The following is a 61,900-nucleotide window of genomic DNA, read 5'->3' on the forward strand; positions in this document are numbered from 1 at the left end:
ATCATCCATTCAAATTTCTGTCTGTCCCCATGAAGGCTACCCTAGTGTCCCTGAGAGCATTTCTAAGCACCAAACAAGCTCCCACCACAAAGGGAGCTTTGCAGATAGCAGGCACAGCTTTGGCTTTAGAAAGACCTGGAGTGAGTCAGCTGTTTGTGCCTCATCCCTCACCTACGGCCCACTCTACCCCTCCCCCTTACTCTCTCCCTTTTTCTCCCCTTCTCCCTTCCCCATCTTCAGCTTATTCAAGTGGGACCTCCCTGTTAATGCTAAGCTCAAAGTGTCATTTCCTTTGACTGACAAGGCACACTTAGCACTCTACATTGTAATATTTTGGCTGTCAGGGCCACCACGAATAGAGCTTTGAGCAGGTCCCGGGAGTCTCAGTCTTCCTAGTGTGTGAATAGATACATTCATAGCCATCTTGCAGAAAGCCAGCTGGGCCAAGGGGAGGCCTCACGAAGATAATGCAACTTGTGGCAAGGGACGGATTCTGTTTCAAAGTTAAGCCCTATTGTCTCCATAACAGGCTTGAGGCAGAGGCTTCTGGTACCTGCCATGTTCCTCGCCCCTTATTTCCTGGCAGTAGCCAGCCACTGCCTTTCCAGTGAGGTGAATTTCCCCAGTGAGCAGCTCAGTTCCTGGGATCAGCCACCCACCAGTGACTGGTGATTATGTGTGGATACCCCAAGGTGGAGTCGCATTACCTGCTGGCTCTCTTCCAGCTGCCAGAATTGCCTGCCCCTCAGGGGTAAGCGTTTCCTGTCACGCTGATAAATAGTGGCAAGGCCCCTTTATTGGCTGTCCTCCCTTCTGGTTATGTTCCTGCTCTGACCTATAGTTCCTGGGGTACTCCTCACATTTCTAGTCCATAGGACTTTTGTCTTAGGATTACTTGGGGGATAAGGGTTCAAACTAAGCCTTTGCTGGGCTACCCTCCAACTCTCATTCATCCTTCATTGCTATATAGATTTAGGAAGCCAGAATCTCTGACCTCAGCCCTAACTGTGCTTTGGACCTTAGACATTTGATAAATTCTAATCAAAATCATTGATTCCTGACCAAACTCACATTCCAGATTCAGGGCCAAGAGAAGGAGAGCTTTCTACCTCGAAGGTATCTTACTACTGCTTCAGATGCTGGTCAAAGCTCTCAGGCAACACCCTCCCCAAATCACAGACTCAGCACCCTACCGAGAGATTCCATTGGCCAGGCTAAGGACTTGCAGGTAGGCCACTTTGGGTGTGTGCCTAGTACACCTTTGGGACCAGGGTTGGGAGGAGTAATATGAGTCCACAAAGTCACAACTAAAATCTGAATATGTCTGATGTTCATTTGCTATCCTTTCTTCCCACACATTAAAGAGTGTGCAGGGCAAAAGAGTCAGGTCGCATCCTGGCCTCATAGTCTGGAGAAGGCCTCACCTGGGCTCTCTGCTAGCACATAGCTGTTCACTCTTTTCTGGGGGCCACGAGGGGACCAAGCCCTTAGGAGACCAGAGCTCCAAGGAGATCAAAGACAGTACTGTTTTATTTCATTCTTACTGAACCATGCAATTTCCACAGGCTGTTTGACTGACCCACTGTGTGAGGCAGCGTTAAGATTATTGTCTTGCCCTCATTTTATGGAGGAACCTGAGGCTTAGTGGAATTGTCCCAGCATGAGGTAGTGCTCAGCAGAGGCAGAACTCACACCCATATCTGACTAGCTCTGAAAAGAATATTCTTTTACCTTCTCTGGGCTCTTCAGGTAAAGGAGTGTTTGGACTTTGATAGGGTAGGGTCAGTCATTAGAGACAAGAAGGAAGGTGTCAATTGGATCTTGCTACAGAGCAAACTGCCCCAAACACTATTGGTCATAAATTGCAAGCCTTTATTCTTGTTGAGTGGAGAGTTGACTGGTCTACACAGGGCCACATGGGCAGCTGAGCGGCTGCAACAGCCTGCTGGCCTTTGATCCTTGCTAAGGGTTAGGGTAAACTCAAACCCACCTGAGAGTCCTTCAGGGGCCCAAGAAGATAGGACAATGATTACTTGAGGCAGTAGCTCTTCTCTGGGTGTCCGCAGAGGCACAAGAGAGTAGATATTAATGTGGGAGAATCTTCAGGACAAGTGTGGTATTGTGACAGCCCCATATCATTGGCCAAGGCAAGTTACAGTCAGTTGTGTAAGTCAACTGGATGGGAATCACTTTTTGCCTCTGAAGAGATAGAGGGAGTGCAAGGTTCCTGTGACAAAGGTAAGATTGTAACAGAAGTGAAGACTAGAGGCCAATCCTTTTACTGAAGAAATTAGGCCATTAATATTTTCTAGGAAGAAAACAAGAAAATCAGTACAAGGTAATGAGTGAGTGATGGAGGAAATTCCTTGTCTTGGGTAAGGTTTGGGGAACAGTGTTCACTCTGATATCTTACAAATCATGTTCTACAGGGAAGAGCTGATCTTGCTGTTTCTATATAGGAGCCTTCTGTACAGGCTCTCTGGTTTTGATGACAGGTTTATCCTACAGGTTTCCTATTGCTGGCCCAAGGGATGAATTTCAACAGTGTTAGGGGAAGTGGGAATAGACCAAGAGAAAACTACCTTTTCTTTTCCTTTGGAGGAAATGGGCTCCTGTCTTCCAAAATGACTGACTTCTAAACACATGACCACCACTGGAAAATTAGCCCAAGGGTGAGTTATAAAGAAGGAGCAAGGGCAGACTGGGTAGTCAGGACCTGATCTCTCAGAAGGCAGAGCTGTGTAACTCTCACTCTTCCTTGGGGTTTTTGGTGAGTGTGATTTTTACACGTTCCCATTTCCTCTGAAGAGACCTCCCCCCTTTAGAGTTGAGGAATCATGTGACATGCTCTGGACAATGAGATATGTGTGCATGTAGGATGTGGGACTTCTAGGGAGGTGCCTTGTCCTGGCTCCTTTCTGTGTGATTATCATGGGAATGTATGCACGGAGGAGGATATGCCTCCACCTGAGTCACAGAGTGATTACGGGGGCAGTTCTCCTGATGACATGTACTGGACATGTAGCATGAGAGAGAAGTCAGCCTTTGCTGGCTAAGTCACAGAGACTGTTGAGATGACTCTGTGCTGACAGATACAGGACAACTCAGAGGATCACCAAAGAATTTGAGGTGACAAAGGTGTGACCTCAAAGATTCTGGCACTAACAAAAATTGATGATAAGCTCTGAAATATACAACAGGGATTGTTTTTGGGAAGAGTGTAAATGTTATAAAACAAATTGGAAGTAACAATAAAACCTATAAAAGTGTGAATTGAGGAAGAAATTAAATTCAGAGTTCTTTTGACTTATATAGTCAAAAGATGTGGGAATTCATATCATCTATCATTTAAAACTGGAGTTTAAACCCAAAGATACTTTTTCCCTTCTGTGTTATACTTTGGATTTTTTTAATTTTATTTTTATGTGTCTGTTTCAATTGCATGTAAATATGTGTACCACATACATGCCTAGTACCCAAAGTGGGCAGAGAGTCATTGGATCCCCTAGGACTACAGTTAGAGAGTTATGAACTGCTATGTGGGTGCTAGGAATTGAACTTGGTTCTCTGGAAGATAATTCAGTGCTCTTTACTGCTAAACTGTCTCTTGAGCCCTATGCTTCAGATTTTTAACCAAGAAAATCAATTTTCTCGATGGGCCTCAAACCAAGGCCTCATACACGTTAGGCAAATACTCCACCATTGAACTCTATCCTCACGTCAGGAATATCGTGATTTAGAGCTGGATCACCGTGTCTAATGATGAAAGGAACTGAGCAAAACTCGGTCAGCTTTTTTCAATTCTACTTTTCTTCCTCCTGTTAAAATTAAATGAGTCTCTTAGAAGCAGACTCAGACACTAAATTTGAATATTTTGGGTGGCAGAGGAGAGGTATGAGGGTTAATTTTAATTGTCAACTTGACAAAAGCTAGACTCCCTGGGAAACAGGCTGTTGGGAATGCCTGTGGGGGATTTTCTTGATTGTGTTCATGGAAATGGAAGACCTGCCCTCTGGCTGGGACCCTAGACTATCTCAGTGGGGAACCAGAGCAATGTGTATACATTGCTTTCTCCTTGACGGTGGGTGCAATACAACCGGCTGAAGCTCTTGCTGCTGTGACAAACCTTTCCAGGTAGACTGTAACCTGGACCTGTGAACCAAATAACCCCCTTTTCTCTTCAGTTGCCTTTGTCAAGATACTGCATCACAGCAACAGAGAAAGAACAGTAAGACAGAAGAGATCTCAGGAATCACAGACAGGGGTGTGGGGTGGGAAGAGAAGGGTGTAGATACAGGATAGTAAAGAGAAAATGGGGTCTGGCCCTAATGGGGCTTCTGTCTCAGAGCTGTCCTATGGAGATGACAAGGACACTATTTTCCCATCAACTTCACGTGTCCATGACCCCCTGGTTGTTAATTGAATGGTTCCTTCTCCTACCTCTAAAGACTGGTCCTGCCCCTGTAGCCAGAGAGACCCTTTGCAGAGTGGGCATTATACTCCCTAGGAGAAAGCGTTGAACTTCCCTGGAAGAGCAGATGCCTACAGGAAAAGGCTCCAACAACACTGAGTAAAACCTTTTGGGTTTTAAAAAGCCTGTATAGGAGATTAGCATCAGATGAATTATGCTAAATTTAAAAAGCCAATCTCAAAAGGCTACACACTGTGTTATTCCATTTATATGGATTTCTAGAAAAGCTACAACTTTGACAGAAATTCATCTTGTAGCCGCTGGGAGCTGGGGGTGGGGGAGGAGATGGCTGTGGAGAGGCAGTTCCATACTAAAAGACGTTTCTCTGTGTGGAGTTGTACCTAAAAACCCCAACAGCGAAAGCCTTAAAAAACATATCTGCATTCTTTGCTGTCTCAAGGAGGAGGGATTCTCGTTCCTAGGATACTTAATGACTTGCCTCTAACATGTACAATATGAAATCAGGCAGAAGGGATGAGTCAGAAGCTAGGTCACAGGAAGCAGGGTGGGATTCTCTCTGTTTCTGTCTGTGTTCTCTTTCTGTCTACCCCCCTGCCCTAGCAGGTCCCTGGAAGTTCCGGTGAGTAAATGAGGCCTTCAGCCAACAGCTACTCGAAGGAGCCTCTTTGGAAATGGATCCTCCATCCTAGTCCTAGAGGAAGCTACTACTTAGCTAACAGTTTATAACCTCATGAGACACCGAGACAGCACCAGGCAGCTGAATGACCTTCAAGATTCTGTCCCTCAGGACCACATACATAGGCTAAGAATCCAAAATACTTAGACCAGATAGGTGTTTCCAACACTAGAGTTCAGATTTAAGATGATTTTTATATTTCTAAATCAAAACCCTTCAATCTGAAAAGGTCCAGAATGAAAAATCCAAGTTTGATGTATTTCAGATTTTTGAATAGGTATTGACATCACCTGCGTGCGGTGCGAGGCCAGCTTTTGGAGATTCTGTGCCTCTGTCCACCTTTGTGTGGGCTCTGGGGCATAAACTCAGTTTCTAGACTTGCACGGCACAGTTGCTCTCTCAGCCATCCTTCTTACCCTATTTCAGAGTCTGATTGTCAGGTGGGGTGCCCCACCTAGAATAGAATTGGCTTTTTGTTTTAAGCTGTTCTGTATTGGGTAACTTGCTACACAGCAATGGGTGACCAAGGCACTAACTGGAACTCTATTGCTCATTTTAAAAGCTACACAGAGAGTCACATAACTTCTGGAGAGAGTGATTTGATATTATACTCATCTAAAGTGAGTGATGGCTGTTTCTGAGTGTGTTTCAAGGTGAATTTGGGTTTTATTATTTTATTACATTCATAAGCCCTTCTTAAGATTCTCACGCATCACTAAAGTCAGGAAAAGCCATGCTTGGTGACTCATATCTGTAATCACAACTTGGAATTTTGAGACTGGCTGAGGTTACAGTGAATTCCAGGCCAGCCTGGATTAAAGATGAAGCCTCTATCACAAACAAACAAACAAACAAACAAAGTGTGTGTGTGTGTGCACGTGTGTGTGTGCACGTGTGTGTATATGTGTGTGTGTGTTGTAAAAACTGTGGAGATGGTTTGAACAGGAAAATGTTTGGCATACTGACACAATGATCAGAGTTTGTATCCCTAGCATCCACGTCAAACAAAATCTGGGTCTGGTGGCACACGTCTAGAGATAAGAGGATTCCCGATGCTTAATGGCCAGCTAGGCTTGCCTAATTGGTGTGCTCCGAGTTCAGTGAGAGACCTTGTCTCAAAAAAAAAAAAAAAAAGTTGGAAAACAATCAAGAAAGACAACCAGGTTAACGTTTGGTGTTAATCATCAACCCTTCCCCAACATCTGTATACATCAGGCACATACACATATGTGTGGGTACGTCAAATTCGTGAACATGCAAACACACATATATAGATCCATATACACACGCACACACATACACACACACACACACACACACACAGAGGACATAGAGACACAAGTAACGACTTGGAGGTTGTGTGTAGTAGCATGGGAATCCTTTATCGGGTAGTGTCGCTGGGCCAGGGTATCTACAGGAAACAGGCACACCACTCCTTCAGGCAGGTGGAGCTCTGGCGGGCCTCACACTCGGTAGCACCACAACAGCAGATGATCCACCTCTGGAACTCTGCTTCGTTCTTGTGCATCAAAAGAAACTGTCCCAGCAGGACATAGGCCTGGGAAGAGGGGCAGGAGGGAGGAAGACAGAGGGTTATCAGAATCCCACTCAGAAGTGCCTGGCCCTCCCCCTATCCATACTCAGGTAACAATCAAAGGTTAGGGTGTGAGTCAGACAGGAGGGAGACTGCCAGTTCTTCACAAGGCCCTGGGGAAAGGTGAAATCAAGTTAATCACAGGACTTTCTCAGAGGCCAGTTCCTCTGGTCTAGGGACTGTCATCCTGCAGTGACAAGTAGGCCTTGTCCTCAAACCTGAAGACATTTCCTGGGATCTTATGAAAGAAAACTTCCTGACTCAGTATCTCAAACTAGGATAGAGCCCAAGAATCTCCATTTCTGGTAGGCTTCCAGCGAGTGCTGGGAGGACAGGGAATGGGTGACTACCGTACTCTGAATTCCTTTTAGGTCTGTTATTTAATGTTTCCTTTTCTCTTCCCTTTGTTGTTGTTGTTGGTGGTCTATATATGTCCACACTGTGGACTAAACCCAGTGCCTTGCAAGTGCTAGGCAAGTACTCTACCACTGAGCTATCTCTGCAGTCCAAGTAGTTCCTTCTTCAAAATACACACAAAGCTAAGCTACAGTGTAGCTCCCTGGCCCACTGTACTCCCAACACTCCTAGCATGGTGGCTAGTTCTGCGTCATGGGGACTGTCCTATCCACTGCAGGATGTTAAAAAACATCTCTCTTCTATCTCCTGGATGCCAGGAGCACCTTCCCCAGTTTCCCAGAAAGAAGCAATCATGGGGATCTCGCCTGAGAAGCACTGCAGGTGTGGCTGGCAGGCAAAGGGCATGTTAGCATCCATTTGCCTTTGCAAACTACCTATGTGATCTCAGTCACTAAGCAGAAAAGAGAATTCAAAAACCCAAGGCCCAGCATTGCCCTGCCCTGTGCACCTGTACACGAGTGTGTTTTAAATGGGAAGGCAAGGGAAGACAAGAATGCCTCGGAGAGTCATGCCTGTGGGAACAGCACAGACGGCATAAATCATGCTAAACCTTGACCCTCTTTTTCCAGCCTCAAACTGGAGCTGCATTACTGCCCTGCCCCACCCCCACCCCAGTCCCCTTTCTGAATGAGCTTTTCAGCTTCTTGGACTGAACAGCAAGCTACCAATTTCCCTGTCTCTACAGTCTGTAGACAGCCAAGGTGGAGCCTCTAATTGTGTGAAAATAAATAATAAACAAATCTCCTCTAATAATTATATATAATCTCCTGGTCCTGTTTCTCTGGAAACTCCTGATAATAATATTCCCAAGGATGTTGGTGTACTAAAAAAAATGAGCAAAGTATAATGGCACGGATGTATGAAAACGTCACCACAGAAGCTGTTATTTTGTAGGCTAACTCTAACAATTAATTTACAAAAAAATTAGAGACTGGGGAGATGGCTCAATGAATAAGAACATTTTCTGTGCCAGCACAAGGACTTGAGTTCAAGTCCTCAGTACCCACATAAGGTCATGAATATACCTCTAATCCCAGCACTGTGTGGTCAGAGAATGCTGGAACTTGCCGGTCAACTGCCTAGCAACAGATTCAGTGAAGACTGTTTCAAGAAAGAGAGACAGGATGATAGAGCAAGGCACTAACACTGCACTCCAGCTGCTGTGTGTGCACTTATGTGCATACACACACACACACACACACACACACACACACACAAAATGTAAAACACATAGAAGGGTATATACATATATTAAGTGCACCCCGATTCTGGGTTCCATAGCAATTTTTCTGTTTTGAGTTCTTTGTCTGCTTATTGTCCACAGCTTTCACAACCCCAGCCTGTTATGATCAAGACAATAGGACCATAAATGGAGATACATGGCAGAGGTTAGAATTCAGGTCACAGTGTACATATGTCTCTGGGGCATGGTGCAGGGGCTCTCTAGCCTGGAATGGGGATCTGGTGTCCACCCACAACTTCAAGTTCTAGGCCCTTTCCAGGAAAACATGCTGTTGATTGTGTGTTGGCTTTCATTACAGAAAACAAAGCTCATATATATATACAAAATTAAATAAAAGCTTAATCCTAGTCACAAAAGGTGCTAAAGCATTAGTTTGTAGGTTTTATTTTATTTATTTGTTGTGGAGCTGGGATAAACCCAGGGCTTTATACATACTAAGCAAAGACTGCCACAGACCTATCACACACACACACACACACACCCCTACACCTCAGGGTTTATTTTTAGATATTGTCTAGTTGTTGAAAAGAGAAAGAAGCTATGTACTTGTAGTGATTTTAAAGTACAACCATATTAAAAAAAATAAAAACAAAACCCAGTCTAACATAATCTCATTCTTAATCAGTATTTTCCTATTTTCACTGGTGAATTTTGCTGAGATGGTTTTAAATCAGGATTTTAAGGCACTGGCATTTGCTGAATGAATGTACCCTGAGGCTGGTGTGACAGTTGTGGAGGAGCTCAGGTGAGCACAGCAGGGCACACCTAGAGCTTCTCGGGAGAACAAACATCGATGAGTTTAGTAACAAGGTGCAGGGCTTGGGGATTTAGTGCAGTAGAGTTCTCCCCTAGCAAGCTCAAGGTCTGTGATTTGGTCCTCAGCACCAGGAGGAAAGCCTGACACATAGCAAGTGATGCTTTGAGCACGTTGCCAGACTACCCAATGCTGCAGACACCTGACATATACTCATCCAATCCATTTAGTCTCACAGGTGCCTTGCCCACCCCATTTTTTAGAGTTGAGATGGTATCCCAAACAAGAGACACTGGAGAGGTTGACACTCCCACCTCTGTCTACCCTGCTTGTCCATATTCTAGCCATCTGTAGTCTGGTCTGGAGGAGAAGGAACCCTCTGCCTGTTTCTGAGGCTGGTCATGGCATCAGCTGGTGTGGTAATCAGAGCCTCTGCAGCCCACAGGGCTAAGCAGCTAGGAAGCCCAGGAATGCGTGGCAGGTGGGACATAGGCAAGCTTTCCAGGAACGTGGCAGGGAGATAGGTCTCTGAGCCAAGTTGCAATCTGACCCTCTATGCTTCTGGGCTTTCCCTGGAGTCCCATGCTGGCATCTTCCAGAGCGAACAGAGATGGCCTTGCCATCTTCTTGCTTTACCCTCCAGGGCTTTACACCGCTCCCGGAAGAGAGGAGGAGCTCATGGCTCTCATCATGGCCCTCATCATCATGGCCCTCATCATGGCTCTCATCTCGGCCTCGTTCAATGCCGTTTTGGTTTCTTCACTAACTCCAGAAAATGAATCCCTAATCTGAAACCTTGAGGCAAGAAGGGTGGTACAGAAACACAGACATTGCAGGCAGGAGTTTCTATCCATCACCCTGGCCTGTGGCTATGCCAAAGCCTGAGACATACATTTCTTCCTGTAGTAACAGAGGGTGGCTCAAGGACAGACTTGTCCCAACTCCAAGTCCACACAGGGAAACTCTGCCAGGGTCCCCCCAAGTTGAGTGAACTGGTCTCTCATGACTAGTCTCTTTGTTAAATTGCAGCAATTTGGATCTGCAGCAGAGGTGGACCCATGTAGTTGCCTGGGGCTCTGCACACAGAGCATCCATGGGCTCCTTTTAATGCTCTGCTGCCACCGTCTTAGTACTTAATACACTTACACTTGACCCTAGCCAAAAGGCTGGGACGTGATATGCTATGACATAGTTAAACAAAATGTCATTCCGCACTGGGCTCTGAAAACTAGGTAGCTGGCCCTAGTCTGCACTCATTAAAATGTTAAACTTTCATCATGGCACCAGGCCTTGTCAGACAGAGAGGAGGTGTCGTGGCTTCTCTTATTATCAAGCTTCCAGCACTTTCCCTTGCCTTCGATTAGCAGCCCCCAAGCCCCAGTACAGAGGGCACCCCCATTGTTGTAAGAGACTGCTGTGATTATATGACTTTTCTGGTTTCCTCTCAGCAAGCATACATGCTGCGGTCTCTGGAAGAGATGTCCAGTGGCAACCCAGTGTTTCACAGTCACTCCAGGCTTAAAGTCCTCAGTGTGGTGCTCATCCCACAGTAGGCTGTGGTCCACCTCTTTTCTCTGTGCTTCTAGGACATGCTCACATTGTTACATTATTTATTTAAAACCATCAGCTTTCACTCGTGTTTATCATTGCCTTATATTTATCTCACAACACTACCAGAGTAACCTCCAAGCTCCAGTGTCTGGTTTCTTGTAGGATTCATAGGTCAGATGGTGGGGTCCAGTGCCAGCAGAGAGGACAGGAGAACCTGGGTTTCTGAGTGGATCAGCATTGAGAACCTGGGGACATGAAGAAGGCAACATTTGACAGCCCTGGGGTCTCCTGGTCCTAAGCTCAGCCTTTCTTCAGATTACAGCAAAGTGAATTCCAGAGGAGATTGGCCATTTTCAGGATCCCAGGCTGGAAGAGGGAGATCTACAGATGCTCCTGGCTTACAGTCTGGCTTTCTGTGTGGGTGGCAGTGGGTAGGGAGACAGAGCTCCAGTCCAGTTGTGGTGAGCCTGGCACCATGCACATGGTGACTTTTCCACTCATATCATCCCTTTCTACCTAGCCGCTCTCCTACCACTGGTAAATCTTGACCAGTGCTGCCCTGGAGAAACGGTCAATGAACCAGCCCATGTTAAATGACATAAGTCATTTTTATCTTCTAGAGGCCACAGCAGAGATAAGGGAGAAGAAAAAAAGATGAAAGGCATTCCAATAACATACTTCATTTTCTCTCATATTTTCAAAATATTATTTCAGTATGTAATCAATAAAAATGTTACGAGATGTCTCACATTCTTTTTTAGGGGAAGGCTTTAACATTAAAGGGCATGCTTGATATTTTTAGCCCATGTTCATGCAGACCAGGGCTTAGCAGGCACAGGGCCAGTAGTTACCGTTTTGCATTTTGGACCTCAGGCCAAAGCTGGTTGTCCCAGTGAACAGCAGGTGCAGAGGAACCAGAAAGACCAGTCACATTTTTTGGCTTCTGAGATCCTGAAAAGGCTCAGGTGAGTCAATAGTTAATGTTTTCTTCTTTAAAAAGAAAAGTGTGTTTGTGTGCATGTCTATGTGTGTGTGTGTGTGTATGTGTGTGTGTGTGTGTATGAGAGAGACAGAGAGACAGAGAGAAAAGGTGTACCTGGGAACCTATGTGCCATAGCACACATGTGTAGAAGCCAAAGGTCAAAGTCAGGAGTCTCCTGTTTCTGCCTCCTAGCTGCTGTCGGAATGCTGGGGTTATAGACAAGCTACCATGTCAGGCTTTATGTCGCAAGTTCAGAGGATTCTCCTAAGACATGGCAAACGTTTTTACCCCGTCAGTGCTTACCAGCCCACATTGGTTTGTTTTGTTTTGTTTTTTGAAGTCAGGTCTCATTGTGTTGAATCTATAAGCTGAAACAACTCTCCTGTATCAACCACCCTGGTCACTGAGACTACAGACACACACTCCTGCACCCTATGAATCAATAGTTTTAAAAATCATGGTTTTAACCATGAGAAATAGACCAGCTCATGGTGTCTTCAAGGCTCTGGGGAAGTGCGGAAGGACACACACAGCCCTCTTCTTTACGCCAGCCATCTGCTAAAGAGATGAAAGCTCTGTATCAGGGCAGGGGAGAAGGCCCTAGAACAGTGGATCTCAACCTGTGGGGTCACGACCCATCAAAGACCAATTAGAAACACAGATCTTTATATTATGACTTATAACAGGAGCAAAATTACAGCTATAAAGTAGCAACAAAAATAATGTCATGGTGGGAGAGTCACCACAACATGAGGAACTGTATTAAAGGGTCACAGCATTAGGAAGGTTGAGAACCACTGAATTAGAAGTACTAGTAAGTAGGAAGATGTCTGTGCTGTTCACACTGAATCCCTAGAGAGCTGAGAGAGAGTTGGGGGCCCCCTCGCAGACCAGTGACTCCTTGTTCCCTGTGTGTTCAGCAGTCTGGTGGCTAGGGAGAAAGCTGGTGGCTGAGTGAAGAGCCCAGGCTAGCAGGTGCGAGGGCAGCCATGGAGCCACATCCCATGGGGCATTTAGCAAGGGTGCAAAAGGCACTGAGAGAGCCAGTGCCCCTGGGGAAATGCCAAGAATGTTTCATGAGCAAGTGTGGGCCTAAGGCAATGTTTGTCAGGGCAAAAATGAGAACTCAGCCTGGGGAGAGAAGAGGAAGAAAATGACAGTCACATTTCAACAGAGGATGGATAAGGCCCTGAAAGATACCTCTCCTGTGGGTCCCCTGTAGGCAGAGAATGAATACCCCATGAACCGTGTTTTCGTTGGCTAGCTCTGTGAAGTTGTTTTCAGAGAGATTAACCGAATGCAGGATGACCCACACTGAATGTAGGTGGCACCATCCTACGGATGAAGGCTCAGATTGCACAAGTGAGCAAAGGAGGAAGCCAGATGAGCAGTGGCAGTCTCCTTTCCGGCTTCCTGGCAACGCCATGAACCATGCCATCCCCACCATAGGACTGTAGGACTTTACACTGCGAGCCAAAACAAACCTTGCCTTCCCTACGTTGCTTTGTGTTAGGTATTTGTTCATGACCAGGAGAAAAATAACTAATGTGGTGAAGAAGGAGGAGGGAGAGGAGGAAGAAGAAAGAGAGAGAGAGAGAGAGAGAGAGAGAGAGAGAGAGAGAGAGAGAGGAAGGAAGGAAGGAAAAAAGGAAGGAAGGAAAGAAGAAAGAAAAATGAAAGAAAGAGAATGATCATCTCTTTAAAGAAAAGGATATTTAATTGTAAAATTCTCCCTTAGTCAGACTTGCCTCCTTCACTAACTCCTTGGGATTGGTCCTTTCCCTTTATCTGGGAGGAAAGTAGGAATCAAGTCCCCTCAGCCACGTAGCTCCACTCTCCTGACAAGACCACCAAGTGAATACTCACTTGGGGTGAGATTCACAAGATGTAATAACAGGTACAGTGCAGCACATCAGTCAGAAAACATGGCCCAGATGTTAGATTGGGGCACAAAACAAATACAGTCACACACACACACACACACACACAAACACCACCACCACCAGCAGCAGCAGCTCCTGGCGTCTAAATGTTTTCCTTATGTTACTAGGAGATAACTTGGACATTAAGGCCATTGCCCTTGGAAGGAAACAAAATTGTTCACATGGGACCCTGATTAGTTTTAAGGAGAACAATTTGTCAAAAATGGGCATGAATGGGGCTTTGGGGGTTGGGGGATGGAGAGTGTGGCAGAGCATATGCTTAGCAAGTATAACTCCCTGAGTTTAATCCACACACCAGAACAAATGTGTAAACAAAACGCAGACTGGTCCTTTATCCTCTGGCTTTCTGTTTCACACTGTGATCTCCTCATCCCAGCTCCTGCCCATGGCACCATCCTGCCATGCTTTGATGTGGTTGGGAGGGTCCTTACCAGAGGCTAAACACAGAATGTCATCCTATATTGGACTTTCAATCTCTAGAATTATGAGCTAAGTAGAAATCCTTTCCTTATAGAGTCCCTAGATTGAGTATTTTGTTACAGCAACGGACACTAGACATTCCAATTCCACTGGCTATCCCTAAGGCCATTCTTGGGTTGGGAATGCATCTTAGGGATAACTCTGATCTCCTCACCAGGGTGGAGCTCCCAGGTTGCTGGCTCTCAACATGCCATTGTTATGCTGGTGCCCTGACAGACAGAGGTGGGGAGTGCACACAAGCCATCCCTCCTGACAGTTCTGTCTCAGACTTCAGTAGCAGACCTGGCTCTATCAAGTCCTGAGTGTTTGAACACTGACCTTTTCCTGCTAGTCTCAACTGCTCTGCACAGACACAATTCTATTTGCCCATCATCTACAAGCCTTGGATTCCCCTAAGCATGTGGGGTCAGCACCAGCGAAGTCCGTGGCACCTGGCCAAGTGACAGCTTTTATCTCTGATGGCCGGTCACTAGGACACATAGCAGGGGCTGCCATCTGGCAGGATGAGAGGAAGACAGGTTAGAAAGAGGAGTCAAAGAAGAAGAAGAAAAAAAACGCACCTTGTTGAAACCTTTGGTGACCAAATTGATGGCAAGCTCACGGCTGATGCCATCCACCCAGGCCACATCCTTTTCCCCAATGGGTTCAGAGAGGAAGGCTCTCAGCCTGGGAGACATGTTGTCCATCTCCTGCAACAGACATGGGTGGAGAAAGGGTTAGCCAATGTCTAATTGCTCATACTACAGTGGACATTGAGGAGGTCTCTCAGTCCAGGAATGGAGGGCAACAGATGGGCAGACTGGAGTCTGTCATTCGGCATATACTGGGGACTCTGAAATGCCAGGTGTACTGTCCTATGCTGCAGGCCTTTATACTTCCATTTCTACCTGGATGGAGAAAATGCATGTGAAAGACTGTGGATGAGTTAGATCAATTCAACCCCACGACAGCGGAAGGTGAGCTTGATGCTAAGAGTCTCAAGCTCCCTTCTGATTCTTTTACCCAACACACTTAAAGAGACAGCTGATGGGCTGATGAGATGGCTTAGTGGGTAAAGGCACTGGCCATAAGCCTGACACCCTGAGTTTAATCCTCTAAACTAGTGCTTCTCAGCCTTCCTAATGCAGTGACCCTTTGATACAGTTCCTCAAGTTGTGGTGACCGCCAAGCATACAATTATTCTGTTGCCACTTCTTAACTGTAAGTTTGCTACTGTTACGAATATAACATAAATATTTGATAAGCAAGATATCTGATATGTGACCCTTGTGAGGGTCACAACCCAAGGTTAAGAACTACTGCTCTAAACCTATATGTGATGGTTACGTTTTAAATGTCAACTTGCCACAATCTAGAATCACCAGGGAAGAGAGCCTGAGTGAGAACTTGCCTAATCAGATTAGCAGATTGGCATGTATGTCTGTGGGAGACTGTATTGTTAATTGATGTAGGAGGACCTGGCCCACTGTGGGCAGCACTGTTCCCTAGGCAAAGTTTGCTGAACTATATAAAACAGAAGCTGAGCAGGCAGGTAGCTTCTGTACATTCTTTCCTCTCTGCTCTGCTCTTGACTGTGGATGAAGTGTGACTAGCTGCTTGGGTCCCCTCAATGATGGTTAGCTGGAATTGTAAACTGAAATAAATCCTTTCCTCTCCACCTTGCTCGTTTGTCATGGCAACAGAAATGAAACTAGGATATCATGTGAAGGCAGGGGTAGAGAATGGACTCCACAGAGTGGTCCTCCAACCTCCATATGCACACTATGGAGTGTGCATGTGCACATACACACACACACACACACACACACATACACACACACCATCACAATAATGATAAACATAAAGGTTTAAAAGAAAATGTCGTAAGGAAACACTTTAAAAAAAAAACAGCTTTCTTTGCCTAACCTCTCTTAATCACCTGTCAGTGATTTTTATTTTTTATCATACTTGTATTTTAGCTTGTATCAAACTCTGTGATGGGTGGCAGATAGATAAGGCATCATAAAGCGACAAAGTCCAGACTGAGGTTGGTCATGGTACAATCGAGGCGCTTCTTCATCAAGCCTGCCAGTAGTAGTTCATACTCTGAACCTCTCAACACAGGGGACAGACGCGAGTGGCACTCAGCAGTAAGACACTTGTCTAATGGTCACAAAGTCCTGGAATGGATCCCCAGAAGCTAAAACAAACAAACGAAATCATCCCCCCCAAACAAACAAACTCCTCAAGCTCTGGACTCTGTCATAGTTTGAATCTGAAAAGTGCCCCGCCAGCTCCTATTTTGAACACTTGGTCCCCAGCTTGGGGGACGGGGTACTATTTGGAAGGCCAGGAAGCCTTTAGGAGGAAGGGCTTTGGCTAAGAAGAAACTAGGCCACAGAGGGCAGGGGCCTTTAGAGGTTATACCCACACTGCCTCTGGCCGGCATTCTCTGCTTCCCAGTCTGCAACAACGTGAGGAATCCCTGCTGCGCGCCCCTCCACCATGGGCTACTCCCATCATGCCTTTCGCGCTTCGATGGATTTCCGAAACCATATTTTGACACACTCGCTCAAGAAAAAAAAGAGAGTTATCTATACCCTGGCTTCCTTCTTGTCTAGCTTTATTCCGCCCATGCCTCTAGATTTTGAAAAGGGCTGTTTGTATTCCGGTTCAGGCTTTCCGCGTCCGTGTCTCACATGCCAATCTTCTCTGGAAACATCCCACGAACACCGGTTCTAGATACTTCCTAATCTAGTCATATTAACACAAATGGCAGAGCACCTCTCCTAGCATTTACAAGGCCCTGGGTAGATGCTGGCCATTAGGGAGTTTGGGGAATATGCATTGCCTCGTAGCATCGGCTCTATCGGTGTAAGGTCTGTGTCCCAGCATAGCCAGGTTTTGTTTTTCCCCTGAGCAAAGATCACCATCTTTCTAGCTGCTCTGACTTGATCATGTCGTCACAACCAGCCCCACATCTGAGGCTTGTTCACTACCGCAGCATCCTTTTCTTGATAGCAATCTCTGTTTCAGTTTGTGATTCGAGAGAGAGAAAATCCACCTTTAAATGGCTCACACAAGATTTAATTAACATAGGATATCAGAAAATTCAAATGTGGTCAGACAGGTCTGGATCAAGATAGCTCTCTTGATTCAGCCTTCCTTTGTTGTCAGCTCAATTCTTAGCCTAAGTTCTTCTCAGAAAGAATCTGGTTGCCCCAGGGCCTGCTATGGTCTTTGCAAACAGCACTCCCTCTTCCGAGGGGAAACAGAGTTCTTTCTCCCTGAAAAGCTTCAACAAATGCTTTCTCTAATCCATATTATCATACCAAGGCCCTACAACAGAAGTTCTGGCCTGAATATATTCATGAGCTGCCTGGATGGGGGTGCTGGCTCAAAACCCTCGGATGTTTACTGTGTTACTGGGGATAATTATCCAGTATCATAATAGGAGAACAGAGAGCATCTACTGCATAAATGCCCAGTAGATCATGAGGAATCAAGGGCTTCGAGTGCCTCCTCAGGGCCTTTTCTCTCCCGACTGCAGCCCATCCCTGGTGCTTAGGGTACCACGCTGACACATGGTAAGACACTGAACAACATAAATGTGCAATCAGATGCATCCAGTGCACCCATTCTCCTGACCGTTCTTCGAAGCAGATCTCCTATTGTTCGTCTTCTTATCTTCTCGCTCGTCTTGGGACGCCTTGGAGAAAAGATGGATCTGAAAACTGGTTTTGGAGGGCCTTGTCAGCAGACCCTGGGAAGGAGAGAAGACAGGAGAGGCTGTGGAAGGTCCACTGACACTGCTGCTCAGATCTGCAGATGCTCTAACCATGATATGGAGGGCCCTAACTCTTTTCTTCTGTGTATTGTCCCCCCAATACAAAAGACTGCCCAGGGCCAGCATTAGCAGATGAATGCTGCAGCACCCATGATCCTCTGAGGTGATGATTGGATTTTTTTGTGATCTGCTGCAGCCCAGGCCAGGCTCTCCAATTTTGAGTAAGGAATAGCCTGGAAGTTCCATGAGCCATGCTAACTTTGCCAGGGAAAATTCCACCCCGTATCCACCTTAGCCATCTGTTAAGATAAACCTCCCCCCACTCTCCCTAAGAACAAATGGAAACTACAGTAATGTTATCAGTGCACCGGCCCCATCAAAGAAGGGAACAATTGGCATGCTTGTTTTTCCCACAGCTGAACCCACTCAGCGCCTTGAAATACCTGCAAACACATCCAAGAAGGCAGGAGCATTCCCCCCAACCCCCAAGGCCCTCAGGAGGGATCACAAGGAAAGGATGACTTCAGTGGATCTCTGTAAGGGGTGAAATGGCTCCAGGAGAGGAATTCTTGGTGGTCAAAATGGGAGTCCAGTGTGTGTGTGTGTGGGGGGGGTGAGTGTGTGTGTGTGTGGGGGGTGTGGCTGTGTGTGCTACTGACATCTAATGTGTGAGTCCAGAGACACTAGTAAACTTGGTCAGGACACTCCGCACAATCTAGAATTCTGTGGGACAGTGGTGAAAACACCGGTAAATGAAGAACGAACGACTGGTGAGAGGTAGGCTTGGGTAGACTTTGTGAGGAATGGCAGGAGGGCTTTGAGGGGTGCTAGGAAAGCAAGAGCTGTCCTAGGAAAGAGATTCCAACAGCTAGGGGGCTCTTCAGAGTCTTTAGGGTACTCCTAGTAAACACTCTGATGGGCACTTTTCCTTATAAGCATGAGGCCCAGCCTTTAGGGAAGAGAAGAGAATTGTGTGTGTGTGCGCGCACACACATACACAATAGAGAGAGAGAGAGAGAGAGAGAGAGAGAGAGAGAGAGAGAGAGAGAATTACATTACAGGTTCATTCTAAAGACATCCCCCTAAACACGCACACACACACACTATGAGTGAAGAAGATTCTCGTTTTACATGATGCAGAAGAGAGTCTAAAGGAAAGTAAAGATAAGTGGTAAGTGGGTGGGACCATGCTAAAAGGAGATGCTGCTGTTCTGCTACAAAGTATCTACTGGAAGCTCTTAAGGACTTGAGACGCTGAAGAAAGGCAATTCAGCCGATTTTCTGAAGCTGTGTTGGACTGGGAGAATAGTTTTTGACATTGTCTATATTATTTTAATGATCATTGTGTTATTACCAGATGACAACAAATGCTGTGAGATTGATCTATTATTACAGCGGTTCTCAACCTGTGTGTGTGTGTGTGTGGGGATGAGTGTGCGGGTGTGGGTGTTGGGTGTGTGTGTGTGTGGTGGGGTGCTACTGACATCTAATATGTGAGCTCAGAGACACTAGTAAACTTGCCCAGGACAGTTCCCACAGTCTAGAATTTGGCAAACCTCTATCTCCAAAAATATTTACATTCAATCCATAACAGTAGCAAAATTATAGTCATGAAGTAGCAGTGAAAATGATTTTATGGTTAGGGTCCTGTATTAAAGAGTCACAGCATTAAGAAGGTTGAGAACTTCTGTGTTATTGCTAATAATGATAAATTGTTTGGTCCTAACCCACTACACACAGCTCATGGGAGTGTAATCAATACAGCCACTATGAAAGTTTCTCAAAAAATAAAAATAGAACTACCACAAAACCCAAATATACCTATCTCGCCTGGACATACACCTGAAGGAGTCTAAGTCAGCATGCTACAGAGACACCTGCACACCCATGCTCACTCTGGCATTATCCCCAACAGCCACAGCTAAGATGCCCATCAACAGATGAATACATACAGAAAACGTGGTGTGTACACGCAACGGAGCTCTATTCCTTTATTCAGCCATTATGTTGTTTGCTGTAGGAGAACAGACACAACTGGGGATCATCCTGTTAAGCAAAATAAGCCAGACGCAGAAAAATACTGAGTGCATTCTCTCGTGTGTCGAATCAGATTTAAAAAAACAAAACAACGACAACAACAAAAAGACAGAGGGGTGACTGTTTGAGAAAAAAAAGAAGTAGCAACCAGAGGGTAGAGGGAATAAGGAGGTGTTGGGGGAGAATTGATGAAAGTACGTTGTATAACGTGCATGAAAATGTCATAATGAAATAATGCTTTGTACATATAAAAACACATTTACTTTTAAAAATGGAATTATTCAGCCCTAAATGTCAACAGTGGTAAAGTTAGAGTCCCGGGCTATAAGTAATAGGAAATCCCGATTTGAACACTCTTAAATAGTAGATTCACTCCCAACCTCACATAACCAGAACCGCTTCTAACGACATGGATCTGGGACTTTGTCAGTGGTATCTCCATAGTCTTAAAAGGCCCTGGCTATTTGTCTCTCAGGTTCCAAAATGCTGACAGAATTTTCTCTGATCCTTCTCAGTGTGAACATGCCCAAAGGAAGGGGATTCCATTTCTCCTTGGGTGTCCCTAGAGGGACAACCCTTTAGTTTTAAGATCTAGAATCAGACGACACAGCCACCCACCTACCTGTCACTGGCCAGGAGAGAGATCAGCACAGGATGGTGAGCTCAGCCTTCCTGAAGCTCAGCCAGTGACAGCTTCCTGACAGGAAGGACAAAGAGAAGAGCAGAAGTTGGAAAGTCAAATGAGAGCATCCTCTCATAGTCCAGCACAGTCTGGCTCCTTTCAAAGCATGTGCAGAGACTACCTGGAGGCTTGTTGAAAACATCGTGTCCTGACTCCACAGGCCTGGGATGGACCTGTGATTCTGTGGTTTTGACAGTCTCCACAGAGAGGGCAGGAAGGCTGGCCAACAGGTCAGACATTGAGCAAACCACCACACGATATCATGTATTCCTTTTATGTTATTATATAAAACTTGGCATTTGGGCCTGGTGAAATGGTTCAGAGGGGGTAAAGATACTTGCCACTAAGCCTGATGGCCTGAGTCCCTTCTACATAGCAGGAGGAAAGAACTGCCTTCTGTGACGTCTTCTTTGGCCTCCACATGTGCTTTTGTGACATGTATGCCTCAATCTCAATGTAATAAACAGTGTTTTTAAACTTGTCATTTAACCCTTTTAATGTGTGTAGTTTGGAAATGCTGAGTGTTTTTACACTGGTGTGCAAGCCATTCTGGGCCTCTTCTACAAAAAGAGCCCCCATACCCATGAACAATGACTCCCTCATACTCTTCCCTTAGACCACTGGCCTTCAATTATTTACTTTCTGTTCCCATGGATTGGCTGATCTAGATACCTTATATACATGGAATTTCCCAGCATCCTTTTGTGAAATTTTACTTAGCATTGTGTCTTCAGGGTTCACCTATACTGTGGCTTGTACTAGCATGGTCCTCTTCTTTAAGGATAATAATTCAGTCACATGCAACAGACCACACTTTCCCTCGTCTTCATCTCTTAGATGCTTTGCTCACTCACGACCTCTGGCCTCTGTGAGAATGGCTGGCGTGAATATGGGAGCATAGGTGTGTCCCTGAAGTCCTGATTCTAACTCTTTAAGAGTACAGATCCAGAAGCAGAAATGCTGTGTGATATGGTAACCCTATTTCTGTTTCTTTAGCAATCATCTTAGCTTTGTATTTGATTTAAACTCAACACTACATTTTGCTCATGTGAAGATGACGTTCGTTTGCCTTTCCAGCCAGGGAAGACCCTCCTATTACAGGGAGTTCTCTTGGTGGCTGCATTCTGGACCATAAAGGGCTGCTTGGGAAGGACACACTGGAAAAGAATGGCTTCAATTAATTTGGATTTTAGATGCTCAGTAAGTCACCTGCTTAAATAAAGAACAAAGGAGTCCATGGTCCCTCCTCCAGGGTTCAGTTTACTTATCTTGGGATTTGGATGAGCCTTCAAATCTTTCTAAACCATCTTAGTGGAAGCTAGGCATGGTGGCATGTTCCTTTAGTCCCAACACTCAGGAGGCATAGCCAGGTGATGTCTGTGGGTTTGGTCTACATAGAAAGATCCAGGACAGTCAGGACAACATACAAACGAACACCAAATAAACAGCACTTACCTCAACCAACCAACCAACCAACCAACCAACCAACCAACCAACCAATACCACCAGCACCAAACAACAATACAACCACTACCACCATCCCCTTATAGTGTACCCGAGATTTGAGAACCACTGCTTCCTTATTTTTCTCGGAAACTTCTGGGCTACTTTGCTAGACGGATGGGCTCCAGCTGAGTCGGATTTTGTGCTGGGACTGGCACGTCTGTGTTGCCATATGGCACGCTCAGCCCAGCTCTGCAGCAGTGTCATCTCAAGCTACTGGGCACATCAGATCCTCATTAGACACCAGTATGAAGACAATCATCCTTCCACTCCCCGTGGTTCTGAACTCAGAGAACTCCAGAGCAGGCAGGCCTTAGGGACCACCTGATCCCCACCCTCCTCTGAGATCTCTTTCTTTCGAAATTCAAAAATATTTATTTTAAAGGAAAATTTATCTAGGATGTATTTATGTAGCAGAATTACTCTACAAACTTGGGGATGAGGTGAGATGACTGGTACCAGGGAGCATCCATCTGGCCTCCTGTACTCTCCAAATCTATCTCTGATCTACCCTAAATGATTCCACCTATTGGGAAACGGGTCTGAAGAACTGAATCCATGTGCTGGAGACTATGCACCTGTTGAGTAGCCTGACTTTCTGTCTCTCAATGGAGTATCCCCCTTTGGGGACATGCCTGTAGTCCCTGGGCAGCTTCAATTGGGCACAAGATTGAGTACTTAGCCACAGATACCATCAGAGCAGCTGCAAATGTCTCGGTATAATCTTACCAGGGAATAACCTCCTATTACAGGATGTTCCCTCAGTGACTGGGTTCTAAACCACAAAGGATTGCTTGCTGAGGACTCACTGGCAAGGAATGACCTCAATCAAGTCTAGTTTTAGGCATTCACTCAGTCACCTGCTCAAACAAAGAATAAAGGAGTCACTGGGATTTAACTGCAATCCCCAAAGGACCTGCCTCCCCCTGGAAGCTCCAAGCCATTTAAAGGTCATTTTCAAAGGCTACATAATAATCTTAAACTATCACAAGCACACCCCTAGATAAATGAGGTGAGATGGAGGAACTTCAGGAATGTCATGCAAATGCCTTCTGGGGCTTGGGGTACAAGTTCCAGGTGAGACATGATAGTAGGCGTGTCTATCCATACCCATAGGGCCACATGTACTGAGGACAGTTCTCCTTGCAGCCCAGGACCAAACCTCAAACTTACTTACAGCTGTATGAACTTTTTTGGTTTTTTGTTTTGTTTTGTTTGCTTTTGGTGGGGATGAAGGGACTTGATTTTGTGGTTTTTGAGCATGAACTTTGTAAATGACAGCATGTATCACAAGGTCAAAAGGTTGGACCTTATGTAATAGGAATTCAAAATGGAACATCTCCCAGGAAGCACCAGAAGCTGAAAGTGAAATTTATGCTCTTTGAGGACTGTAAGAGATGACACAGAACTGACACTCATCAGAGGACAATTGTTTTCTTGAAGTGTGAATTGGAAAAGTACAGTATTTCAAAGTACTTTATATAACCTATGATTTTAAGTCCATGTAATTAAGTTATAAAATCAAGCAATGCACGTAAAATCATCTTGCCTGTGCCCCTAAAAGTTTATAAACCCAAATGGATAAAAATCATCCTTACGAGGACTTCCTTTTTGAAGAATAAAAGATTATCTTATTTTCATGTTTGTCATTGGCTCCTATGGTATTGCTCAGATCAAGGGACTGAGATAGTAAAACTTAAACTTCCAATTTGACATTGCAAGAAGGCAAGAGGACAAGAGGAGGAGTTACAAGGAATATTATGGGCTGTGGGTCCTGAAAACATCAGGAATGTTACCAGTAGCTAAGTGGCAGTGTGCTTGACCAAGAAGTATGTGGTCCTGGGTTCAGTTTCTCTGGAGTAAACAAAGAAAAAGAAAGAAAGAAAGGAAGGAAGGAAGGAAGGAAGGAAGGAAGGAAGGAAGGAAGGAAGGAAAAGTGGAAAAAAAAACTTCTATAAGTATCTTGTCCTGTTAAATACTATGGAGGGCTAGAGAGCTGGCTCAGTGGTTAGGAGTATTTGTTAGTCTTGCAGAGGACCTGGGTTCAATTTATAGCATCCACATGGCATCTGACAACTACATATACCTCCAATCTTGGGAGATCTGATACCCTCTTCTGACCTACCTCCACAAGCATCAGGCAGGAACGTGGTGCTCACACATGCAAAACACTCATATACATAAAACAACAAAATAAATCTCAATTTTTAAAAATGCTATGCATTGCCAAGACTGGGCCATCAGCATCTCACTATGATGAGAGAGAAGGGTTTAAGATCCCTCCCTGAAGAGCCACAGACAAGTCCATGGCTGCTGGGGAAGGGGGAGTCATAGTCCTCAGTAGTGTGGCCACTGGTATGTTGATGGCCTTCCTGAAGCAAACAATTCCCTCCCCCTCTGCCCCCCACCCCGTCCTCATGCAAGCAAAGCTAATAAAATGCAGTGTGTTGGGGGGAGAAGAAATGACAGGGAAACTGGGGGGGCATTGGTGGGAGGGGTAGAGTGGGGGAGTAAGAACGGTTGATGGGGAGGGTATGATCAAAGTGCTTTGCATGTATGCATGCAACTGTGAAAGAATAGTGCAAAAATACTGTGCAGAGTATATTTCTTATGGAACTTAGTGCCAGGAAAAAGTGTACCTTTCTCAGTAGATGTAGTCCACCTTCATGATCAAAAGAGTTCTCAAGTGCTCTGTGTGGGCCGTTAGTTAGGAGGAAATCTGATGACTGGACAACACAGGGAACCTAGATTTGTACCCTCACCCTGCTGTTCTGGTTGGTTCTTTTTGTTCAATGATTTCATTTTCCTACTTCCTTTTTTAGTTTAATATTTTAAATTTGTGCATTCAGAGTGCTCGTGCTCACTGCTCCTATCCACGCTCACCACTCCTTCCTTCCTTCCTTCTTCCCTTTTCCCCCTTTCTTGTTCCTTTCCTCCCCTCCCCATCATCTTTTTCTTGACACAACACCCTCCTTCTAAGTAGCTTGAGCTGTCGTCAAACTCTCCATGCTCCTTCCTTAGTCTCTGAGTGCTGGGGTCACAAGCATGCATCATCATGACCAGCTACACTCTTTATTGAATGTGGTGTTGCTGTGCAGTAGGTCCCAACGATTTGGGGCCTGATAGCTCAGGACTGTCCATCCCAGCTGCTTTGAAGGCTGAGCTAGGAGGATTACAAATTCAAGGCCCACTGAATAACTCAATGAGGCTTTTTATCTCGAAATAAAAAGCAAAGTAGGGCTGGGAATGTAGCTAAGTGATACGAGTCCTTGCTGAGCATACGGGAGGCCCTAAGTTTACTGTCCAGAGAAGAGGAGGGAAGGAGGGAGGGAGGGACGGACAGAGGGACGGAGAGACAGAGAGACAGAGACAGAAGATAGCTCAGAGTTGTGAAGAATAAGAACCCTCCTAAGGCAAGCACATTAGAGACATCATATCCAGCCTCTAGCACAGAATAGTGCGGGGCTTGTAGCCCCCAAGAAGGAAGTGTGGGAATGAGAGCTGCAGGTGTGACAGTGATGGCTACACTGTACTGATGCAGTTGACCTGGAGCGTGGGCACACTCCCACACCCCCTCCACTGGAGTCTGAGGGAAAGCTGTCAGCCAGTCACTACTTCCTGGAGCTCTAGACTCTCATCTCCACTTATCAAGCTATGGCTTCTTCCTTTGAACAGTCGGTCTCTCATGGCAAAAGGATGAAGGGAAGGGTGATGTTTTCATTTCATTTTGTTGCTGAGATAAAGCACTCTGACCTAGAGTCCTCTGGGGAGGAAAGGGTCCCTTTGGTTACCACCTCTGGGTCCCAGTACATTCTTGAAAGAAGTCTGGACAGAAACATAAGCAGGAACTTGAAGAAGAAAGTATAAAGGGATGCTTTCTGCTGGCTTTTGGCTAGCTTTCTTAGGCAGCCCAGGGCCATCTTGCTGCTCCCTCCACAGTGGGCTGGGACCTTTTAGTCAATTAAGCCAGGCAGTTCCATAGAGACACGTCCTCAGACCAACTAGATAAAGCCACTTACTCGGCTCCTTTCAGTTGCTCCTAGGCTATATCAAGTTGACAGATGAGGCTAGTGAGGACAGGTTATATACTATTTCCTGTATGCCGGTATCTGAATACGAGGTGTACAGAGTCTCAGAAGGCATGTCAAGAATGTTCCTATACAACAGAAGGAAGCACCCACTGCATTTTGTATAGTCAGCTCAAGGACTATGTCTACGGTACACACTGCTCACTGCAGTATCATGAAGCCACCAATAAAGACCCCACATGGCTAGGAAAGCAGTCCTGAGAGGAGGAAGGGATGGCTTCCCTAGTGCTCACTGGCATGCTGGATTCAGCCATGCCTGAAGGCATCCACCCCTGGAATTCTCAATTATCTTAGGAAAAATCAAAGTATTGTTCACTTTTGGGGGATGACATTAGTTATACAACAAAAGACTCTACATAATAGACCTCCAAAGTTCACTTACCAGCTCACTCAATTCATTCACTAGAGACCTGGAATTGGGCATTGGTCCCCTGGCCTAGGCCTTAGAAAACCTCCTTATCGATGATCGCTGATGTTCACCTTTCAAACAGAGGTCACACTTGCTGTCTTTACCTTTAGTTCCCTTTCCACAATGGAAAGCAAGATCCTTTCTTCCTCTACTACTCGTCTGCAGGCTCCCAAGTATTCCTTCTACCATAGATCTTTGTCTTGATGGGTCTGCCAGTGACGATCAAGTAAATCCAACCATCCCCAGGGGTTCAGTGAGCATCATCCATACTTAAAAACTTAATCTTTGAATTCGTAGGACAGGGCCTCCAGCTGAGGCTTCTCCACAGGCCCGTAGTAGGGACCCTTTGAAGCTAACATCACCAAAGGTAAGGAAGGGCACCCATCCTTGGGGCACTGGAAAGGGGATATACGAAAAGGCCATAAACTTCAGACTCCATTGCAAGGTATCTCTCTGCTTCTGAAGATGACTGCTAAGTCCTGCCAGAATGGCCGGGCTGGAGGGAGGAGTCCTGAGTTTGGCTCGAGCTCTGCCCATAGCCAGTTCACTAAGCATGAGCCAATCATCTGGGCTTCATCAAACCAGAATGCTCGGCGTATTGCAGCCCTGCACACTGGACCCTTGCCACACTGGGCCTCTGTTCATTTACAGTCTTCAGATGGCACAAAGCTCAAACAGGCTCTGTTCTACCAGTTTCCAATCCAAATTGCTCTGAAAACCAGTGATCTATTTCTTCTTTTTTTATTTTATTTTTTTGGCAAGGAGTACATGCTTAGGAGCCAAACCTGGCCTGAATGGACATGAGGCTATTTATAGCCCCTATTATCCCATTTGGTGTGAGTATTTATACATTTCATCAAGAGAATATTAATGGGTTTGTTTACAGGGTGCTGGGCCAGACTCCACTGGGAATGTCTGGGAGACACAGAACAGGCACCATATTATATTGCCTTCCTAATATTAAAAATGTCTGAATGCCTCAAAACTTCTACCCATTTCTTCAGTGGTGAATAAGGTTCTATGGATCTCCACCAAGAAAGTGTGCAGCCAAGACACCTGCAAAAGTTCCCGGAAAAAAAATTAATGGTTCTCGAAGCCTGCTTATGCCCCATCTCATCCATGGCTATAAATCTCTCTACACACTTTCAGAATCAGATTGTACAACTATGTACTAGATCAGGTCATTTTAGTCAACAATGGACATTATGGATGAAAAGGGCCCAGGATTACAATGGAGTTGAAACTCCCTGTGACCCAGAGTCATCCCATAATTGGTACAATGTTTGCAGCATAGTCCAACATATTGATGACTGTTTAGCATTGGAGCAGGGAGAGAGCTCAGTTGCTGAAGTGCATGCCAATGTCACATGGGTTTGCATCCTCAGCACCCATGTAAAGAGGTCAGGGCAGAGACACAGACCTATGATGCCAGCCCTGGGAAGGCTATAACAAAGAGTTCCACTGGGCTCACTAGCCATTCATTAGAGCCAATGAAAGAGTTCCAGGTTCAGAGAGAGACCCTGTGTATTAGATGTCTTTCTTGTTGGTATGACAAAAATATTTGAAAAGATACAAGGTAGGAAAGAAGGATTAGTTTTGGCTCACAGTTCAAGAGAGAAGTCTATCATGGTGACAGGGTGCTTGAGACAGCTGTCACATTGTATCAGCAGTCAGGAAGCAGAGAGTGTAGATGCCCCTGCTTAGCTTGCTTTACTTAGTCTGAGACACCAGCCCATGGGAGTCCCATTACCCATATTTAGGATGGGTCTTCCCACCTCAGTTAACCTAATCTAGAAAAATCTCTTGCAGAAACACCCAGAGGTTTGTTTCCCTGGTGATTATAAATCTCATCAAGTTGACAGTGAAGATTAATCATCATCTTCTGTCTGAAAAATTAAAGTGGAGAGCCAGAAAGATGGCTCAGCGGGGAAAGGTCCTTCCCGCACAAGCTTGGTGACCTGAATTTGTTTCCCAGAAGAACCCACACAAAGACAGAATGAGAGAACCAACCCCTAAAGCTGTCCTCTGACTTCTGCATGCATGCCACCTCACATACACACACACACACACACACACACACACACACACACACTCATACTACATGTGCATACACACACCCCACCTCACACACATGCATGCACACATACACCATGCATGTGTACACACACACACACACACACACACACACACACAAACAATTTTTTAACAGATAAAGAGCAATCAAGACTCTTGACATTAACCTTTGACCTCTCTCCACACACATGCAGAAGTACACACATATGTATGTAACCACACATATAAACATACACCCAAACACATCCGAAGTTCAATATATACAGTTATCAATTATGGACAATGTATAGGTCTTGATAATGGCAATAAATCCTAGGTTACTAGCCTACATATTTATGATATTGTACTTTTTATCATTATTTTTGCTTCTAAAAGTTTGGTGTGAAAAAGTATGCCATATACTAATGCTTGGGTGTGGTTTGAATGTCTCCCCAGGGACTGTAAGTGACTGCCAGCTCCCTTCTCAGGATGTGGCCTAGTGGGTCTGGTGTGTGCCCTCAGAAACTAGTTCTCACTGGACGGACTCCTTGGTAGTTCTCAGGGAGTCTTGCTGTAAAAGTGCTCCCTCTACTTGGATTACCTTGTGATAATCCTCCCTGTCCCCTCCACCAAGTGCCTTGCACAGTGGCATCACAGCAGACCAAATGCCCTGTGATTTTTTTGAACTTTCAGTCTCCAAATCTGTGTGCTTTCTAAAACCCCTTATTCTACCAACTTAGTTGTGTCTGGCATTTTGTTGTAGTAATTCAAAGGTTCACACCTAACCTGACAGCCTTAGGCAGCCCAGCACCTTGTCTTTTGATGGCAGCAGGCAGCCATGTCATGTGACTGACCTAGACCTTGTAGGCATGTCTAAGTATGCTCTCCCATGTTCACACAGCCATGGACTCACCTGTTTCTCAGCACACCTCCCTAGCCTTAAGCGACCCATGCCTTCAATCTTTCAGCTTCTATAAAATCCTGCCTAGCTTATGGTACCTTTATTCTAGCTGTGACTAGTCCCAGTCATATCTATCCTTCCTGAAAACGTTCCCTTCCTTTGGGGCCCCATTCTCTGCCAACGATTGAGAGCAGCTTTAGTAACAGTCATATGGAGAGCAGACGAGAGAAGGCTGTAGCTCGGTAGTACAGTGATTAACAGCCAGTGTCGTAAACTGCGGGTTCTGACTCCGAATGAGACCACACAACATCATGTAGTGGTTTGAAAAACGTGGCAACGACCCGAAATCAGACACACAAGGAACCCGAAGTGTTTCTGCCAGTGTGACTTGTGCTGTATCACATGGGTCCTGGCAGACTTGCTTCTGAGTACATAGCACACATGATGTAGTGCACGTACCAGCATACGTGGTGTAGTGTGCATACCAGCACTTGTGACACTGACAAGGACTGCCTGAAACACCTCAGCCGAGGCTCAGGACTCCTGTGAGCTGTGAGTTCCAGTCCTACTACTGAGGGCAGAAAAACTCTTCTTATGGTTTAATTATGGAAAACAAAGGCTTAATATGTCTCTTGTCCTCGCTCAACATGTAAGTATCACAGTAGTACATCTTTGGATTGTTCTATAAGGGAACTTCTAAAATTTTTAACAGTTTATTTTTAAATTTAAAATTAAAATTTTTTTATGAATTTTATACATGAGTACTATATTATGTAATTTCCACATGTATATGGTTACCCCAAGATATCTCTATCTCTTTATCTCTATCTCTATATCGAATCTTAGTCTGTTTAGTGTTGCTCAGAGTGTTTAGAGTTGTCCACTTGGGAATGAATAACCTATCAGGGGATTTGTCCCTAGAGAAGACTGATTCTCCTTCTAAGCCACTGATTGCTTAGAAGTAGCTCTTCATCTAGAGGTGGGCCCTTGTGAGGTTTTCCCCACCCACATGGCATGTCAACTGACGCTGTCACTGCTCAGGCCTTGTCTAGGTGAGCATAATGTTGGGATGTCGTGTATGCAGCTTCCTTGTCTTACATAGAAGATACTATCTCACAGCAAATGTCCTGGTCCTTTAGTTCTGACAATCTTTCCTCCCCTTGTCTTCATTTTTCCCTGCTTCTCAGGGTGGGGGTTGGGTGGTAGATGCAGCAGCTGTGTATCTCTGTACAAGGCTCCATCTCTTACAAAAAGAAGCTTCTCTGATGAGAGGCGAGAGCCACACCTATCTGGGTAGAAGGGCAAGTAGATAGAATACAGCTAGAAATTACATGGGTTTAGGAAAAGGGCAGCAGGAGTAGGTTCTCCTCTCTGCCTATGGCCTCTCCAGCTATGGATAGTTGGCTGATGAATTCACTACTGAGAGAGCCTTAAGTCCAATTAGACAATTGTTGGTTACCCCAAGATAAAAATGTCACTATTGCACTGCTGGGGCTATCTTGCCAGGCTGGTAATTATTGTGGTTCACAGGCTTTACAGCTTCTTTGTCTTGGAAGCTTTCATAGAACCTTCTGATACTATGAGAGCCAGCCCACAGGCAGTGTGTAATGTCTTCAGTAATAGGCTCTTACTTTCAAAGGAAGGCAACCAAAGTCAATGGCAATGATCCATATTGTTTGGAGAGGGTTATTGTACCACCCAGGCCAGTAACTCCTGCTACCACTGGGGTTTTGGTAGGTAATCTATAGGTTTTTTTTGTTTGTTTGTTTTTGGTGGTGGTGGGGATTACCATTCCATAAGATACAACTCTGTGTGGGAATACTTTAAGAATTGCTGTTTGAGTTGCTTAGTTGAGTTTCATACCCATAAAAAAATTATTCAATGAATTGTAGCTTGGGATTAAGCGGAGTTTCTAACAATTTTTGAGATGGTTCTAAGCATACTTCTGCCATTTGAACTTCATGTTTATATGAAGAGGAAATATCAGCATTGGTAATTATAAAATCAAAATATGAGTCAACTCTGAAAAGTGGTGAAGATGTTCTACACCCTGCGGAGTCAGACTTGGCTCAGACTTCATTTGTTCTTTCTTTCATCTTGGGGTGTATATGTGTGCACACACATGATTTGTGTGCCTATTTGTGTGTACACGTGCATGTTTGAGTGCCTGTGTGAGTACACCACGGCACACATGTGGAGGTCAGAGGACAATCTCTAATGTCTGTCCTCACCTTTCACCCTGTTTCAGGGTATCTTGTTGCTGCCTGCCAAGCTGCCCAAGCTGAAAGCATCTAGGAATTCTCCACTTTGCCTCCTATCTTGCCACAAGATTGATGGCACTATGGATTCATGCTATTGGGAGCATCTTTTACATGGGTTCTGGGGATCTGAACTCACTTTTACGTGAATGATCACACTCATTTCATTTGTATGCAAATTTGCTTTGTCTTTAATTATAAAATTACATGGATACCAAAGGATTGTTTTGGGATCAATTTGTGATTCATTTCCAGTGAATGTTTGGTTTGCGCACTTATTTTATATACTTACATGTGTGGAAGGACACAGACATTTCATAAGCGGGAAGGAGTCAGGAGCCCAATGCGTTTAAGCCTTCCCTAGCATGTACAAGACCCTGGGGTTCATTCCCTGATGCCAAAACAAACCAACCAACAACAATGGTACTCTAGTGTCTGTCATGGCGCATCTATATCTGTGCAAACTTAGGTTCACTGTTCATGCTTTAAACTAGGATTTAATAAGCTTCTGTCTCTACGCTTGCCGACCCTACAGATACTATAGCATCATATGGTGTTTGAGTTTTTGTGTTTGTTTCATTGAGCATAATGCCATTAATGGTCATCCACACTATGGTATATGACAAGATTTCTTTCCTTTTTGAGTCTGACTATGATTTATCCCTATGGCTACACAACAGTACAACATCACCTTGGTTTAAGACATCCTCCATGGCCATGATGCTACAACGCACAGATAATCAAGTCTCCTCCATCCATGGCTGTAGCAATTGCATATGACCAATGCACAGCTTCTGTGTGCTTAGTTTAAGTAATCTCTAAGTAAGTTATGGTACCCAAGGAACACAAACACCGTACAATAGGTGCCATACAGTATTGTTTAAGATGCAAAGGCAGCAAAACATGCCTGTACATGTTTAGGATAGATGCAGGTTTTTTTCTAAGGAAGAACAGATAGGAGAGCTGAACATACGTTGTTGCCCATTCATTCATCAGTGGACACTGAGTATGTCTTGGCTTTCATGAATAAAGCTGCAGTGAGCATGGATGTATCAGAACAGGCGCATTTTAAACTTCTCAATTCATTCCTTATGAGCTGATTCCTCCTACCTCTGCCTTCACTGCCAAAGAGGAGGAGGAAGCAGTGCCAGGTGGAGAGGAAGAATGAGGGCTGAGGAAGAAGGAAATAGGGGCGGGGGCTTGCCTTTCCTTTTCTGGAACAAACCAGGAAGTGGTAGGCCTGAAGATCCCAGAGGGATAGATCTGGATGACTGGTGGGTTTGAAGCTATGACTGCCTCCTTGGGCTTATAGGGAAATGAGAAGGGCAGGACCATTTCCCAAGTGTCGTGGACAATGATGCAGTGTCTAGGTAGAGAGTCTGGCTGATAAGTAAGCAGAATCCTCATGTCAGGATGAAGAGGACCCCTGGGAGAGAAGCATACCAGTAGGGATAAGTGTGCAGGCCACAGGCAGTGGCAGTGAGTATATCAAGATGTCCCTAACAGACAGGACAGGGCCAGACACCACAAGCCAGAGCAGTGACAGTGCCTTAAGGATCAGGGTGTTATCTTGCAGACTGGACAGCTATTCAGGATCTCTTGCACTGCCACCAGAGAGCAAGCTCCTGTTCCCTTGGTGGTCACCAAGGGGAACAGAGTTGTTTCCAAGGAGATCAAATCTCCCGGTGAACTGGACAGAAACAGGCTTGCATATTCACACACAAGGACACAGGGAACTCAGTAAGTGCTGCTGGGGGCTGTGCCTAGGTCCTTTGCCCAGCCAGAAGGCCTCATTTGTAGCTGCAGGTTCACAGCAAACCTCTCTGCTGTGGGAGGATCGTTGCCTAGGAGACAAACTCATCAACCTGGAGTCACCTGAAAGGTTCAGAGGCCCAGCCCCCTTGCCTTTATGGTCTGCAAGTAACCACTGTAGCACAATGGCCTAGTCTCCCCATGTCAGGATTGTGCCAAGGGGCCAGGCAAGAGCTGGCTACATCTGACATTAGATTACTCAGTTCCTTTTCTGTCCCTTTGCTGTCTTGGTGAACCTGTGAGTGAAATCCCAAGCCCTGTTTTGGCTGCTAAGAAGAGCCACCTAAGATGTAAATGTTTCAAGGCCCAGGCTGCATCTCCCTGTACCCCACAGGATGGCGATGTCTAATAAAAAGCACAGATGGGTTTTGTTTGTTTATTTTGACACGGAAGTGTAGTGAGAGTGAATCTGGGCTTGCACTGCATGCATTAAGGTCCCTGGGCAAAAGTAATTTCTATGAGCAGTTGGCAGACCCTGACTATCTACCTGTATGCCTGTTACACGGAGGGCTGTCTGAGAGCAGTTGTATTTGTCTGTAGCACACACCTCCCAGGAGGTTGTTTCTGAGTCCCCAAGGCCAGAGTTGATGGATTTAGCAGATAAAAATACAACTGCTCATTCTTGGGAGCCTGAGCACTATGACCGAACATTTAAGGCTAGCCTGGGTTACATGCTAAGCCCATATCTCAAGAAAAAAAAATTAAATCAGATACACAATAATTTTGCAGTATAAGTGGGAAGGCCCAAATGGACTTTCATTGAAAACATTATTGGTTGTTTATTTAAATAGGCATCTTTTCAAATTTTTTACAAAGTTTTATTCCTCTCTCTCTCTCTCTCTCTCTCTCTCTCTCTCTCTCTCTCTGTGTGTGTGTGTGTGTGTGTATGTGTGCTTATGTCTCTGTATATATGTACACATTTAGGTGGCTGTCCACAGTGGACAGAAGAAGGTGACAATCCCTTGGAACTGAGATCCAGGCTGTTATAAACTGTTCCAAATGGGTTCTAGGAACCAAACTCAGGTCCTCTGTAAGAGCAGCAAGTCCTCTTAACTGCCAAATTATTTTCCCAGTCCCATAATTGGGCATGTTGTGCTTTTAAAATATATTTTTAAAATTAAAATATAATTATGTCCCTCCAAGCCTTCTGTATCCATACCTCCCCATTCCTACCCCTACTTCAGTCACAATTGAATGGATGACCTCTTATTTCTTTGATTATTGTAGTTTTGCTTCTCTTGAAACCGTCCCACACTTGGACTCTCAGAAGCCCCTAGAGCTGCCTCTGCTTCTGACCCAAAAGAGCAGAGCTGCAGATGTCAGAAACCTCCCTCTGGGACTTTGCTCCTGACTTGACCTTGAGTCTTCCTCTCCACAGAGCAAGGGAGCAAATTGGAGGCAACCAGATGAGAGGACACAGCTAGAGAGACCGTGGAAGCAGGACCAGGCGTCTCTCAGAAGTCGCCTGGGAGCCAAACACTAGTTTGGCTGTCAGCAAGTCTCTGCTCATCTGGAAAGGAGGCCTGGTGCCAGCTGGGCTCACTCCGGGAATAGAAGTGGAATAAAGACTGTGGGCCAGTGAGAGACGAGAAACCAAGTCTGAGCAGTTCAGACATGCCTGCCTCTTCACAGCCTCTGCCACACTTCACTTCAGAATCAACTGATGGGTTGATTTAGGGAAATAGAGGACCAGGGCGGCAAAGAGTGTGTCTTGTCAGTAAAAGACAGAGGTGGGCTATAAGCCGAGGGCTAGGGGAGCTCCAGAGCCAGTCTTAGCAGATGCTGACCCAGCCCTGCCTCTGGTCCTTCAGGACTCAAGAGTTTCTACAAAGGTCAATGCCTGTGGCTCTGTCCATGTCTGGAAGTAGTACCCAGCCAGGGAAGTATGGACAACACACACCTGTCCCCTTAGGTGAGACAACTCCAAGCTCCTAAACATCCTCAGAGGGCACACTGTTCAGGGAAATAGCCTGCTTTGTAGCCAGCTTTTCTATTCTGTCCTGACTTCCCTATTGTGTGACATAGATCCTGCCCCAAGTCAACTTCTCAACTTACGAAAATGCTCTTGATATGACTAGCCCCCAGGACATCACAGTCAGTTCCTATCTGTCAGCTATGCCAGCATAGCTAACTGAGTTCCTTGGATTGGCGGAGGGCTGAGGGCGAGAGAAAGAAAGACAAAGAGTCATCTGGTAAAGAACCAAATGCTATATTTTCAACTGCATAGCTCCCTTTTATACCCCCCACAAAACAGGAACACAAACAGGAACAGGAACAAAACAGGAACAAAAACAGGAACAAGGAGATACACTTGGCAGCCTATCACCTAAGCTTCAATTTCTCCTTGAGCAGTCTTCTCAGGGAAATGCATAGAGATGGAGGATCGGGGATAACAGCACAGGTGCAGAGGACGGTGACTCACACCTATCAAATGTACATCACAGTACCACATGGGCAGAGAGCTTTTGTGGGAACTTGAGTCTTGAAGTGTGGGACCATAATAGCCCAGGGTCATGGGGAAAGGTGGAGGGAGCTTCAACCTCTGATACCTCAAATGTGAGGACAGCAGGAGTTGGCTACCTCTCCATTCCCAACCTGGTGCCATAAAGTCAGGTCCCCACCATCAACTCTAGTAAGAACTGAGTACCCTGACAGTTATCAGGCTTCACTCCTTGTTGGACCTTATAAGGTCCCCACTCCCTACAGTCCCCGAATATATAGATGAAGCATTTTCCAACACCTCTGCCCTGGCCAATGGCACATAGCCACACAAACCTTGTCCTAGAGACCCTAGCCACCTCTCCAGGGGCATAAATACACCCCCCCCAATAAGTGGAGCCAGTTACCTACTGAGATCCTGCACTTCACTCACCCACACCTGGCTAAGCTTTCATCCCTCTAGTTCAGCTCGGTGCTCACTGAGCCATGCTACTGAGAGAGAAGCAGACACAAGGTGGCCCTGAAGGACCAGAGGCAGAGCTGGGCAGCATCTGCTAAGTTTGCTCTGGTTCTGAGTCCTTGCTTTAGAGGAAAGACCTGACTCTGGAGATTCTCTAGCTCTGAACTTATAGCCCACCTCTGACAGGCTGAACCAACAGAAGTCTGGGAACTGACTATGGGTTAGATTCTATTAGGTTAGATTCTCAAAGACCCAGAAGCCTAAGAAAACAGCTAACACCTCTGCAGGTTAGACACAAAGACCTATCCAAGATCGCTTTCTGAGTCACCAAGACTGAAAACAAAGACCCTCCTGAAATAAATAACTATCAGGAGGCTGGATGGATCCAGTTTCAGAAGGAGAGTCAGTACAAGAGCTGTCTTTTAAACTTGTGTGGAATTCAGAGGAGTTCTCATGAACACACAGGAAAGGATTTCTCAAAGACTGCTATCACTTTAATTGATGGCATTATCCTTGGAGCTCTTTTACAAACTGTCAGAAGCAGTGAAGTCATTTCTGGACATCTGCAGGGTTATAGCCATTCGATTCAATAGGGAAGATGACCACAGAAGCTGTCCTAGGTTCAAAACCAGGTTGGGCAACACTGAGTCACAAAACAAACAAAAGCCTAAAAGGGAAGCTGGGTGTATCTCAGCAATAAGATGCTTACCTGGTATATATAAAACCCTGGATTTTGTTCCTAGGACTGGATGTTTTTTAAAACGTTTAAAGAAGCTTGCCCAGCTATATGTTGATACACCTCTTTAGAAGTGAACTTGCCTTTCCTAGACTGGGCAGAGACTGTTCTGCCTCTTTCAAGAGTCAGCCTCAAGAGGAGGTATAGAGCTAAAAGTCCTAGCCCAGTGATCTTTTTGAAAGCAGGACTGTTGAATACATATTAAGGGCTTACTGTCAGGGGTTGGTGACAAATGCAAAAGCCAGAAGAAACTGGTAAGAGAAGACAACTAACCTGGGAGGGAAAACAGTGCAGGGGCAATGGTAAGTAGGGGTTGGCATTGCTTCGGAGACAGAGGTTACAAAAGTGGTATGGACTCTGGCTGAGCCAGGTCCTATACTCCATCTGAAGGGCATCCTCTCTCTCTCAAAAGTTGGTCTTACTCTGGGGAAGTTTGACCAGATTTGCAGGGCTTTTTGCCAAGAAGTCCAAAATTTAAAATTTAGATTTTTATGCACAAGTTTCCATTTTGTTTGTTTGTTTGCTTGCTTGCTTGAAACAAAGCCTTGCTATGTAGCCCAAGCTAGCCTAGTACTCTCCATGTAGTTCAGGCTGGCTTCAAACTCCCCCAAGTCTCCCTGCCACAGCCTTCCAAGTACTAGGATTACAAGATACCATCATGCTTGCCTCCACTTTTCGGAGAACAGAGGGTGTTTATTTTGCTTTGCTTTGAGACATAGTCTTATGTAGCCCAGGCTGCCCTCTTGAGCTTCTCATGTAGCTAAGGATGAGCTTGAGTTCCTGGCCTTCTGCCTCTGTTTCCAAAGTGCTAGAATTAAAGTTTGTGTTATCGCACAGAACAGCAACTTTTTTTTTTTTGAGACAAGATCTTGTTGTATAGCCACAACTTGCCTTGAACTGGCCTCAGACTGAGATGATTCTTCTCTTCCAGCCATCTGAATGCTAGAATTACCAATATGTGCCATCACGCCTGCCTCAAGTTGCCAAATTTTAACTGTTGGCCAATAACTGACACATTTGTAACACAGACCCATCAAAACAAATCTACACCACCAGTTTCCCTCTGTCGTTGCAGACTTTGCTTCCAGAGGTAATAATACCATTTATACTTACAAATACAATTGGACAGCATACATTCAGTTACTGTAGACCAGGCAGCTCAGGTTAGAAGTCCTTTCAAGTAAGTATCATCTCCTAGAAAACTTTCACTTTGGATTGGTGGTTTCCTCTTAAATTTTGGACAAAGCTATTTTGGGATAGTTTTCCCTGTGAAGTTGTCTACAAAGAGGTGATCGCCATTCTCACCTCTCTGTGAGAAAAGCCTCCCTCCTCTCATTGAGGAGGGAGGCTTCTCATCCTAGTTGTCCTGCCCTGAAGATGGCTGGATTTCCAGACATGCAAACCTGGCTTAACATGCCACATTCAGGTTCCAGCTCTTTCAGAGTCCTCTGGTGTGATCTAGATGCCTTTCCAAGGCTCTGGTGGGACAAGCATGCAGAAGAGACGCCACTCAGGTCTTGTCCTGTGCATGGAATTTGGGTAGAGTCATCTGGGAGTGAGTGATGAGGGCACATGTATGGTACCTGTGCTCCTGTATAGGGAAGAACTGAGAGAGCCATTTGCACGTCTCAAGCCCCTAGCCATTTCATCTGCACAGTGAATACTGTTTGATTCACTCTGAACAATCCGGCAATGTGATTCAGAAACCACACCACGACACAGGTGGATGGGTGACAAGTAGCTGGTTTGCTGCTCACTGGCTGGACACCTTGAACTTGACACACACACCTGCAACCTCCATTCTGGCTGCCACCAAAGAAGTCCTTATTCTAGAAAGGCTAGGACTGCTGCTATTTCAGAATCAGCTTACCACCCCCATCACAAACGCATTCTAGCCAGCTTGCTAGATAAGGGGACAGGGTTAAGGTGTTTAAAAGCATACTTAAGGTTATATACTTGATCAGAAGTCACAGCTTGATTTCTGTGTTCGGAAAATTACTTGTGACTTGAGCCAACCAAACAATGGCTTTTTTTTTCCTCCTCCCTGTGTGGTCCAGGATCAAGCTTAATGCCAGGTCACTGAATAGCCCATTGGAAGGGCTCAGTGGGGTCTCAAAGCTTCATTACCAAAGCAGCCCATATAAGCACACCATAGGTTCTCTAGTAGAAAACAGGAAGTGCTGTGCTCTGGAAGCATAACTCCCCCTCAGCTCCCACCCCCCTGCCTGGCAGAGTGTGTGTGTGGCTCATGCACTGACTCTTGCAGCTTTGGCTAAGCGCAAGCTTGTTTAGCTTCACAGTGACGTCATCTTAATGGTTGGGTGGTTGTGTTTTCATAAGACTAGACCCATGGAGCCTTCTACACTTTTCTCTTACTTCCTCTGTCTTGCAGCAGTAGGGGGTGGATTCCAAGCTAGGCCAAGGTTCTCTGAGTACACACTGCTCCTCACAGGCTGCACATTGGAGCTTGTGAGCAGTTATGCAAGGAAAAAACAGAGAGAATAAAGCAGCAGGCAACCCTCCAGACAAAAGAAACACACGGGGAAGGGTGGTATGGGTGGGGAGTTTCCTGATAGTACAAGGAGAGGTTTATACACAGGATGAGACCTGGTCCATCACAGCCCAAAGGAGCAATCCCAGATATAACTAGTCATGTGACTTGACCAACTCATTTGCCCACTTTTTTCTTGACCTTGGTTTCATCTATAAGATGGATAACACACATAGCAACTCTAGCATATTCTGAGTTTCATTCATGCTTCTGATTTACGACTTCTTCAAAGGTCCAAAGAAAGTATCATCCTCCTGACCTTTAGCTGCTCATAAAGACATCCTCCAGCCCACCTCCCCTGATAGCCTTCCTTATTCCAGTGATCTCTGCCCACCCCTGGAGGAAGGAACACTGCTGTGAGACACCTTGGGGGATCTGACAGATCCATACTGGATTCCCTGCCCAGCCCATTAGTGTTGACTCAAACCCTCTTTTTCCAATCACCTCTGCACATGGTTGTGCACCCCTCAGTTGTGCCTGAGTAGCACTGTCTCCAGAAAAAGACAAAACCCAAAAATGTATGGGTAGGCTTCAGGAGGACCCTAGACAGTTCAACAATGGGAGGGCAGAGCCTGGAGAGGGACAGAGGCTCAGCATCCTTACTCACTCCAGCAGCCTTTGCTCTCTGTTCTTAGTAATATTTTGCATAACAAGCAGGGAAACTGTTTTCCTGAGTTTTCAGGGCCTCTTGGGGATGGCACATCTCTAGGTAAACCACATCAGCAGTGCCTTAGATTAGATGCCTGTAGCAGGATACTTATTCTGCTACATTGTATTCGCAGTGGAGCTGGTGATTAGGCAGTAGAAGAGGAGGTGGAGCTGGGAGAGAAAGAAAGGAAGGGGAGGGGAGAAAAAGAGGAAGGGGAGGGGAGAAATAAAGGAGGGGTAGGAGAGGAAGGAGGCTATCAGCCATGGAGAACCATGGGTTGGTTAAAAGCTGTCCTGGATAGCAACTTCTAGCAAAAGGTTAGATATTGGGTAACAACTCTAATTGTGTGAGCATCTTGTTGATTGAGCATTTCTAAGTATATAAATCCTTTAGATAATCATTAAGCTTTATGAGTCTTATTTCTATTGGGTACTGCGAGGATGGCAGATACTGTCTGGGATTCAGCCGAGCTTTGTGGATGCAGCTTGGGGGATTGGCAGAGCCATTCCTCATGCTGGTTTCTGGTGGGTGCCAGGGCCTGCACATCTAGCTAGCCCAAGCCCTGGTCAGAGCAGCGGGAACATGTTGGCTGCCCAGGAACAAGCCAGACTGCAAGCCGTTGGTCACCCCTACAGACTCCCAGAGGCTATCCTCTGCTTCAGCACTGGTGGCTGTGGTGAGAAACCCTCCCACTGTTTTGGGTCACAGATGTCTTTCTTTGCTGGTCGTCCTGTGAATGCAGAGAAACCCCAGGCAATTTGCTAAGACAGTGGAGTTAGATTAATAATCCTCCAACTGCCTCCTATCTCTCCTCAACTCTTGAAGATCCAGGCTATTCCTGCTTATCTAAGGCTCTGATACATCCTGTGAAACAATAGAGCTGATAATTTGGGAGACCAAGTCACTGCTGCCTAGACCTTCTTATCTGCCCTTTAAGGAACACTAACATTCCTTGAACCAGGATGCTGGGGATGGGACATGCCTTGGCTAACATTTAGGATTTTCATCTTAGAGCTTAATTTAAGGACCTCTCTGAGGTTGTCCTATGGTTCTGGAGGTCTGATTTGCTGTGGGCTCTCTGATCTCCCAGACAAGGGACACCCATACCAGTTCTCATGACTAACTAGGGTGAGGGTTTTGTTTTGGTTTTATTGGCTTTTTTGTTTTTGTTTTTTGTTTTGTTTGTTTTTGTTTTGCTTTTCAGGAACTCTTCTTCCTTTCCAGTGAGAAAAAAGACCCTTTTCTGATATCATTTTATATGGCTTGCACGGAACCAACCCACCATTTGGCTTCAGGGAGTCACAGTGATCCAGGCTGGCCACAGGAGAACACATCTACTTCCCCATCGTAACTGCTGTATATGGAGATGTGAGTCTAGCTGGGCCAACCAGAGAACTTGATGGACTTCTGATGGAAAGTCTGGGAGAGGAATGATACCTGTTTTCTGCTGGGGTTGCTTAGTGCACAGGGGCAGGGCATCTCTTCTATGGGGTAGATCTTGCCAGAGAGAGCCTTGGGGAGGAAGAACTGAGGGTGTCTGACATCCTTCTTGACATCAATACTTGAGGGCCCGTGTATAGTTAGTCCCAAAGGCCTAATACGCTCCAATCAGTTCCTCCTTTCCTACTCCTTCTCTTCTTCCTCTTCCTCCTCTCCATCCTCTTCCCCCTCCTCCCCTTCCTTTTCCTCTTCCTTGTTCTCCTCCTCCTTCTCCTCTTCCTCCTCTTCTTCAGTACTAAAGATTCGATCCAGGGCCTCACACATGCTATACAAACACTGCCTCACTGAACTTTGTCCTTTCTCTCCTTTTTTTTTTTTTTTTAACTTGAATCAGAGTCCAAGTTGCCTAGGCTAACTTCTAGCTATACACATAGTCCAGACAACTCTTGAATTTCTGATCTTCCTGTCTCAGCCTCCTAAGCACCAGTCGCAGGACTGGATCACAACATCCAGAAAATTATTTTACACTACAGATGATCCTTGTTACATACGTTTACACCCTGATATACCCTCTGTAAGTTGTTATATATGTTTACATCCTGATATACACTCTGTAAGTTGTTATATATGTTTACATCCTGATATACACTCTGTAAGTTGTTACATATGTTTACATCCTGATATACACTCTGTAAGTTGTTACATACGTTTACATCCTGATATACAATCCGTAAGTTGTTACATATGTTTACATCCTGATATACAGTCTGTAAGTTGTTACATATGTTTACATCCTGATGTATACTCTGTAAGTTGTTATATACGTTTACATCCTGATATACACTCTGTAAGTTGACATTGCATTTGAGAACCTTACTTGCTGAACATCATGCCTAAGTGTATCTTAATCAAGTTTAAACACAATCATGTTAGCGCAAAGTTTGGCCAAACTAAAAGAAAATTTCAGTAAGATATGGACTATCTGAAGTATGGTATTAAGTGCAGAATTCTGTACAGTCTTTGGTTTAGTCTCATGATTATATGTGAACAGATGGCTGACTGAAGCTGAAGTTTATGATCCTTGCCCGACATCCCAAGAAACAAATGGATCTCAGAATTCCAGGTGTGTTGGATCTCAGAATTCTACTGCATGTGTGTTGCTTTCACACCATCATCAAGATGGTTGATGGTACTTGTTGCTCTTGCAGAGGACCCTGGTTTGGTTCCCAGCACCCACATGGTGCCTCACAGACAGCTGTAACTCCAGTTCTAGTGGATCTGGTGCCTTCTTCTGGTCTTGGTGGGCACTAGGCGTGCATGTGGTACACACATGTGCATGCAGGCAAAAATTCTTATAAAAATTTTTAATCGTTTTTAAAAAGATTGAAATATCATGCTGCAAACCATTGTATGTCAGAGACTATGTGCAGTTTGAATTTGGTTTCTAATCCTATAACTGTGAAAGCCTCACCCACCAATTTTGCAAGAAGGGAGGGCGCATGATGCAAACCAAATGTTAAAGAAAAGAAGGAATGTGTGGCGGTGTTTGGGGTGTAGGTGGGTTGGTTGGTTTGGGTTTTTTTTTTGTTTTGTTTTGTTTGGTTTTGTTTTAACATTTCCTGAGAAGACATGAACAAAGATGTGTTTACCTCAACAACAAACCAAAGAAACCATCCCACCAGAGAACGACTTGGTGACCCAATGGGTTTAATGGATTACTCGTAAGGGCATGAGTGGATTACAGGATGTTACACCGCTGCACTGTGTCTACCAGGCCCCCAGCAAGCATAACTCCCTAAACATCATCTGGGAGGGGCAGAGAAAGGCCCCGTTCCTGACACATCCCCACAGAGTCTCATGTGCAGCCTCATGAGCTGCTTCTAGTCCTGCATTTGAGCTGCCTTTCCTGAGCTTTATGAATCTTTTTTCTCCTCCAAGAAGTTAGTGGGCCTAAACGTGTGAGCGTCCTATGAGGATAATCACAGCTGCTGACTTTGAAACATGGGTGGCCACATCATGCCTTGAGAACAGAGTCCTGCAAAAGGTAGTCACTCCATGCTATTGTGTGGGCGGGCACCTGTGCAGGTGGCAGAGGAGGGTAATGCTTACCTCAGGGGAAGGAAGTCCATTGGTGGGACTGAGGACAAACCTAAGAGGAAGGTCAGCCTTGATAGGCTAAGAGCACCCACTGACCTGCAGTCATGGCTCTCTTGTGGCTGTCTAAGAATGAAGTCTTGGGCTCCACCCAGACCTGGCAGATCTGGATTTAAGGGGCTCCCAAAGGTTGGAGGGCAATGGGGTCTCTGTCTATCTGTAGTACCCGTGGTTGTCTGCCAAGAAGGCTCCCTCGGAATCCTTCTTCCTGCTATGTGCTTTCTGCCCACCCAAGAAAAGAAGAACTTCCTCTCCCCTTTTATCTCGGTTTGCTCCACAGCTTGCCTTGATCAATATGTGTGATGAAAAAGACAGATATCTTCTACTTTCTCCCTCAGAAGCTAACTGTCACATTAAAATATGATATTCCCCAACCCGGCCCCATTATAACCACACTGTGAGGAAACCCAAGTTACCTGCAAGGGAATGCTTCCTGGAAGCCTTGGGCATGTGAGTGAGGCCTTCATGACCTACTTCAGCTTTTGTTATAGCTGACTGCAGTGAAGTGAACCTCACCAAGATGAGTGCCTGGTTTCTGAGCCACAGAATTGGGAGAAACAAGTTACCTTTACTGCACCAAGTTACCTGCCAGGGTTACTCAGTAAGGGTATGGAAGAGCTAACCATCTCCCATCACTACAGCCTGGCAGCCTTCAGCATGTCCATTGGCTTAGAGAAGATTCTGGCTGAGCACTTGTCCTCTCGGGCACTGTCCCAGGCATGAGGTGGCGGGTGTGAAGACAGTACCCACGCTCTGGGGGAACTGAAACTCTTGGGAGATGCCAACAAATGAGACAAACCAGAGATAATGGTTTCAGAAAGACGAGGAATGACTTGTAGTGGGGTTGGACACAGATATACAAGGGCCTTCCTTCTAAGGGGAGACCTCTTCTGAAACCCTCCTGGCGAACTGTGGCCAAGAAAGGAGACCATGAGATGACCTAAGAAACAGTACTATCAGAGAAAGCAGAAAATACATAAAAATACCTGAAAATCCAGAGCCTGGGAGTGGATGGTGGATGGAGAGAGAGAGAGAGAGAGAGAGAGAGAGAGAGAGAGAGAGAGAGAGAGAGAGAGAGCGCACTCTGGAGAAGGAGGGGCTGAGGTCAGAGATGACATCGCAGAAGCAGGAGAGAGTTAGAGTTACCCTGCCCAGCTCATTAGTTAGTTGTAGCCAAGAATAGCATTGTGATCTAAATTAAAATTTTAAATGCAGTTCTTCAGCCCCGCTAGCCACATTTTAAAGACTCCATGGCCTCAAAAGGCCTAGTGGCTGCCCTTCTGGTTAGCACAGAGAACAGACCCCTCCCTGAAAAAGTCCCATTGACCAGCGCTGGCTATTAGACACATCAGACACAAACTCAGATGTGAGTCCAAGAGGTTTGAGCATGTGCTCTGGAGCTTGGTCCTCCATTAATTTTCTGGAGGTTCTGTTTTCTTTTAGTTAAATAAGGCTCTTCAAATTCAACAGTGGAGAACAGTTAAGTCTACCAACAGTCAAGGCCAGTGACAGTGGCCCTGTGTGCCACTGAATAGGCTGGAGTCTACCTTCGTATTAGAAGCTCTAGAGTCTATCCACTGACTCCTCTGTAGCCTCATTTCTGCCACCAATTTGGGGCTCCCTGGTGTGAAAAAAAAAAAGCACAGGGCATGGCTACTATTTCAGGGTGGCACACAGAAGGGAAATTGCCACAATTAGACAAGGCTCATTTCCATTAGCGTATTTTTCTCCTCAGCCCAGAACATCTGTTGGTATGGAAATACTTGCTTTGTGCCATCCTATCAGACGGAAATGTCCAGGCACTGAAACAGGCAGTCTGTAGAGAAGCTGACACCATCTTAGATGAAGCCTATGAGGAGCTTAAAATATGGAATCAGGGAAGACAATGTAAACTTGTCCAATGGGAAGATCAAGAAAGGTTAACACAGTCACTGTACAACTGTGACCCCAGTCCTAGGGAAGTAGAGGCAGGTGAATCACTATATATTCTGGGCTATATAAGACCCTGACTCAAAAAAAAATGGGCAAACAAAAACAAAAAACAAACCCCCAAAACAAATAACCAAGAAGAAGAAGAAGGAGAAGAAGAAGAAGAAGAGGAGGAGGAGGAGAAGGAGGAGGAGGAGGAGGAGGAGGAGGAGGAGGAGGAAGAGGAGGAAGAGGAGGAGGAGAACTAAAAAGTTGTGATTAAGAAATGATATTTATGTAGGCTGGGAAAGTTGCCTCAGGTGGAAATGCAGGGTCTCCTTGCCATGAGAAAGACATGTTTTGCTATTGAATGCTTGTGACATCTTCTCGAGTACCTTAACTTTGGGGGCAGCTATAATACCATTACCATCTGTGAAATGGGGACACTGGTGACCATGAGCCCAAAGCCAGCCATAGCTATAATCTTTCGTGGTTTTTGAGAAAAGGTCTCATGTAGCCCAGGCTGGCCTAGAACTCTATGCAGCTGAGGATGACTCTGAACTCCTGGTCCTCCTCTCTCTACCACTTGAGTGCTGGACTCACAGGCATGTGCCATTATGCCTGACACCGGAATCAAGTTGACAGTAGTTTTGTAAGAAAAATGGAAAAGCTTGAGTGTTGACTAACGCCCAGGCCAAGTTCCCTCCTTCATTTCCTCAGTGTAGATTAACCCTGTATTGGTCCTGTGGGCTTTGGATAACCTGAGTAGCCAGCTTATGCTGCTGTTACCACGTGGGGCCCAGCAGGTAGGTGTAATCGATCTCCAGGGTTCCTTCCAGCTCTGCCAAACTAACACAGACTTCCACCATTGTTATGGAAGGCCTGGCTCACCCAGGCTCACACAAGTTAAGCAAGCTATGTAATTCAGAATTCTGCCATGTGGAATCTGGAAATGGCCTTTAAGACCTTTTGGTCTAACTTCCTACTGATGTTGAGAATCCCCATCCCCAGCCATGCTGACAGAAGACCAAGCTTGCCTGTGAGTTCATGCTTCAATTTCCAGAGCACTCTGATTGTGGACAGTTAATACAGAGCACATACACATTTCAGGTTACTCTCCTTCGTTAAGTGCATACCCAGCACAGAACACAGTCCTCAGTTCCTCTGCTCATTTGTGGCGAGTATGTGGATAGCCTAATTCTCAGATCAGTGCTGGGAATGAAGCACAGTAACAGAAGCTAACGATTTGGCATGTACTAGGCGTCATGCTTGCTTCCTCCTTCCTCTCTGCCCATTATAAGCCCCTCTTAGCTTGCTAGCCCAAAGCTATCTGCAGGGAAGAATGTGCTCAGCCAATAGCTGCTATGACCTGGGTAAGGGCTGGGAAATATACTCCAGAGGGCTTGGCATCTGCAAATGTAGCCTCTCCGCCACAAGGATCCCTCAAGAGCATGAGTGACCTTTACCTAGGTGCTGGTTGGGGCCCCACCTCCTCCAGGTGGTTAGCCTGCAGGAAGAGGCTCTGAAGGAGGCAGGTATGCCACAGCTGTGTCAACATCCCCAAGAAGAGATTGGGCTCGTTCCTGCATATTCCTGGCTACCAGTTGGGCTTATTCTGTCCTAGTATACACGAGGACTCCAAGGCAGCTGTTGGCCGTGTCCTGGTCCTGGGGGCAAGGGATCAGTACTCACCAGGTGCACTTGGCCAGGCAGTAGCAGGCTTCTTTCTTACTGTGGATCTGCAACTGTAGGTAAGCTCACTGTGAACAGTAATCTATATGCTGGACCCTTAGGATAAATCAGTCCCAAGACCCTGAATGGGTCACATTGTGATGTCATACTACTGAGATAACCCTTCTGTGGCAGCTTGGTATGGGTGGACAGGGTGGGACGGGAGGGACTGAGAAGTAATGAGATGTATCTACCTTGTAGAACGTGAGCCTGTGAGACCAGGTATGATACCACCTCCTCCGCTTGCCATTCTAATCCTTGACCACACCTATCCTGGGCCAACTCAACTAAACCAACCCCATCTTTGTTAAGGTCACCCCCACCAACTGACTAATGTGAACCCCCAACTTGTCACACTTTCTGTGATTTATTTAAAATCCCAGGGAGCTTTTTTTTCCTTCCTTTTTACTGCCCCCTCCCCACCCCACCCACTGCAATATGAAGACTTCCCCCTTTCTTGTCCACCTCCTGAGGCCTCAAAACAAGCAAAATAATTTAAATATTAGCTTAGGAAACAGGGATACAAATCCACCTTTAGGTTATCTTCTACTGTAGCTTTGTTGATAACCAATAATTAGGAATACCTAATAATTAATAGTTCTAAAAAGCAAAGAGTTCATCAAAGGGGATGGAATAAAACCATTTCCTGGGGTCTCAGCTGTCTCTTCTGCTGGTGCTTAGGGATTCTATCATGGAGAGCATTCAAAATGGATTCATCAACTGACATGGGTTTAAGTGCTTGTTGCCTGAATTTGATTCCCAGAACCTACATGATGGAAGGAGAGAACCAGTTCCTACAAGTGCAAGTTGTCCTCTGACCTCCACATGTGCTTCATCCTCACATAACATATACATATACATATACACATACACATACACATACATATACATGTATATATATACACATATATATATATGTATACAAATTATATATACATATATAATTTTGTGTATATGTTTATATATGTATATATGTATATACATATGCTTCATTTTGGAAACTGTTGCCTTATTCTCAAATTTAGAATCTGAACAGTAGGTCTCAAGTGCAGATTCTACCAGAAGGATCTTGGTTCAGTAGGTCTGGGGTGGAACCCACAAACGTACATTTTTAGCAAGTGGGTAGATGAAGCTGGTACTGTGGGTTCAAGAACTACAATGTACTTTGAGGGCAAGTGAGGGGTGCTGGTCTCCTGGGTTTGATCTTAAAATAGTCCCAGCCAATTGATGGCAGTATTTTGAGGTTTCTGGAGAACAAACAGGAGCTGTGCCTTTGAGGCCAAAGCAAGCCTGTACTTTGTTGAAGATCTGTTCATTGGCCAGCCTGAGCCTATGATGAGGCCATCTCTATTGGTTTTGTCAGGGGTCCTGCCCACAGCCTCTTCACTGTTCTACCTCAGCAGGAAGGCAGCCTGACTTCCAGCTGCCATGCCTCTATCTCTGCTCTGGAGCTTCCTATAGCTGCTAGAGCACACCCTGCCCACAGCAGGTGGTGACCATTGTCACAAATGGTCAGTCATTCCAGTTGAACAGCCTCGGCCAGTGGTGAACCCTTCATGGAAATGGCAAAGGACCACCTAGGACTGAATCCTTCATGCCCATGGCAGGAATGGCTTGAGAACTCATCTCTTACTGCTTCCCTCTTTTAGATCAGCTCTGCCAGTTCTGTCCAGTACCCTCTAGGAATAAACCCCAGACTAATGCTTTCTGAGTCCTTGGCTCAAGGGAAATCAACCTAAGACATGAATAAGAAGTACTGTATGTCCTTGAGAGAGTCACATTTATTTCATTTTCTTTGAGAGGGTCTCAAATAATTTACTCTGGCCTTGAATTTCCTGCGTAGCAGAGAATGACCTTGAACTCCTTACCCTCCTGCCTCTACCTTCTGAGAGGGTTGGGATTACAGGTATGTACCACACCTAGCTCAGACTCTACCTTGGCCTGGCTTTTTTAAGTGCCGAGGTGTGAAACCATGCTAGACAGATGCTGTCCTGAGCTACATCCCAAGCCTACAAAGGACACAGAAAGAGAAACAACACGAGCTGTCTTAGAATAACATGGACGATCTGGGAGTAACAGGCAAGAGGAAGGTTCCAGAGCAGATAGAGGTGTTCTGCTGGTTGCCCTTTGGAGTTCAGGCAGGGTTACTTTAAGAAAACATACTTGTGGGTATGCTCAGGAAGAGGCCTGGCAGCCTGGTCCGAAGGCTTTTTTTCCCATGTAGGGAGGCTTCTCAGGTTGCCCATGGGAGTTGATGGACTCTGCACATTTGTTCTGTGTTTGCCTTCCCTGCTTGAAGCAAGAATGTGCATGTGAGGCACAGCTCTTGCTCAAATGTTTAGGGAGTGGTAGAGGCTTGTAGAGTGGTTGGGAAGGGTCTGTGCTGGTGGACAGTTAGTATGCTCTCCGGGCATGCTGCACAGTACCGTGAGTGAGTTTGTCCAACCTTCCACACCAATCAATACGATCGATCCAACTCCCTCATTGGCTTTTCAGTGGACTTCAGTTCCCACCCTGGTTCCTCTCCTGGTGTCCTTTCTCATTATTAGCAACCCCTCTGGAGCTCCCCCAGATCCACACACAACCCCACAGAAATGTGTGTGGCAAGAAAATATACCTCAAACTTCTCCATTTCTCCCACCACATACTTCATGTGGAAGAATTTGGAAGTGCTACTGTTGGTTACCTCTGGTGGGTCATTTGGAGGGACAAAGCCCTCCAGAGTTTCTCTTTTTTCTATTTTCACTTGGCTCAAGACAGCATGACACCTATGGCATCAGAACACCATGCCAGGAGCATTGTAAACTCTTCACCCATAGCCAGAAATCTAAAGGAAGTTGGCAGGTGTGTGTGGTAATATGCCTGTATCCAAGCACTCAGCAAACTTAGGAGGAGGCTAATACGTTCAAGTCACAGTAAGACCCTGTCTCAAAAGAGGAGAGAGGGGGGGGGGGGGGGGAGAGAGGGGGGGGAGAGAGAAAGAGAGAGAGAGAGAGAGAGGAGGGGGAGAGAGAAGGGAGAGAGGGAGAGGGAGACAGAGAGAGACAGAGAGAGAGAGACAGAGGGAAAAAGAGAGAAAGCATTATTTTTGTGGTATGGCAAAATACTCCAAGTCTTTATGTGTGTTAGGTAAACAGTCTATCCCCAGCTACATTCCAGTCCATGAAAATGCTTACAACAAATCATTTCATGCCTATGATTAATTTGGAGAAAATAATCCAAAATATGCAAAATATAAATATTACATATTTGAATGTATAAATCTAAAACATAGAGGGAAGTTTAAGACTAAAATGTTAATGTTGGTGCAGTTTAGAATTATGAGAAATTGGAAATTATTTAAATGTCTAATGATTTAAATGATAATTAAGTAAATTGCAAAGAATTCTCTTGTTAGACTATTAGGAGTCATTAATATAGTTATTATGAAGACTGTGGGTAACAGAAGTAGTGTACAATCACAATTACGAAAACACTTGCCTATAAAAAATGGTCACCATCATTAGGGAAATACATATTAAAGACAACACATCCTCACCAGAATGGCTAAAATCAAGAGAGCAGCCATACTAAGTGCTGACAAGAATGCTAGTCAGCCATAATCTTCATTCTCACTTTGGAAAATTGGTGGCTTCCTGTAAAGTTAAACACACACACTTATTCTATGGTTCCACATTACTCCTGGGCATTTCCCAAGATAAAGGGAATGCATTCACAGGAAAAACTTGTACAGAATGACCATAGCATCTTTATGCACCATAGCCCCAATCCAGAAGCAATCTAGATATCCATTAATAGATGACAAGATAAACCAAATCTGGTAGACTTTTCTATTGGAATATAAGTCAGTAATAAAACTGAAGAAATTGTTGATACTTATAGGTTCATATGATAAATCTCAAAAATGTCCCACTGAGCAATAGAGGCCAAAAGGAAAAGAGCATATATATAATTCCATGAACACAAACTCTCAGAACAGGCAAAATAGGCCTGAGGCTACAGAAGGGAGTTCAGTGGTCACCTGGAAGAGGAGACTGAGAAAGGTAGGCTGAAGGGTCAAGGCAGGCTTGTGGGGCAAAGGAATATTCTAGATCTTTATCTGATAATGATTGAAATACACTTACCCTAATTTATAGGTTCATGCTTTTTTGAGGAGCACTGGGGATGCCAGACAGCTACTCTACCAACTGAGCTACATCCAGAGCCCTGATTTGCACTTTCAAAGTGCATGGTTTGGACCAGTGAGATGGGCCGGCAGCTCAAAGCAAGCACTTGCCTCCAACCTAGTGACATTAATTCCAGCCCTAGGACCCAAGTGGCAGTATGAGAAAACTAACTGCCCAAGTTGTCCTCTGACCTCCACTTGCACACTGTGGCACGTGTGTGTGTGTGTGTGTGTGTGTGCGCACATACACAAGTTTTTAAAGGAACTAAAAATAATACATGAATTTTTAAAACATATAATTTATATCCCAAGAAGGTAAATGCCTATGAATGACGTGTGTACTTGTGGTGTATGCAATGGTGTATAAGACATACATACATATGTGTTGCCTGACTAGAGAACAATAGAAAAAATATATCTCAAATGTGATAGGGGTTGTGTTTCATGGGTAATATTTTACATAATTATTTTCTTCTTTTTTAGATTTACCAATGTTTTACCTGTGCGATTCTCTTTTGTTCTATAGTATGATAAAGCACTGCTATTTTTAAACTGCAAGTTTAAAATACATTGTAAGGGCAAGCCCTTACAATGGTCTATAACACACTAGGGTTTCAGTGTGATAAGCTCCTGTAGATGCTTTTTTGTGTGTATCTCTTCCCATAAGTCTTAAAGCAGCTCTAATCTCCAATCCTTAGTAAACCAGCCACAGATATCCTCGAGAGATGCAAACACCTTATCTACATCATCTACTCTCTTTCTATGTACTGTTTCTTCTTCTGCTTCTTCAGACAGAATTTTATGTGGCCCATGCTGGATGCTAACTCTAAGTAACAGAGGCTGGCTTTGAACTCCTGACCCTTCTGCTTGTATCTCCCAAGTGTTGCTACTACAAATGTGTACAGTCACACCCAGCTACATTTTCTCTTTTTAAGTACGACATTTCATGTGCTCACCAAGGACTAGGATACACTCTGTCTTTATCATCTAATACCTACCTACTTAACCTGTTGTCTTACTTAGGGTTTCTGTTACTGCTACGAAACACCATGACCAAAAAGCAGATTGGAGAGGAAAGAGTTTATTTGTCTTACACTTCCAGATTATAATCCATCATTGGAGGAAGTCAGGACAGGATATCAAGCAGGGCTGGAACCTGGAGGGAAGAGCTGGTGCAGAGGCCATGGGAGGTGCTGCTTTACTGGCTTGCTTCACATGGCTTGCTCAGCCTGACTTTTTATAGAACCCAGGACCACCAGCCTAGGGATGGCACCACCCACAATGGGCCCTCCCCCATTGATCACTAATTGAGAAAATGACTTACAGCTAGATCTCATGGAGACATTTCCTCAACCAGGCTCCTTCCTCTCTAATGACCTTAGAATGTATCAACTTGACACACAAGACTGACATACAAAACCAGCCAACACATCTCATACCACTGAGCTATAATCCCAGTCCAAGTGATAAATTTTTGTTTTTTATATTCCCCACCAACCCTTAGCTTAGGAAAAAAAAAAAGAGAGAACCACATAAATACAAAGAAAATAATTCCAAGATGGTACAGAGCCACTAGGTTTGGTGGCATAGGCTGCTGACTGAATAATCTCCAAGCATGGATACAAATGGGCCCTCTTTAGATGTGAGTAGAGTTCTCTGCGTTGTGCCAACAGCTCTTGATCGTTGTCCTTGTCTCACTACGTCCTAGCGTGGTGATCTTGAAGAAACTCATGCTTCTTTCTTCAGCTGTATAATACGGCTGTTGGAATTCCTAAGTTGAGATGTGTATGCTTCAAACCTGCCATAATGTATTAAACACACTACAATAGAGTTATTCACATACCAAATCTAGAGCCTAACCTCCTCTATTTTTTATTTTTATTTATGGATATGTGTCTCTGTGTATATGCCAACACATGTGAGGATGCCTTTGGAGTCTAGAAGAGGATGTCAAGTCCCATGGATCTGGAGTTACAGGTGGTTGTGTATCCTAGTATGGGTGCTGGGAACCAAATGTGGGTCCTCTGGAAGAGCATGGAGCACTCTTAACTGCCGAGCTGTCTCTCCGATGCCTGATTTTTTTCTTTTTCTTTCTTTCTTTTTCTTTCTTTTTCTTTTTCTTTTTGGTTTTTCGAGACAGGGTTTCTCTGTGTAAGCCTGGCTGTCCTGGAACTCACTCTGTAGACCAGGCTGGCCTCGAACTCAGAAATCCTCCTGCCTCTGCCTCCCAAGTGCTGGGATTAAAGGCGTGTGCCACCACCGCCCAGCCGGTGCCTGACTTTCTTTGTCTCTCTTTTACTCACATCTTTATCAGCTTGCACTCTGTTTCCTGAAACTGTGAAGTATCTTCAAGCCTCTGGGCCTTTGCACAAGCTGTGTCCTGCCTTTTGCTGCACCTGTTTCCTTCAGATGACTGAGGTTTCGTCTCTCAAAGCACTCGAGGCTTCACACTAAAATAGCCCCTTCCCCCACTTCCTCTTTCTGTCACTTTAATCTGCTTTATCGCTAGAGCCTTTTGCCATATCTAGGGGGATATTTCTCAGTTCTGCAATACCAGAGATACTCTGTCCTCCTGTGTGTTCCATCCAGGGATCTCCTCTGCATTACTGCCCTGGAGATTTGGGCTGTTATTTAAGTAATGTGGGTGTTGTCTGAACACATGTAGAATGATACTCACGAGCCCAGAATCTCATCTCTTGAAGCTACTAGGCACCTAATGGGCAGGTAGCATATACAGTGCAGATACGCTGGACAAAGAGTATTGGGAGTATTCATCTTGCTGCTCTGATTAGCATGCACATCGCAACACAGGGATCATTTACTTCTGAAAAATTTCACCGGAACGTTTTGTACCTCAGTTGGGGGCAATTAAAGAGAAGCCTGCAGGCCAGAGGAGGCTACAGAGAGAGAACTCTTGCTTGTTCCGAGCAGCTCCTCCACTTCCATCCAGCACCTCAGCAGAGGGCTCCTGTCTTTAAGCTAACTACTTAAACTACTTCAGCCTTAGCCCTGGAGCACAGCAGATGTTAAAAACTCATGCACCAGCCGGGCATGGTGATGCATGCTGCCGTCCCAGTACTGCAGAGCACTATGCAGGAAGAAATTAAGTTTGAGGTCTGCATGAGCTATATGGTGGACCTGCCGCCTCAACAGACCAACAAGCCAACAAACAAGTCCTGCACTGAAAGAAGAAACATTTACTGACACTGGGCTACACATGGTGTATATTCTCGGTTTTCTGACTGTTTCTGCCTAAGGAGACACTGTGGGATAAATACTGCTTGTTTCCATCCAGTAGCTGAAGGAATCCACTCAAGATGTGCCTGCTGGCCTCAGGTCTGAATGTTTGCCATGGCAGCAAGGCTCCACAGCGGTCAGTCAGGACTGGGGAATAAGGAGAGCATTGTCCTGCCTGCAGGCATGGCTGCGCTCTGAGAGGAGCTGGGGAAGACACCCTTGGCCAGCTAGGTACGGAGCTAAAGAGCTCTGCCCTCCCTGCATCCTCAGAGCTGTCAGACTGAGGGCTGCAAGGGCCTGGTATGGGCACGAGTCTTATTAAAATCACAGTGGAGTTTTCTAAAACACACCAAAGATGGATCTCATTCGTTTTTGTGTCTGAAGGAAAGCAAACAAGCGCTTCTTAAGGCGCTGCTGTTTGCTCCGCTGAAGCAGCGCCAGGAAGACCAGGTTTGTGGGTGGGTCATTCTGGAAAATGCCAGCTCACTGCCACGTGTACTGCTTACCAGTGACAGCCACCACCACTGTCTTAAGTCACTTGGACAGAGCAGAAAGGCACCCTTCTCCTCCTCCGGTGACCACCCAGTACATTTCCAGAACACTCTTAGTCCCTGACTGTCCCCTCCTCTTCTGAATGCCCAAGTTCCTGGAGGGGCTTCCCCCAGTTTCCTGCTTCTCCAACTGGAAGGCACTTTGGGTTAATTCCCTAGACATTGACTAATGCAGAACCTTTACACAGTAGCCAGTCATTTAAATACTTTGTATTTAAACAATGAGTCTTCATAAAAAGAAAATAATGTGGAAGGAAAAGATTAAAACATCACATCAGAAAGTTGGAATTTCATGTATTTTTCTTTTGGTGTTTCTCCTTGTGTGCATGTGTTTGTGTGTGTGTGTGTGTGTGTGTGCATGTGTACTTATATATGTATATGTGAAGGCCAGAAGTCAGCTTTGGGTATCAATTTTTTTCAGCTGTCGTTGTTTGAGACTGGTTCTCTCTGTGGGATCCAGGGCTTGCCAATTAGTCTGGGTTCCATGGCCAGCAAGTCCCAGGGGCCCTCTTGCCTCTGCCTTCCCAGCACTGGGGTTAGAAGCATGTGCCCCTATGCCCAGTGTTTTTACTTGGGTGCTGGGGATAGAACTGGTGTCCTTATGCTTGCCAGGGAAGCACTTCGCTCACGGAGCCATCTCTCCAGGCCCCTTTTGTACTTTTCCTGGTAGAGTTTCCTCTACTGACTGAATTCACTCATCTTACTTCTATGCTAGATAAATTGCAATAAAGCTGGGGCTAGGGAGATGTCTCAGAGGGTAAGAGGGCTTGCTGCCCAAGCATGAGGACCTGAGTTTTAGCACCAGCACTCATGACTTTGCATTCTAAGCCCAGCATTATGAAGAATGGAGACAGGAGGATCACTAGGTATAATGATTATCAGCCTAGCCCAGACTTAGTGAGAGATCCTGTCTCAGAGGAATAAAGTGGAGAGTGATAAGCAAGATGCCTGATATCTTCCTGTAGTCCCTACACACACATGTCCAGGCCCATAATCACATTCATACTCACACACATACAAAGATTAACCAAGAGCCCCCAAATGGCAGCAAAGATGTCCATTTTGACAATACTTGCATACTTGACTTTCTGGATGTATTTTGGAGAACCTAGAGATCACATGAGTGTTTGTGATGGTCAGGGGTCACTGACTATATTCAGAATCACTTTGGATTGAGGCACAGCTCTGGATGTTGTCTGTGAGGCTATTTCAGAGGTGATTGAGAGGAAAAACCCATCCAGAAAGTGGCAGGCACTCTCCCGTGGGCTGGGGGCTCAGGTGGAAAGAATAAAAAGGAGAAAGTAAGTTGAATGCCAAAATTCACCCTTCCCTGTTTGCACCCACAGCCAAAATGTAAGCAGGCAGCCTCAAGCTCTATAACCATGTCATGGGTCATGTGCTGGCACCATGCCTTCTGATCCTCCTTCCTCAGCCCCTTCAGCACTTTGCTCATAGGCACCACACCTGGCTTTAACATCAGCCTAGAAAGGGTGACTTTACAACCAAAGTCCCCCAACCTCAGTGTCTGTCTTACTCACCCTTGGAGAGAAATTGGCTGAAATTATAGAAATGTATGGCATAATACATCACTGAAACCATAGTATAAATGAGTTTTGCATCTTCACCCCTTCATTCATCATACCCAGACACATATGCACACCCACAGATGCCCCCCTGGAGCTCCATGGGCATCTGCAGACCCCTGGGGAAATGACTCAGGAGGAAAAAATGAAATCTGACTACATCAAAGTCCCTCCTTCTCCAAGTTCTGCCCAGACCTGGACTTCCCTGATGAGAATGAGCATCAGAAGTATTAAAGGCTAAACTCTGCCCTTCTCAATCTGACTTCTCCAGTTGCGATTGAAATGGGCTGTGGGGAGGGTTATGCTGACCTGGGATGGTGATGCTGTATCAGCTGGTGGTAGCGCCTGACAGGCTGAGACACAGACTTCCCCTCCTGGGCCCTTTTAGAATTTTGCTTCTGGCTTAAGGATCTTCTTCAAAAACTCTCACTAATGATTAAAAAAAAAAAAAAGAACGAAAGGCTGATTAGCAGAGTTTGAGGAGAGCCACACAGTGATGAAGTGGGGAAGAAGGGCTGAGGGACTGCAGTTTGTAAGTCTGGAAGGATGAACCTGGAAGAGGAAGTGCAATAATAAGGTGTAAGTGCCAGGCACTTGTTAATCAACAACCCGCATCATGATCCCTTAGCAGAGGCCCAGCGTGGAGCAGGGGGCCTCAGCTCTGCCAAAAAGCCACAAAGATTAAGACTAGAAGAAATAAGCAGACAGCCAGGACAGAGTGGTTTAAGATAGACATAAGAAAGGGCTTCCTGGAGCTTTATTTATATTTAGGCTTGCTTAATGCAGGACTAAAATCACAGGGAATATATGATGGGAGAAAAAAAAAACAACCAAAGCCAGCCTTTTAAGCGTTATTGTTGCTGAAGTGTGACTTCCTGGACACAGAGTCTCCTTGTAAATCCAGTGTGGCAGCCTTCAAGGGGATCCAGGACACGGTAAAAGTATTTAGCACTGTTTCTGTGGGCTTCTTAGGGGCAGAACACAACGCAATTCAAATTCAAATTCAAAAACACCTCCAAGAAGGTGTTTGAAAAACTTAGGCCCCAGTTACACAATAAATGACCAAAGGCAGGGGGCTTGAAAGATAAGAAGAAGAGGAATAGCCTTGTGGGGTGGGGCTGTCTGAGGCTCTAGGTGTTCACAGGAGGATGTGCAGCTGGGTGGAAGGAGGTAGGTCTATGAAAGTCAGGCAGGAAACTGGCCCTGGTGAGGACCATTTTAAGCTTCTGCAGGTGAGGATAAACAAGCTGGAAGTGGAGGCTTTATGGGTCAAGCTTGTGGAAGGATAGACTGGAAAGAGAAAGGAGGGTGGAAGCCAGTTCAGGCTGTCATACTTCCTTCACAGCCCTTGTCCTGTGCACTAAGAGTGTAGGGTGTCCCACAGATGAAACTTAGTCTACTCCCTAAACCAATTGCCTGCCGCCACCTGCCACTAAGACTGCACATGCCGAAGACAAAGGGGCCTATTTGTCTCCCTCTCTGTCGAAGTCCTAGCTACCAGTAGAGACTACTGTATCCCTGAGTGAACGAATAAGTAAATGAGCAATTACTGACAGGGTTCTGGATGACAGCTCTTCACCTCTGGCAATCCTTTTGCTTTTGCTTACTTATTTTGTGGTGCAGGTGATTGACTAACACTTGTGCATGCTAGGCAAGCTCTTTACTACGAAGCCAAATCCCTTCTTCTGGTAATACTAATGAAGGGGTAAGATGGTTTGGCTAGCTAAACTGCTTCGACATACTTTCTGCTCAGGGAAGAATAAAGGGCTATTGTGCCTTCCAAACCAGTTACCCTTGGTTGTCCACATTGTCCATGATGTTCAATATGTGGTATCTAGTCAAGCTGGGCCAACATCAGGACCATTGTTTCTCTGAATTGGTACGTTCTCTTAGCTGAGAATACTAGATGTGATTCTGTAGATCTAAGATATCATGGCTAAACAGTACAACTGGACAGGGTCTGAGCAACTAATCTTTTTTTTTTTTTAAGACAAGATCTTGTTATGTAGCTTAGGCTGCTCTTAAACGTGGGATCTTTCCACCACAACTTCCTAAATCCTGGGATTCCAGGTATGGGCCACTACACTCAGCGTCAATTAAAACTCCTTGGACAGCTTTCTGCCTGCCCATTAGTGTCCAAAGAATGGTCTGGTGAAAAGATAAAAGGTTATTGTATCCCCTTTTAGACTAAGAAAGCAACAAGTCTCAAGTATTTTAAGTTGGTATGGATTATTGCATATCAATAGAAATTTAAGATTATTTCAATTCTCGCTTAATGTATTGTACATGTGCAACTCATTACAAAAAATGTAATGTAAAATTCTAGTATTATGAAAGCTACTACTGGAAAATGTTTAGGTTAATTAGAAATACAAGTTAGTAGTCACTTATAAGTATCTTACTCGTAGTCTTGTTAGGTACTAGTTTAGTTAATTACAGAAATAAGCTTTATTTACTCTCTTGCATATGTGTTCAAAGTTAAGCAAATAGAAAATAGCTATATACAAGCAACGTGTTGTCTATTCAGATGTACTATAGGTAGATAAATAGTCTTCAAACATTTCAGAGATCTACAGAATATGGCATTTAAGATATTTTAATAATAAAAGGCTTTTCTGACAGAGACATATCTGCTCCTGGCAGTACTCCTAACCTACTTCAAAGAAGATGATGGGCATCAAAGAACCTCCACATGGAGTTTGTTTCAAACATGGTAAAGCTAGCCACTGGGCAGAAAGTTGCCCTTACCTCAACAGCTGACAGCAGGCTGTCCAAACTGTGGCCAAGAAGGACACTGGAAAGTTGACTGCCCAACTTTGCAGAGATAAGGTAGGCCAGTCCTTCAAAATTCCTGCTTTATAGAAAAGTCAGATATTCTGGGCCTGTAGGTCAAAGATGGATGGCCCAAGGATACAGCGGAACCTTGGGTGACTGTCCAGGCAACCAGCATTCTTTGACCTTTCTATAGTTTTGGAAGCTACTTAGCCTACACTTTCTGTTTACTCAGATAATACTTATCCTTCTCAGATCTCTGATGGGGTTGAAGACTAGTTTAAAGACAAAAGGTTAAGTTGTTTAGGATCTATGAAAATGTTTAGGATCTAAAAAAGATGTTTTTAGGTTGATAAATGCAAGTTATAATAAGAAAGTGATTTAGGTGCAGAACTTTGGACTCACCAGGATAGGATAGATAGTGGAATACTTTCTCCAAGTTTGCCAAATACAAATGGACTGAACATTGTAAATATAATTCTTACCTGATAGTTCTCATAATTGTTCTTATTGTATATAGTTTATTGATGTTAGAGAAAAGCCAGTTTTTGGACTAAAAGAGGGAAATGTAGTGAGAATTTTGGTTTCTTAAAAAAAAAAAAACAGTTATGTGAATATGTTTTTGCTTTAATCCCAGGTGTGGGATATAGGGCTGCTTCAGATTGTCCACAGCCGCTAAGTATGATTGTATCATACTCTAGGAGGAGTGTGAATTTTGCCAGCTGCAGATAGTTTCTGTTTGGAATTCTGGGGACCCTTGAGAGGGTATAAATGGGAGAGTCCTGAGAGGGCTGCTCCTGCTGCTGCTGCTCCTCCTCCTGCTGCTGCTCCTCCTGCTGCTGCTGCTTCTCCTGCTGCTGCTGCTCCTGCTGCTCCTCCTGCTGCTGCTCCTGATGTTATCTCTATTGTTGCTGTTCCTGTTGCTGCAGTTTGTCAAGTGGTCATGAGCAAAGAGATGAAAAGAAAAAACTGGAGATCCTGACAGCAAAGAATGGACTTGCCCCATGGAACCCAACACCCTTTAATAGCAGGAAGTAGTCTAAAGAGATCTACACTCCTTTCCTCTCTAACCCTTTTAAGCTAGTGTTAGGAGACTGGAAGATATTAGGGTAGAATAAGGGTTGGAAGGGTGGTAAGTATAAGAACCCAATAAAATGGCCCCCCAAAAGTATACCTACAGCCTGGAGTCTGAAAGAGGTGGTAGAAATGAAAACGGTTTCATTAACTTATGAAGGATCTGTTGAACCTGTTCATTTCTCCATTGGTGGATCCTTGGAGGAGGTGGAGAGATGGACCCTGGAAACATGCTGGTCTTCAAAAATTGGATTTGTCAAAAAATTACATTGTCATTTGTAAGTCGGAAGTCTCAGACAAGCCTTTGTACTTCTCTGAAACTGAGCTTCCTGTCCTCAACCTGAAGATAACAGTCAGGACACTTCCCTGTCGTAACTGGTGAAGGATCATTTGCAAAGCACTGCAGAAAACACCAAGTACCATACTGCTGTGATTCATCTGGTTTTTTTTTTTTTCCTGTTTACTCTAGGAACTTAAAGTCAGCCTTTGGGCGAAGTATTAACATTTGCAAAAGGTCTCTTAGCTCACTCCCAACCTTACACAACACAGCAAACCAAATATTCTGACCCAAGTTACCTTTCAACACCACTAACAATTACATATGTTGGTGACTTAGTTCAATGTACTATCTACTTGATTTTGTCTTATCTTTTTTTAGACACTATAGTCTAGAGATTTTTTTTTTTTTTGGCCTTCTGTGTATATTACTCTGGTTTTAAGGAGTAGAGCTGCGGAATTTAAATTATCTAAAGATCACACGAGTTCTCTACTCTAGATCTTGCAAGAGTACAGCAGGCATATGCTGACTGGGGAATAGAAGGATACTCGCTATGTTTTTAAGCTTTTAAATTCTAAATTTAGGTATAAAGG

At 45.0% G+C, this 61,900-nt stretch overlaps 1 protein-coding gene across 2 annotated transcripts; it reads right to left on the reverse strand.

Annotated features, from left to right (window-relative positions):
• Positions 1 to 6,457: 6,457 nt before the first annotated feature.
• On the reverse strand, positions 6,458 to 47,680 carry Banf2 (barrier to autointegration factor 2). 2 transcript variants are annotated; one of them, XM_028757170.1, is made up of 4 exons: positions 47,610 to 47,680; positions 17,700 to 17,814; positions 14,633 to 14,761; positions 6,460 to 6,666 (listed from the first exon to the last, which is right to left on the reverse strand). In XM_028757170.1, exons 3-4 carry the CDS (start codon positions 14,756 to 14,758, stop codon positions 6,520 to 6,522), a joined length of 273 nt encoding a protein of 90 aa, XP_028613003.1. In that variant the 5' UTR covers positions 14,759 to 14,761; positions 17,700 to 17,814; positions 47,610 to 47,680; the 3' UTR covers positions 6,460 to 6,519. The 2 variants fall into 2 exon arrangements, with proteins under 2 accessions (XP_028613012.1, XP_028613003.1); XM_028757179.1 differs by lacking the exon at positions 17,700 to 17,814 and having other exon boundaries at positions 6,458 to 6,666.
• Between the last annotated feature and the right edge of the window lie 14,220 nt (positions 47,681 to 61,900).

The sequence above is a fragment of the Grammomys surdaster genome, unplaced genomic scaffold (assembly GCF_004785775.1).
Source record: "Grammomys surdaster isolate TR1022 unplaced genomic scaffold, NIH_TR_1.0 129, whole genome shotgun sequence".
NCBI lineage: Eukaryota > Metazoa > Chordata > Mammalia > Rodentia > Muridae > Grammomys > Grammomys surdaster.

Excerpts from the sequence above, each read along its gene's own strand:
- Banf2 (XM_028757179.1), bottom strand. The coding sequence starts at position 14,758 with ATGGACAACATGTCTCCCAGGCTGAGAGCCTTCCTCTCTGAACCCATT. Across the intron at positions 6,667-14,632 it reads TCACCAAAGGTTTCAACAAG|GCCTATGTCCTGCTGGGACA; the intron begins GTGCGTTTTTTT and ends CCCTCTTCCCAG.